The sequence below is a fragment of the Brachypodium distachyon genome, chromosome 3 (assembly GCF_000005505.3).
Source record: "Brachypodium distachyon strain Bd21 chromosome 3, Brachypodium_distachyon_v3.0, whole genome shotgun sequence".
NCBI lineage: Eukaryota > Viridiplantae > Streptophyta > Magnoliopsida > Poales > Poaceae > Brachypodium > Brachypodium distachyon.
Window position 1 is genome coordinate 44,507,828 of NC_016133.3, and position 59,866 is coordinate 44,567,693.

At 40.9% G+C, this 59,866-nt stretch overlaps 2 protein-coding genes across 4 annotated transcripts in view; both read right to left on the reverse strand.

Annotated features, from left to right (window-relative positions):
* The window catches only part of LOC100842966 (pentatricopeptide repeat-containing protein At1g09900), a 4,165-nt gene extending 711 nt beyond the window's left edge, over positions 1–3,454 (reverse strand). Inside the window, exon 1 of the mRNA XM_003572474.4 lies at positions 879–3,454. Within this exon, the coding sequence (XP_003572522.1) occupies positions 1,384–3,393 (2,010 nt within the window). The 5' untranslated portion in view covers positions 3,394–3,454 and the 3' untranslated portion in view covers positions 879–1,383. The remainder of the gene's footprint in view (positions 1–878) is intronic.
* Positions 3,455–10,840: 7,386 nt separating this feature from the next.
* LOC100837501 lies at positions 10,841–58,073 on the reverse strand. 3 transcript variants are annotated; one of them, XM_010237130.3, is made up of 65 exons: positions 57,837–58,073; positions 56,328–56,409; positions 53,491–53,594; positions 52,608–52,703; positions 52,471–52,518; positions 50,699–50,752; positions 50,244–50,347; positions 50,047–50,164; positions 49,526–49,627; positions 49,259–49,447; positions 49,019–49,176; positions 48,736–48,894; positions 48,566–48,658; positions 45,823–46,174; positions 45,133–45,246; positions 42,841–42,936; positions 42,656–42,723; positions 42,220–42,331; positions 41,916–42,128; positions 40,679–40,906; positions 40,476–40,585; positions 40,017–40,113; positions 39,228–39,326; positions 38,997–39,137; positions 38,598–38,663; positions 36,086–36,583; positions 34,764–35,084; positions 34,338–34,469; positions 33,563–33,676; positions 33,302–33,486; positions 32,752–32,860; positions 32,398–32,541; positions 31,496–31,771; positions 30,713–31,330; positions 30,350–30,568; positions 26,925–27,028; positions 26,528–26,823; positions 26,320–26,404; positions 23,605–23,913; positions 23,073–23,459; positions 22,665–22,983; positions 22,424–22,582; positions 22,158–22,321; positions 21,869–22,049; positions 21,514–21,783; positions 21,237–21,434; positions 20,951–21,005; positions 20,130–20,260; positions 19,487–19,996; positions 18,515–19,333; positions 18,310–18,386; positions 16,678–17,137; positions 16,500–16,586; positions 15,123–15,278; positions 14,862–15,046; positions 14,253–14,786; positions 13,982–14,159; positions 13,628–13,770; positions 13,418–13,544; positions 13,070–13,291; positions 12,622–12,978; positions 12,369–12,527; positions 12,013–12,294; positions 11,428–11,639; positions 10,841–11,119 (listed from the first exon to the last, which is right to left on the reverse strand). In XM_010237130.3, exons 1-64 carry the CDS (start codon positions 57,849–57,851, stop codon positions 11,556–11,558), a joined length of 12,672 nt encoding a protein of 4,223 aa, XP_010235432.1. In that variant the 5' UTR covers positions 57,852–58,073; the 3' UTR covers positions 10,841–11,119; positions 11,428–11,555. The 3 variants fall into 3 exon arrangements, with proteins under 3 accessions (XP_010235432.1, XP_024317786.1, XP_024317787.1); XM_024462018.1 differs by having other exon boundaries at positions 10,841–11,351; XM_024462019.1 differs by lacking the exon at positions 10,841–11,119 and adding an exon at positions 11,211–11,344.
* Positions 58,074–59,866: the final 1,793 nt, after the last annotated feature.

Here is a 59,866-nt window from a genome sequence, read left to right on the forward strand (position 1 = left end):
CAATTGTCATGCAAAACAAAAGAATATGCCATTTACTCATCATGCATCGGACTTGTTACGGCAGCATGGTAATAAGGATGGGAAAAGTCCACGATCAGAACTTTGTAGGATTGAAAGTGCATCTTGGCCCCCCTAAGTGGATTTTGGTGACTAGTGGGAAAACGATTAAGGGTGCACCTAGTGTGATCAGGAGTGTAGTCCCAAAAGCTATGTGTAAGCTCTCCATCACTCAACAACATTGCTACTGTTAAGTGGCCATGTAAATCCTCTGTGAGAGTAAACATAAGTTCTTTTTCTAGCTTCTCCAAGTTGTTGGCAGTTCCTTAGTGTCAATTTGAACCTATCCTTGGCAATCACCAGATGATTTAAGAGGGGAGAGAAAGATTACAACATAAAGAGGGGTTCTAGCTAGGTCAGTAAGCACTCCCTCAAAGATCTGGCTGTTGCGCTCTCACCACAGTCCAAACACTGGAATGAAAATGGCATCGAAGTCCTTCCTCAGTTCCTTGTGCACATGCCACCAATTTGAGGTTACCGTGGTAAATCATCTTTGACAATAGCATGCTTTATGCCTTGGAGGAGGGAGTTCAAGAGGGTTTTCCCCTGGTTATCCATGGAGCTAAACCTTCATTTAAAATTAGTTTCTGAACTGGCTCCCTATAGTCTTCTGGTTTGTGCTTCTACATTGATCTTTTCATTTGGCTTGTACGAAACCATATTATTATATTTAAAACACACACAAACAATAGAGGCCTTCATCTTATTTTGCTCTAAAAGAACATTGCTAGTGGTAATCAACAATATAGTCAGTATATCATCCAAAATGCTTGTGGAGTGCTCGTTTGTAGTTTGACATTTGCTAAAAAAAGTAGTTGTACCTTTACGATCCTTTCAAGCTATCTCTGGCATGATTATCCATATCCTCGCATAACCACTCAGTGTTATACAAGCCCTTGAATTTAGCAGTCCATCTTGTGGGCACTTGCACGCATTTGCTAAATAATTTTGTTTGCAAACTCAACCAGCCCCTATTGGCATACTGGATGTCGCTTCAGTTTGGTCACCCTCTCATGTCTGATCTCAAACAGGAACTCTGGCATTCTCTTGTCGGTCACTTGTACACATATCTTTCAATGAAGCAAGAAGCACAATAGTTGACTGTGTCAGACATACATAACAGGACTGGTTCATAACTCAGGGTAACCGTTCACAGACTGCTGCTTAGAAAAGCCAGTTCACAGACTGCTGCTTAGAAAAGCCGTGTTCACAGACTGCTGCTTAGAAAAGCCATGTTCACAGACTGTTGCTTAGAAAAGCCATTGACTGTACATGACGAAGTAAAAAGTCATATTTAACATTGGCCAAAGGAATTAAACATTGCACTCATGTTATCCTGTTTGGTATAAATAATTGATTAGCATACTTGAATGTTACTTCATTTGGAGGGCACTTCTTTCTAAGCATCTCAGCTACAATCTCCTCTGCTTCTTTCCATCGTTCAGCTCTACACAAACCCTTCAACGTAGAATTATAGGAAATGGCATCAGGCTTGCATGACATGGTGCTTAGCAAGTTAAGAGCATCATCAAGACGGCCTTGTTCAGAAAAGCCATTGATTAGGGCATTGTATGTGAAAATATCAGGTGTGCTTCCGTACTCTGGCATTTGCTTGAAAACCTCAATTGCACGATCAGCAAACCCTTTTTGGCATAAGGAATTGATTAGTATATTGAATGTTATTTCGTTTGGGGGACAATCCTTTCTAGCCATATTAGCTATAAGCTCCCCAGCATCCTCCCATCGTGCAGCTCTACACAAACCCTTCAGCACAGCGTTGTAGCTAAAGATATCTGGTTTACATGGCATACTTTGAAATAACTCAATGGCCGATTCCACAAGCCCTTGTTCAGAAAAGCCATTAATAAGGCTACTGTATGTGACAATATCTGGTGTACATCTGTACTTTGGCATTTGCTCAAACACTTCTATTGCGTGGTTTACCAGGCCATGTTGGCACAACGAATCAATGAGTATATTAAAAGTCATTTCAATCAAAGGACAGTCTTCCCTAAGCATCTGAGCTATAAGTTCCTCGACATCATACCATCGCTCAGTTCTACATAAAGCCTTCAACGCAGCATTAAAGCTAATGGTATCAGGATTGCACAGCATGCTGTCTAGTAACATGAGTGCATCATCCACACGCCCTTGTTCTGAAAAATAATTGATGAGTGTATTGTAAATGACGACATCAGGTCTGCATCCATACTTCTGCATTTGCTCAACAACTTCCATTGCACAGTCAACCAACCCATGTTGGCACAAGCAGCTTGTTAGCATACTGAATGTCGCTTCATTTGGTGGGCAATCTTTCCTAACCATCTCAGCAATCAGCTCCCCAACATCCTTCCACCGTTCAGCCATACATAAACCCTTCAATGCAGCATTGTAACAAACAGTGTTGGGCTTGCATAACATTGTGTTTAAAAGCACAAGGGCATCGTCCACACGTCCTTGCTCCGAAAATCCATTCACCAGGGTACTGTAAATGACAACATCAGGTGTGCATCCATACCTAGGCATTCGCTCAAGAAGTTGAACAGCGTGGTCAAGCAGCCCATTTTGGCAGAAAGAACGGATCTGCGTAGCGAATGTCACTTCATTAGGATGGCAATTGTTCCTGATCATCTCCTCCATGAGCTCCTCGGCCTTCTCCCATTGCTTAGCACCACACAAGCCCTTCAGCACGGTGTTGTAGGTGTAGGTATCGGGCGCCACGGGCATCGATGCGATGAGGTTAAGGGCGTCAGCGAGCCTGCCGGAGCGACAGTACCCGTTGATCAGCGCGGTGTAGGTGACGACGTTAGCGGCGCCAGAGACCTTGGCCGCCTCGAGCACGCGCTCCGCGTCTGCCAGACGGCCATCGCGGCAGTACCCAGCGACGAGGGTGTTGTGGGAGACGGCGTCCGCGGAGCCAGACTCCTTGAGCGCGTCGAGCACGCGCTCCGCGTCGGCGAGGCGTCGGTGGGCGCAGAGCTTTTTGATGAGTATGTTGCAGGCGATGACGGCCGGAGGCTCCGAGGAGGGCATGGAGCCGACGAGGCGGAGCGCCGCGTCGAGGTCCTCGAGCTGGACGAGGCGGCGGAGCGTTTGGCCAGCCCCGCCTGGGCGAGCTGGGGCGGTTGGGTTGACCCATATGGAGTTGGCCCGGCCACGCTCCGGCGGGGCCCTGCCGCGGTTTACCCACCTGGAGGCGGCCGCCGCGGCGAGGCGGAGGCGCAGCCGGTGGGTTCTGGGTGGATTCGGAGGCGCCGGGAAAGGGAAGGATTTGATGGTGCAGGCCCCTGCGTATAGAGGGGAGGAAGAGGACGACGCGAAGGAGGCGGTGGCCATTGCCGTGGTGGACGGATGCTTACGGAACAGCGATAGTGTTTTTGGGTGGTGGGACCCAGACGCCCGGGAGCAAAGAAGGTGGATGAGACGGAAAAAAGAGGCGATTTTTTTGTTCGGTTTTTGCGAATTGGAAAATGTAGATGATTAAGGAAGATTAATCAGAACTTTTTCACATAAAATGTACTCACTCGGTATTTCTTTTTTGCGTAAAACAACCAAAAACGAAGATATAGATTGGATTAGAAACTTTAGAGGTATTCGACAAGGTTGTCTATGTCTCCTTATCTTTTTGTTATGGCTATTAATGGAGTACTACACTTTGCAAGATGCCATGCAGGGAGAAATGTTCCAGGACATACATCTCGGCGAAAATTGTCATGCCATATATTCAATAATGTTTGCTGATGACCTCATTATATGTGGTGACGCTGCAAATGATGATTGCCTCACAATCAAACAAATTCTTCAAAGATTTTGTCAAGACTCAGGCAAATCCCTAACAGGAATAAATCATCTATCCTTTTCAGCAAGCATGTCACTGATCAGCAAAAAACTAGAAATAGAAAACTATTTCCGGCTAAGGATATGGATAGAACTGAAAAACATCTGGAACACCCTTTGATAATGCCTGCCAAAAATAGATCTTCTGCTTACTCTTTTGACTAGTTTATAAGTAAGGTGAGTTCTTATAAAGCCAATAAACTGCCGGAAGACTCACTCTCATAAAGTATGTTTTCACTTCCCTTCATGTCTTACATGGCAAACATCCTTTTATCTCAAAGAACAAATTAGAAGGTCAAACTTCTATCATTAGAGATTTTTGGTGGACAGGTGTCCAAGAAGGAAATCAAAACCCCTTTACCTCAAAGCTTGGACTGAGATTTGCAAGCCATGAGAGAAGGAGGATTAGGTCAGACCTCCAAGTAGTCAACGAAGGACTCCTAACTTGAACGGCCTGGAGAATAGCGACAGATGAAACAACCTTTGTTTCAAAAATTCTAAAAGCTAAATACTATCACAACAACTCCTTCTGGAAGGGTATAGGTAATACTCCTAAATCTTCCTTTTGGACTTCTATCCTCAAAGTTAAATCTTCTGAACGTTGGCGATGAAGAGCTCTTGGAGGCGTTCCCACTAGTGCACGGAGTTTTTCCGCGGGTTAAAAAACCAAGTTTGCAACATCCCGGTGAGCGCGAGCGGGAAGAGGTTGCATATCTCTACGGGGCCTCCCCCGGCCGCTCGTATGTCCGTGGAGTAAACATCCAGGAACTGAAGAGGATTCGACTCTCCGTCGTACGACCGTATCTTAGGCGGCTTGAACCTAAGCGGGAAGGCCGCGCCTTGGATTTCTCGCGTGAGCGGGTTACAAGTTGTTCGACCCTTCTGGTTCATTCAGCGACGAGATCCTCCTTCGTCAGAGTAGCTTTCGTCGCTAGAAGGGTTGCTTGGAGAATGATCTCGCCGTTTTTTTGGAGGGTCGGAGCATCGGCGAGGGTCTCTTTCACCACCGGCGGGGGCTCCAGACTCTGCCATTTGCTCGTTTCCGTGCACGCTGGGATCTCGCTCCCCACGGGGCGCAGCTTGAGGCGGTGCTTGGTTGCCACCTTGTCCGGCCCCGGCGGGGAGAGCAAGGGGTGCTTGCTGGGTGTTCGCAAAGCGAGGTTGGTTTGGAGCGTGTGCGACTTGGAGAGTGCCATGCGGCGGAATTCCCCAATAAGGATGAAACCAAGGAGCTCCATGTGCGATCGCGGCGAGCGCCAATGGAGGTATTCCCGGGTTGGAGGGGTCATACGCCTGGGACTCCATGGTTTTCCGACGCGGATCCTCCTGACGCCACATTGTTTCCTCTCGTAGGCTCCGAGGGTAGGTCAGAAAAGACCTCGATGTCACCTAGAGGGGGGGGGGTGAATAGGCGTTTGAAAACTTTTACGGATTTGGCTCTATATATCCTAAATGCGGAATTAAACTAGTCGGATATTTTCAAGCACAAATCCTAAATATGATAGGCTCGACTATAGTGCACCAACATCTTAAGCTATAATAAGATGAGCACTTAATAAGCAACAAGTTATCACAAGATATATAAACATAGCACAAAGCACATATAAGATAATATTTGACTTCAAGGACGATGGCTATCACAAATTAAAGCACAAGTGAATGAACTCGGTTTAGGAATATCCGAGGCACACGGAGACGATGATTTATCCCGACGTTCACTTCCTAGGAAGCTAATCACCGTTGGATAGGTGCGGGCACCACAAGAGGTAACCCGAATAGCCGTGAAAGGGCACACCCAACTCCTTAAGTCTCCCACACCAAAGTAGGAGCTCAATCACTAAGATGGCTAGCTTCTTCCTCCACTCCGGAGATGGCAAGCTCCACAGCCACTTCACAAAGCATCACAAAGAAGAACCTCGGGCCTCTTCACAATCTCCACGGAGAGGTCACCAGGGTAACAACCACCAAGCCATCTAGGAGGAGAACCTCCAAGAGTAACAAGCTCACGGGCTCTCACTCGAACTAATCAAGGTGGAGAGCTCAAACCAATGCACCAAATGCAAAGCAAGAACACAAGAATGCTCAAATCCCTCTCTCTCAAATCAAAAAATGTCTTGGAGAAATTAGAGAGGAGGAACAAAGGAGGACCTCAACAAATGAATCCTCCAACTAGATCCACGAAATCCCTTCAATTAGATGGAAGATTTGGGGCTTGGGGGAGGTGGAGAAAGCTCAAGAGAATGGAGGAAAAACGAATCTAGGAGCTTTTCTTCCCGTTGGGGAAGAAGCCCCTTATAAAGGAGTTCCCCCGAATCTGCCCGTTGGGGCCAGATTCCACAGCCCGGAGGGCACCTGGAGGGTCCGGACCAAAAACTCGAACAGGGTAAAACGCTACCGGTTCACCCGGAGTTATCCCGGAATCAGCCCGGAGGGTCCGGCCTACTAAAAACTGCAGAACCACTCACACGAAAACGACAATAACTTTAGCAAACGATTTCTGATTTTGATGAACTTGGACTTGTTTCGAAGAAGACGAGAGCCCTACGATTTAGCATAGAAAACCAACAAATATCAACCAAAAGAGATGATGCAAAATATGCAAAGGTTCGAGCACTCTACGCACGACGAGTTCAAGCTACCGCCCGAAAGCCACTCTTGATAGAATGGCTATCGAACCTATAAACCGATCTCTCACCAAACTCCTTGAGACCGGTAAAATTAGGAAATAGCTAAATATACCTTTGCCTTGAGCAATCCACTTTAGGTTGATGTTGACGTTCATGCTTGGCTCACGTTGGAATCCTCCACTTCATCACGGCACTTTGGTGAAGATTCTCAATTTGCTCCCCCATACTCAAATGTGGGAGACCTTCACTTTGATCACATCTTCACATGTACATTGCAACCAAATTGATGGCAAGCTTCAAGCATTTACTCTCTTTTTATGCTCATCTTGAACTTGCACAATTCAACCTTGATGACCGTCTCCATATGGGCTATACAAGGTTGTTCCTTCAAAGCTCTCCTATATGTATCACCATATGCTTCGTGCATATAATCCTCGAGGTAATTTTCTTGAACTTGCTCTTCTCAACCTTGATGAATCATCACCACTTGATGTCATCTCTCATGGGCTATATGAAATCTTCCTTTTTGATCCAAACCCAGGAGTTGACATAGTTTATGGGTTAGTTCACAAAGTGCAATTGACAAATGCTTACCATACCATTAGATCTCATGTGGTGCATAATTACGCTTGTGAATTGACCAACTTGAATCCAATCTTTGCACTTCTTCTTGATCAGCCTTTATATTTCCTTATCACTATCTTTATGATATCATGAATATCACTTTAGTCCTCTTCATCTTCTAACACAAAATCTTGAGACACCAATGGATTCTTCACTCGATTACTTGCTCCATGACTTGGTTAACCATGACTCAACTATGAGCTCAACATAACATTATCATGAAACCATATGTTGAATCCTTATCTTGTAATCATTCTCTCAAGATATTAATCCTTCATGGGAACTTCACTTTCTTCTTCTTGACAATATTTGATTCACTTATTGAAATCCAATAACTTCATGCCTTCAATTCACTATACTTTGCGTACTAGCATTCCTTCGTATAAAGATCAATGCAAACCCTTATCCATATGGATTGTCATCGGCTACCAAAACCACACATCCACTTGTCAACAACTCAATGTATATCTTTATTTTCATGACATTTATCATTGAATTGACCAAGTTGTTTTCATGCATTGCCTATGGAACATTCCTTCAAATACATCTCAACTAAAACATTACTCCATAGGGATTGTTATTAATTACCAAAACCACACATGGGGCAACATGCACTTTCAATCTCCCCCATTTTGGTAATTGATGACAATCACAACAATAGGGTTTATAATATGAAATTTAAACAAGTAGAACCACAATATAGAGTAAACTCCCCACGATATATGCATGTGTGAATGAACTTGAATTTCATTGCATATGTGGTGAACATAACTTTTTGTGGAGTTTCCTCTATATAGTCATCCATGCAACTAGCATTTCAATATCAAAGATAGATATGCATGAATGACAAAGACTTCTTTCCCAAACCATCTAAACTACTCCATAAATCCTCTAAACTTCCCCCCATTGGCATCAAATGCCAAAATGGAAGAAATCTAGAAAATCGATATGACGAAATCTATTAGGCCAATATAGCATGAGTTCCCCCATAAATTGTGCACTTCTCATAATGTGAGTGAAATCAAATGCACATATCCAATTATGAACAATTGGAGGATCTCACGATATATTGAGGATCAAAGAATGCAACAAGATAATATGATAAGATAAAATGCATCAAACATGTAAAACATGCATTCAAGATCCAAAAGACATATTTTGGACAAGATGTAATAAAGATATTGAATAAGATCATCAAATCAAGCATGGGTCCAAAATAGATCCAAAAACACATGAGTGCATAAAGAGATAAGTAATTCATAATACAAGCACTCATAAATCAAATTCTTATCCGAGCCACCAAACAAAAATAAAATGATAAAAAGAGTGACCGACAAGGAATGAGAATATCAATAAGAGGCATGAACTCTCCCGTGTGTATGAGTTTCTAAGTGGACACAAATCTATATGATATGTATCCTCAAAGAGAGATGTACACACAAAATAGTTACAAAAGAAAGGAATATGATATCCAAGAAAAATGACAAAATTATACAAATTCGATCTTTGCATAAGAGCATAGCCCACGGCTCAATTTGATCTCATTTGCATAAACTGAACTTCAAATAGAGATATGCACTAGTTCACATAAATAAGTTTCCAAGTGGCCAATAGTCATCATGATGTCCATACACAAGGAAACATGTACATATAAAAATCCATTTAAGACAAGATGAAGATGTTCAAAAGAAATGTATTCATAATCATAAATAGTGATCTCATTTGCATAATCATGAATTTAAAGCATGAGAGCATTCTAGTCATCCCAACTAGAAAAATCAATTTGAGCAATAGTTGAGATGCTTAAAATCAAAGAATCAATTAAGATATCAAATGAAAATAAAACCTTTTGCAAACTCAATTGAAGATGCCAATTGAGAATAAATCCTCGTCTCCTTCGAGCCCTTCGGTTATTTCTTTACCCAAGCTTAATTACTTTGTGTTTGTCTTGTTGCTTACTTGTTGTTACTTCAAGGTCACTATCGGTGGTAGGGAAGGTGGCGCGAAGCCCAACGAACGAGGCATGCCGAGTTCCGTATCTCCCACGGGGGCGGCAACCGTAGGTAGCTCGCCGATCCTTGCCACCATGTCGGTGACTGTCGAGGGTCCGCCTACGACGGTTTCGAACACTTCTGTTCCTTCCGCGACGGCCGGTAGTGAAGGTGCGACCACGGCTTCCCTCGTAGCGACCATACTTGCGGCAACGTCCGGATTGGTGAGGATTCCTTCTTCTTTGGGAGCCCTCGAGGTGTTTGCTTTCTTTGTTTGTAACCGTGTAGACTTCGCGGCAAGTTGGGCACCAGATGAATTAGGCTTCGTTGGTGACATTAAATCTTCAATTGCGGCGAGGGTTCCCACTGTTGGCGCCACTATTGTTGTTCTCGACAACAATTCGAGTAAGGGGTGCCAATGCTCGATGGCACAAGCGCGTATATAAAAGTAGGGTGTGTACGCCGGCCTTAAAGCAAAGGTCGCCGACACTTGGACAAGTTGACACGTCGATATTTTTTTAATAGGTCCGGTCGACCCTGCGGGTACGACTTAATCATATGTTACGAAAGGCTTCGAGGGGGTCGTTAGCGAAGTGCTTGGGCCGAGCGGATCTTTCCAAGACACCTTTAGCGAGAGATTCTTCGGGACTGCCTCGTACTTGAACCGAACGCGCCTTTCCAAGTATCCAGTTTAGTATACACTCGGAACTCTAACCCAACCCCTTCTCCTTCGAACACGTGCTAACCAAGGTTAGCACAGAGCCTCGAAACTAGAGTCCCTAAAAGGCTTTCTTGAGGCGGGTCGACTTTTAGTCGAAAGCGGAGCTCGAGAGCGAATCTTAGAGGGAGCACTCTAAGGTTCATGCCCCCATGGGAGGTAATTTATAGCATAGGGATCCATAACAATAGACAATGTTATTACTCTAAGTGGGAAAAGTTGTAAAAGTAACTCCTTAGTTCATAACTATGCACCAAGTGGGAAAAGTAGGGGTTGGTCATACATGTTACTACTCTAAGTTACTCCACACTATGACCAGCCTTTGGCTACTCATATGGGAATAACTTAGGTAGTAACATAACATGCCAATTAGGCATTTTGGTGACATGGCCTTGTATTCAATGAGGAAAGAGACTGAGGTGGTAACTACATATGTTACAGTAACATCACACAAACCAAAATAAGATGAGTTTACAACCTAATAAATGACATAATATATGACACCACATATATATTAATACCCACTATGAAGGTAGTAACTTATGCTAGTAACTTACACATGTTACTCTGCTAAGTTACTCTCCACTATGACCTGAAGCTAATAAATGAAGTTTCTATGGTACCACAAATATGTTACTCCATGGATATATCTATTCATAAAAAAGTGTCCTGTAACATTTCAACGACTTTAGATCGGAGGTAGTACTAGTTTATGTTAGCCCCACTGTGACTACCTAAGAGCACAAAAGCCATCAAGAAGCGCTCTTACGACTGGCCGTGATCGTAACGGCGAATCAGTTCAGGTCTTCAGGGGCACTGATGCCAGTTGGCAGCGTGCATCGTTTCTTTTTTGACTTTACCATCGAGTGATACGCTGAATCTTATTTTCTTTGTTTTCCCTTCTTGGAGTCCACGATGATCTAATGTAAGCCAGGTTATTAGATTAAAAAGGAAAAATGAAACCACGGTACTTTGGTTCGAGCATATGGGGAAAAGTACGACGAAAAATATATGTCACCGCTCGGATATAACCCGATCTTTTGTCTCATTGTAACAAATTTGTACTACTTTACATAGGAGGAATCTTTCACTACGAGCAACTACTTTGTAGTATTTCCATCACAAAATGCCTGAATTCCCTGAAAAACCTATGTACATGTATGGCGACGAGAGTCACCACCGGTGTATCATGATGCCCTAACATATCCCTATAAACAAGTTGCCTTCTCTCGATGGAAATACCCAAGCTGCAAGCCTACCAATGCCTGTAAAAAAAATAAGGCAGTATGGATCATATCTGATGGCGTGCCAATCCAACTGAAGTCACAAATTTGGTGCCAGTTGTCAGCGAAGATGTTTTTCAGAACTCAAGCTGCAACTTCATTATAATTTCAGGTTTGAAGATTCCAATCTCTCTCAAGTTCATTAGAGAGAAGCAAGGGGTCCACAAAGCCAATTCCACATTTAGTATCTTACAAAAAATTATAATGCTGTTTCCTTGAAAACAAAATATAAACTGTAAATCAATATTGATGAGCATGACACACGATCTGCGTAACAAAGGAATCCATACCTTTGATTTACCGGGATATTGATTGTTGTGCTCAAACACAACCCTATAATCATCCACAAGCTTGTATTTTCTTCTGGATTATGGTAAGTATTCCTAATTCCTGTTGACCTTTCCATGAACAATATCATCTAAGCAAATGATAAATCTTGAACAGTGCGACGATTAGTATTGCGAGGGGCATATGGCCTTGGTACCTTCCATCTCAGTAATTCCTGATGATTGTTGACAGAGGTCGTTCAGATAAAACATGTCGTTTAGCTGAACATGTTGATATATGTAGAAACAAAAAGAACAAAAGCAAGCTTGGGATTGTAGAAACTTGTAATATATTAAAATTTAGTCTCCATCGAACTAAATTATACTCCCTCCGATCCATAATAAGTCTCAAATTTTGTACTTAGTACAAAGTTGTACCAGACTTGAGACACTTATGGATCGGAGGGAGTGATAGGTAATGTTCAAATAACTCCACTCTGTGCAAAGTTTAGAACATCAAGTTTAGCCATTTTCTATTTTGGTCTGGAAGTAGGCATGCCGTGTTATTATGTGTAGAAGTATGTCGTTCCTATTAAAGAGTTTGTGTACCTTTACTGCATTCGGGCCATATGCTTTATAAGCGTTGTCAATTGAAGAGTAAACGATAGTCGCTTGATCAGACCCACGATTACACTTGACCAAACGAACAACTTCCCTTGAACTCGCAGGCTTAGCTTTCAAGTACAAAATAAGTTTTGAAGGCAAGGATCCAGGAGCATCTTTTTTTCCATGAGTAATCTCCACAGTGGCGAGATCATCCCATAATACATCCCAGATTACTGAGCATGGATCCTTTGCAGGACTGAACTTTCTCTGGGTCATCATCGGTACCTGAAACCAAACATGTCATGAAACTGAACTAAAAAAGTGATAACCAATTAATCATGGTGTAAATTTTCTCTTACCTGAAGTAATAATACTCTTCTGTGTGTAACTAAAAGAATTTTTCCCTTGGGAAGTATGAAATGGTCCTCATAAGCATCAGTAGATGCATACTTTCCTCGGACTTTAAAAAGGTCAACTTGGCCAAGAAATGTGCCAGATTCAGCTAACTGCAAGATAGCCTTCGTAACAAAAATAACATGGGATTAATATTACCATTCAGAAAAGAAAGAAAATTCAAGTATATAGGTACCCATTTTAGAGAGGACTAATTACCTGGCCACCTGCTTTATACTCGTCATAAGGATAGATCAAGCTATCACCACCAATTGCTCGGGGGAGACGCCTACGCAGCAATTGCTCCTCGGCCATTATCGCTGATGATATTTTCATTTTTACAGCATTTGCACCTTCGGTGGTTTTTGACAGGAGATCAAGAACTCCACTCACTGGCTGAGCAGCTGCACCAATTAACCCTTTTCCAACTCCCTGCACAAACCCCTCAACACCAGAAGATTTCGCACCCTCGATGGGCTTCGTCAATATGCCTGTGACACCTCTGAAGATGCCCTTTGCAAGAGCCCCACCTCCATCTCGTATGACATCACCAAAGTCTTCCACTCCTTTGCTATCCTGGAGAAACATAGCAACAACATTTCATTTTAGTTACAACTAGTACTATTCCAATACATGGATGGGAACATAGAAACAAACATAAATGGACCTGTCTCATCCGGCCCTGAATGAATTTCTTGTCCATGGACAGTGCTGCTATACCCTTGCTCATGTTACTCAAAGCACTACTGGCGTTGCCAAGAATGTCAACACCAGAAAGTAGTTGAAGAGGTTGGCTAAGAAGATCTTTTTGGATGTTGGACATAGCAGAGCTCATTAGTGCACTTTGTCGCATGCACAATTCCTCTCGGTACCTTTGAGCTATACGCACCTTCATGTTTGAGAAAATTACATCAGTAAAGAAAAGAGTTGTATTTGTAAAGCTGGAGATAGAAGCACAATTATAATAAGTAGTACGAAAGATGATTATAATACACAAATTTTAAACATGCCCTACCGGCATGTGCTCCATGTTCCCCAGTGCAGTCATCAAGGATGACCAGAAACCAAGAACTCCTCTTGGCCTTTGGGTTGGAGACATTGCCATTGATACTCTAAATCGGATCTCAGAGATATTCAGAAGCCTGCAAGGGAAGATTCAGTACTAATAACAAGGACATAAATTGAGAAAGGAAAAAGAAATGATAAGAAGCGATTTATTGCATACCCTATTTTCATTACAGGATCAACTGAAACAGCTGAAGGCTGAGAGCTAGATATCCTATCAATCTTTAGGTGTTGAACCATCTCATGGAGGCGCCAAATAATCGGTTCATGGATGTTAACAAAAAACACACAGTTCTCAGGAACCTGCACATTGCGTAATTGTTATTGAAAAGAAATTTAAAGACCCGAGTATACAACAGGGCAACTGTCAAGAGAGCAGCAGTCAAGATCAAATAGAAAAATCTTCCTCAGTTCAGCACTAGACATGTAAATCTCTTGGCAGCACAAGCTATGCTATTAAAATAGAGAAGCCTGCAAAAGTAACTCGAATAGCTGTGTGAATACATCAGCTCACCTGCACACCAATATATGGATAAACACAAAAATCTAGAGAATTTTTTGTCTGCATCGTCATGGAAAACTTGAGCACATGGTCTGATTGATTGTCCGTCTTTTGGGGACAAAAGAGGACAGGCATTGAAACAAAAGGTAATTGATTGTCCACTTGTATCCAGTGCATTCGCATTTTAAACCTACCATTAAAAGAGCGGAGAAATTTGAGCACAAGGGAGAGAAAAAACAGCAGTGAGAAAGTAACAAAGCAAACAACCGATAGTAAATTATACCTATTGATTCCAGAACCCATTCCAGATGAGTAGGCAAGTAATAATTGCTGCACTGAGAGGTAAAGAACTTCCTCAGGCATATGGTCAATTATGGAAATGCCTAGCTCAGTTAGTTCCAAAGTAACATGAAATTCACTATCCAGATCTTGAGATGACTGCCCACAGTCAACCTCTGATGGCTGAAATATCGGTGATAATAGCCTTTCAGTTGTCTGTCCACGCGCTCTATTATCTGGCATCCAATCACTAATTTGAGTAACATGCAATTTTCCCTCCTTGATAACAGTGATGCCCAAGGCCTTCTTAAGCCCACTAGAGGTAGCTAGTGGCTGGTGATCCATGATGACATCAATGTCATATGTCATGGAGCTTGTAGGGTCAGCCCCATCAACCAATACTTCTAACAGACGCCTTCTGCCAAGATCCTCCCAGAAGAAGGAAGCTGATGAGTTCGGACATAGACTACGCCATGAATAATCATCACCACCAACTTGTCGAAACCGTACAGGCAAGAACATGGAGCGATTCTCTAACCTGTGTACATTATTTATAATTTGTTTATTAACTGTATGAAATATTGACATAGATTAGACAAGAAGTAAGCTGTACCTGTACGGGCTGGACCGGCAAGCAAGTTGAAAGACAACTTCATAACGTGAACTTTTTGTTCCACTTCTAACATTTACCCTCACAAAAGTTTGATCATTTCCTGTAATACTGTTCATGAGCACGCACATAACTCCATTAGCATCAATGCTAAACGGTGTACTCCATTTGTATCCCTCCATACGTAACTGCAAGCATACAAAATGAAGGAAGTCAAGAAACTGAACACATCACAAAGCAAAAGACAGCAGTTCAAAGTCTGACCTTCAAAAGTTCGTTTCCAAATTCTGAACGCCATTGGAACACTTTTGGAGGATCAGTTGGACGTAAATGCTCCTCCACCTCACTATGATACTCAGATAAAATAATACTTGTCCCGATTCTATTGATAAAAAGTGCACGTGGAAGAAAATTCACTACCTGCATTACCAGAACATTTTTCCGATTTGTTTATTGCAATCATACAATAACATAATATGTGAGAGAAAAAGTATACGGTGATATACATTTGGTACACATACAACAATTCCTCGAAGCAAACTTTCAAACAGAATCAATGAAGTCATAGCAAACTTTCAAACTTTCAAACAGAATCAATTTAGTGCAAACTAAAACCACGACAAGTATTTAGGAACGGAGGGAGTAAGAGTTAACTAATCCATCAGGAATTCCAAGAAATTGCAGAAATTATTGAAGAGAACCAACAAAAATAAAGTAAAGAAAATGGTTTACTCGAGAATCTATATATGAAGTGTAAGTGTAACAGCATGAGGGGGTGTTCGGGATAGCTTACTAGTGGAAGTTCATCCCAAACACCCTAACTCCACTTTTCTTTTTTGTTTTGATGTGGGATGGAACAAATTGCAACATGCAACATATTTTGTAATGCTACACCAAGGTTCAAGTTCTTGTGATGAATCAACTTCACGTATGAGTAAATGTTGATATGTGTAGTACTTTTGAATGGCTGCAACTTTGATACAAAATTTCCTTGCTCGATTGGTAACAATCTTATTTGCAAACCATGCACATAACATTCTTAGACACTTGTCTGTAAGACAAGGTGGAGCGGAGCTCTCCGAAACAAACCTGAAGTACACTATGCAGGTTAATTCGACCAAATCCTTAAACCAACACAGTCAGCTTTGTCTTACAAACCCTTGATGTGAATTCATTTAGTGAAGTCAACAAGAAAATTCACCTTGTTAATTAATCAAGAACAACTGTTTATTATGGCCGGTATAAATCAGGATACCTATTTATTGCCTTGAAGTTGTATATTTACCATTATATATTGAGCTAAAGGTTCTTACTCCATATCACTAACCAATGCTGCCCATCGCACATGAATAGATAGATTCTATGAAAAAGAGAGACACATGACTATATGACTGAGAGTGAACTTTCAGAGTCAGCCTTTTATTCTTGTAGTCAAAATGAGTCAAAATGCTCATCACAACCTTTGTTTCTAATTTCTTACAGAGATATAATGAATCAGGAGAAAGAGAATTAACAAAATGACAAGAGAACTTGCTGGCATCAAACAAATTCTACAAGACACAATATAAACGCTGTACAGCAATTAAGATGCATGACAGCATGAAGTACAACGTCCAGAAGATAACACATGAAAATTCAAACCTTTGTTCTATCTGAAGCCATCTTCAGTTGAACTGAGAACCAGTAATATGATCCATCAGAAGAAAATACTTTGACGTCGACGTGCTCCTGCACCATGTACGTGACACCAAATCAATGTAGTAGTGCTTCAAGACCCACATGCAAAATAAAACGTGTGTAATAATATCGCATTGTATACCTTGTTCTCAAGCTCAAAGAGAGACACTCCAATACTGTACTGTTTGCAACTGCCAACAGCCGCACAAATTGCAACCCTTGCCGGGCTAAAATTGTTCTCCCGAGACTCGCGCATATTTGTTGAGCGGTTCACATAATCCTGTGGTGAAAGCATCACATAGTTTGTACCACAATCTTCAATGACTTCCAATATTTGCATTCTCTGTGATATACTGCCTCTTCTGGCAAGAGATTTAGAAGAATATCTGAGGGAAAATTTTGAAGATTTAGCCGCTCTGCTCAATGAGTCTGGTCTACTAAGTGATTCTGCATCTGCATTTTCTGCCGGTTCCACTTCTACAATACGATAAGACAGTGGAATTGAAGAATTGTTTTTTATCCAATATGGAGCAAATAATCTCAGTGTCTTTGGTGCAGCATCACTTGCTCCCAGGTCATGTTCAACACTAACTCGCAATCTCCTAATTTCAGACACAAGTAAAATTATTAGAAATGATAAAGAATGAACTCTCCAATTGTTGTGCATATGAAAGCATAAAACGCTATCAAGTATTGCCAACTTAGCTACCTCAAATTATAGTAGTCCACAAGGAAACAAACTGGCTGTAGACAGTTCCACTGAAAGTACTTCAATTATTGCCTATGAATTGTCCAATTATAATAAGTTGCTAAATAAAGATCGATCTTTACCACAGAGCTCTACTCAAAATTATTTTTTCTTTTACAACTATTATCCATGTATGTGCATCATAATTTTACACATTCTAATAATCTGCGTTCCAAATATTCAAATCAAGACCATTCTAATAATCTGCGTTTCATGCACTGAACCAGTTCACCCAAAAGCTCAAGCTCATGGGGGAAGGAGCGCAATCCACTTATACTTCATGTGTGGCTCCCTCGGGCCTAAATGTGGACCGAAAGTGGTCTGCAATTTAATTGCGCCAGCCAGGTCTCGAACTCGAGACCTGATACACTGAACCAGTTCACCCAAAAGCTCAAGCTGAAGGGGAAAGGAGGGCAAAGCACTTGTACTTGAACAGGCTGTAATATGATTGTAAGAACCGTGATTCTATGTTTCTCACATCGACACACTATGTATATATATGGATCTGCTATTGCTTAACCATGCGTTGGATGACAAGAATTTACTAAAATAGAAGCCTAAATTGATTATAATCACTTGTAAGGAAAACAATGTTAGACTCAAAAGAAATTCAGATTTGCCAGAAGGGCCTAGTAAAACTTAAATTGGTCAAAACGTTCATTCTAATTTGAATTTTCACTTCTGCGTACAAGTATGGAAGTTCCTCTGGGACTGCGCGTGAGGGATTTTGAGTCTACTTCTACATACTTTTGCTATTTCAGTGAAACGGAATTAGATCCCAAGACATGAGGTGCAAAATAGTACACCAGCCCTGCTAGGACAACTTCCAGTTTTTGTATTCATGGTGCTTGAAGTTCACTTTATCAATCAAATCAAAACATAAAATTTAAAAAGGTTATTTCGACGAAACTTAACATGTTCTTTATGGGATCTGAAACAAGATAACTTGCAACGATCACTTGCCACGAAAATACTTCCAGAGGGTTACAAAATTAACCAACTAAAAATGTATAAAAGCTTTCAAACCTCTGGCTTCGTTTCTGAACCATCCAGAAAGAAGAAACGTGTTCCAAGGAGAGCAAGTCCATTATTAATACAGCATCCTATAAGGAATGAGAAATGGATAAGTCATTTTAATCTCACAAGTAATGTAAACATGCGAGTGGTGGTGTCACATAGATGAGTAACCCCTTCGGTCCAATAGATGTTCCACGAAATATAGACGCATTACCTTTTCTAAAATCCAGCCATTCTGAAGAAACAACGTGAGGTAAATTGATTTTCGAATATCTGCTGAATAGATGAATGCGCTTCCACCGGATGGGACAATACCATGCTGCCTTTCAACCATATTACCTTCAGCTGATTTCTCCCAAATAGAATACTCAGCTTCATACGGAAGCTTATTTTCAAGTCTAAGAATTGAATTGAAGGAAAACTTCCAGTCGTAAACAGGTACATTCAAGTCTGTATGAACAATGGAAGCATCAACTCCAACACTAAGCCAGAAATATTGTTTAATACCGGCAGGAGGGGAGCAGTATGAAAGCACATCTTTTTTCTCAAGCTCCGCTAGTCTAAGAACAGAACTCCTTGAGGGGACAGATGATTGTTTCAAGGTGCTTTGCCTAGAAAGTGCAGATTGCTGCTGCTGTTGCTTAGGTAGGCTGCCATAACCTAGCGAAAGAACCTGACTCCAACTGTATGATTCATCTGATTTTACAGAAAATGGACGAACTTGCAAACACAAATCCATATCCTTAATCATTGCTGTCCAAGGCAACGACGTAGATGAATGAGGCTCAACAATAGCAATTATTTTCCTAGGTATTTCCACACGTTGTTCTTGTAACGGCTGCCTTGAACGTACCCAACGCCTTCGCCTAACAAAGTCATGTGGTGATTTGGAGGATCTCCAGGAGGATGGCCAGTTTAAGTTTTGAAAATCAGCAGCATATGCCCACCCATCGCTATCCACGAAAGTAGATTTTTCAATTTTCCATGGAGACGTCCACTTCCAATCAGGTGGAAGACGAGGTTCAAAAAATGCCTTCATAACAAGTTGCACATTTTGTTGTTAGAAGCTAATAACTTATGTTATAATAATTATTTTTTGCATCATCTAAACAAAAGATAATAACAAAGTCTATTCTATGAATAAAGAAAGGCTCATTTTATTGGTCAACTAAACGAAAGAAATTACCTTAGATGAGTAAGAGCAGTCCCTCGTGCTCCATTGCCCTAAATCAACTCCATGATCACCAGAGTGGTTACTTGTCCACCCTGAAATTGGTCGGTACCACTGGTTTTCAAATACTTCATCAATGGTGTTGGTGGAACTAGTTGACCCAGCATTTAACACAGAGCTATTAAGCTCGTTTACTGGACATACAGAAACTTCAAGTTTTATGTCAGAATCATTAGCAATAACTGCGAGAGCCCTCAAAGTTGCATGTTTTTTTCCATTCCTCATGGTGATCTCAAATGCAAAGTGGTTACTATTAAGTGCTTTTGGGATGATTGACAGTGGTAGAACTGCAGTAAAACTTTCCCATGGACCATCTGGGGTAAGCCCTATCCAGAAACTACTCTCTGCATTGCTTATGCTCTCTTTCCAGCTCTGTAAGTTTGATTGAGTCGGTCGTTCTATGTAACAACTTGAAAGTACTAAAGCACCACAGCCTTTCTTGTCTCCCTCATTAAGTACTGTGCCCTACAAGATGTAAAATATGCTCAAGTTGTCCGTAAGTCAGGATATGAAATTAAAAGTAGAATTAAGTATTGTGCTCTACAAGATGTAACATTGTCCAAATAGCTCAGCAAGTTCTAGAAAACGGAAGCACTACCTTCCTTGTAAGGGGACATGTCAATACTCGCTTGATGTCAGCAGCTTGCTGAAGGATTCTGATAGAAGCAGCCCGTTTTAATGTTGTTGTGCCCCGTCCAATAGGTATTGACAACGAACCAAGCACTTCACCTTACAAATGAAAGAATAATGTTAATCAAATCCCAAACATTTAAATTGGCTGACAGTTTGTCAAAATTATTATGTGAAAAAGAGCCTTAAAACTGTCGCATGTTTAGCAAATGAGATATTTTGCACCTTCTAGAACAGAAATGTTTAGGAAACAACCAGAGTGATGGTTATGGAGGACTTCTGTACCATTTTTTCTAATCAAATATCATAGACCATTTTAGATGATATACTTAAAAAATTGAAGCATTAATACAGAGTAGATAAAAAATTGAAAGATAGGGAAACCATCGCATGCCAACAATAGCTATCCACAAGCCACTACTGCATACAAATAAATTGGAAATAAAAGAGGATGAAGCTTAGGAATCTCCTATACCTGTAACTCTCTTTTTTTATGCAATTCCAAAGATATAGTACAAAAGTTCTCATGGTCAGGTAAGATTTAGATCTATCAGCTTATTAGATATAAGATATAGTAGTCAAAACCACTAGTTTTGACAAAAAATAGGCATGTCAAAAAAAAAAAAAAATTGAAAGACAGCAAATTGGAACCATTATTTTACAGCCATGAGTAACCAACAATAAGAAACACATAATGATTTTATACAGTAGATGGGAATTGAAAGGAAGTACAAAGAAAACCAAGAGAAAACTATTAAATGTGATAAAAAATAATAGCTGCAAAATTACCTTTACCAGCCTTTGATGCAAGATTAGTTACCTCAATCTCTAAATTAGCCGATGCCTGAAAAGCCCATATTATACAATTTAATGCAATCATACTAACACGATCAACCCAAAAAAAAAAGATAAGAAAATACATCAAACGAGATATATTAAGCCTCAACTGTGCCTACAAGGAGCTATTGGATTCATTTGCAGTCCACTTAAAAATAAACAAATTATTAATTTTCACAAGAGCTGGTCATTGCAAACAAATTTAGATATAGAACTCTATGACCAAATTGAAACTCACCTGTTCTGGAACTTCAAATATAAAATGTTCGTTCCACTTGGCATGATGTGTCTGTAAGTCAGTTTTCAGTGGTTTTACACATCTTGTTCGGGCACTCTGTGGGAACGCCTTGTACTGATCAGAAGTTTGACTTCCTATGAGCAAGCGCAAAGCACAGAAGTAGCTATGGTCATTGCCATCATCTACGATAGGCAGGCCCTACCATGCAAAAAAAAAAACTGTGAGAGTCATATAAAGAAGTTGCCTTCACAAAGCATAACACAAGTATGAGTGTTACCTTGGACTCAAAGATCTGTATGACAACATAATATCTTGCCTCCGTGGAATTGGACAATACATTTAGTTTATCAGAAAACCTCGGAGGTGGCATCGACAATGAGATGTGATTCTCATGCTGTAACAGCTCAATAGTGTTTTCATTATCTTCTAGTTTCTTAAGATAAACATCACATCCTAACTTGTTCTCAAAAACTACCCTCTGGAAATCATCTTCATCCAATGCAGAACAAGACAAATCATCAGCTATTTTCAAATTTTCAACAGTGTCCTGCAAAATAGGCAGAGAGAATATCAATCATTGCAAGTATACGGAAAGCACGCAGGAGTGAAGTAGTTGAATGATAAGATGAAACCTCATTTCTGATTGAAGACCGTGTTTCAATATCAATTTGTCTTCTCCATGAAATTAAAGTTTCGATAAGCAAATCAAGATTTGCAGAACTCAAGTTGGCATTTAACGGACTTGTTGCAGCAACACGAATCCTCTTACCGACTTTGGAAGGAGGTTGTTCACTGGTATCATACGTTTCCAACCTTTCATAAGGATTGAACAATAATAAGTTGGTGCCACAAAATTTGCAGAAGAGAACGATATAATTTTTCAGGTAGATGGAAATAAGAAAACAGTTAAGCAGAACTAACTTGAATATCCCATCAAATGGCTCAACCAAGGGCTCCCACGCTTCCAAGTGTCTATTGAATGTGGATGCAGCAATTGAACAGATCAAAACAGCATTAATGGTCTCAAATCTTCCATGTGTTGCAAGATTGATACTTGCAATTGTTGTGTCGAAAATTGGTGTGACCTAAAATATTTGGAAATTACTTAACTAGAAAATAGAAGCATTTTAACAGTTGGCATCTTTCAGAGTCCAGAAAAGGAAACATAATCTAGCATGCCTACACACCATTCCGCAGGAGCTGTCGAGGATGCTGATTGACAAAGATCCCAGCTTCAATTCAGCTGTAATATTTTCGGGTGCCTTTGGCTTAGCATGATCTGCAATACTGTATGCTAATCGTGCTGAGGGTTTTTTCAGATCAGGCCGTGCTAGGAACGTACATGCCTAAAACATCAGAGAGAGTTGGATTCCTACAAACATGAGCTGAAATAATGTTAAAGGAAATAATACAAGTGTAAAGGATAACCTGATTTCCAACTTTCCAAATGCTCCAGCAGCTAGGTCCCTTTGAGCTAGAAGACCTGGAGATAGGGTCCTCCGAGATATTCGCTTGGTTCACCAGACCCAATTTAGGACAGCAAATGGAATCCTTGCTTGGCATTTCATCTGTTTTTGTCAGAACACAACCAAGAGAAACATATCCAGGAGGCGCCACTGGATACCAAAAGAATATTTCATCAAAGCCTTTTCTGTCAATTTGGGCTACTTTCGTAAACTGTACGGGCCTTTCAGAAACTATCTTGTTGTCACACTTAAAAAGAATGCCAAGAGTAGGTGGTTCAAGCCTGAAAGAAGTATGGAGCATGTGAATTATGTATAAGAAAGAATAATACTGCTCTTTCAAATTTACATGTATATATAAAGGAACCATTACCCTTCAGTTATACAGTCACCAACTGAAGCAAACCCAAAACGAGGTAATGGCCGCCATATTGAAAATGGCCTTCTTGTATCTCCACCTTTATCCCACCATATTCTTTCGAAATGCGGAGTAGACGTGCAATAGCTACTTGGTCTTGACAAAGTTCTAACAGCATCCCACCCGGAAGTACTCTTACGATGAGTTAACCGATCAGCTGGCTGGTCACCCTGAACAGAAGAATCTGCATTCAGATCCTTAACGATATAGCAGTTTGGATTCCTTAGCAGAACATGATGCAAATCAAGAGCTTCCATTCTTGTGGGTTGGGTCGCTGAACTGTGTGCATGGAATGTGGCAATCACATTGTCCACACGCCAGATGCTAAATCCAGAAAGTATTCTGCAGAAAGTAAATAGAAAGCAAGAACGGATCACACCTTTGTTGGTCTTTCAATTAAATCCTAAGTAAATACTGAATACTCTTTCTAGGAAGATAGATGGAGAACAAATGATCAAACTACATAAGGCATGCCAAATGTCCTTACCCAGGAGCAGGCGAGAGAGTGTGCATACAATCTGAAAATGCTGCAGAAGTTACTAGATCAGAACGAAGGCAGTACACAGCTTGATTTGAAGGTGGCTGCCTTCCACTATTTACCACACAGCCTAGAGCTAAGTATCCAGGTGGTGGCACAGGAACCCAGATAGAACAATCATTTTCCTCAGTTGACTTCTTTGAATCAGCTAACCCTACAGATCCAGGCAATGTATGTACAAGACTAAATCCAAGAGGTTTCCGCACACGGCCATAGGTGTTGCTTACAGCAACAACAACCTGAGAAGGTGGCACAGACCTGACATGGAAAAGTCACACACGACACATTAGCCTAAGAAGGATTATGATCAAAGTTAATGAGTGTTAAAAACGGGTGAAAATACAAGGGGGGAAATTAGCAACCAGAAACAGCTAGTTGCCCAAAAGAAAGTTAACATGAATGTATGTAAAGAATACTTATTTTCACAGAAGAGCCCAAAAGAAAGTTAACATGAATCTATGTACAGAATACTTCTTTTCACCGAAGAGGAAGTCCATTGCATCTTTTTTTAATTTAGTTATTAAATGTAAAAAGGTACCACAGTTAGAGTGTCCAGACAGTATGTGTGAATAATCAAATCAAATGAAACCATTTAAAAAAGTAGCCACAATGATTAAAGTGGAAACAAAAAGTAAAATACAGTCAGCAACCAGGTTTTTAATATTTATTGCTGCACTATAATGTTATATTGACCAATAGTCTCATTTCTAACTTATGTGATGGTTTGTATGGAATTTACATATCAAATACATTGTGGTTTACATCAAACATGTCACAAGAGATAATTTGCAACAAACTACTTCTACAGTTTGCAAAACTGACTCTAATTTCATTCAAAACCAGCACAATGTCCATGCGTTGCAACCGATTTTTAAGAAAATCACAATACATGTTTTAAAACCATCTATATCCACCCTCATTCAAACTGTTATAACAAGAGGTGGACAGACCGTTCGCCACTGATTGACATGTTTATATACTTAATGTGAAGCATCTTTATCTTTACTAATATAAAAATCAAGTTAGTAAACATTTATTTCTGGTGGAGATCAGCTATCCGCTACACCCCTCTCGTGTTGCGGAAAGGCACCTGGTCGTTGATCATGCTCATAGTTTGGTAGATCTGGAAGCAGTGAAACACTGCCATCTTTCACAATGTGGTGCCCAACAACAACACCCTGCTCGACATGATTAAGGTCGAGGCCAAACTATGAGCCATGTCAGGGAGGTAGATTTTGAATTTTGGATCATACTCATAATTTGATAGATCTGGAAGCAGAGAAACGCTGCCATCTTTCACAATGTGGTGCCCAACATCACCACCCTGCTCGACATGATCAAGGCCGAGGCCAGACTATGAACAGAGCCATGGAGGTGGATTTTGATCATGGTGATAGTTTGGTAGATCTGGAACGCTGCATCTTTCACAATGTGGTGCCCAACATCACCACTCTGCTTGACATGATCAAGGCCGAGGCCGAACTATGAGACGAGCCAGGGAGGTAGATCTCAGATCGCTGCTCCCGGCGGTGCTTACCACTTAGGCATGTAGAGTTGTAAATTTGGGGGTATTTGCCCTTCCTTAGGCTTGTGAAGGACTTCTATTCTATCAATGCATCAAGAATAAAATGATTTTTCTACTTTCTTTTGTTTTTTCATTTTCCTGATATTCCCCCAAAATAATCTAAATTATTTTACTTAAGCTACTGACGTAGCAAAGTGCTAAAGTGTAAACATGCTGCCAACCATCAGCCGTCTGCCAGCTTGAAACAACCTTGGATAGGGTCAATGTGATAAAGCAAAAGGATTCAACAATTCAAGGTTAAAATCAACGAGTTTCAGAGTTCAAGTCTGCAAAAGTTCAGGGTTGAAATGTGGACCATTAACCATTTTTCTTATCTATAAAACATACTTTTTCTGAAAAGCTACAGAAGAGTGAGTTGGTTTCTATGTTGGTTTAAAACATTTTTTTTTTCTGAAAATATCTCAACACAGGGAACAGATGGCTTGTAGTGGTTTCAGAGCTTAAACCTAAGTTAATGTTTCACATGGTTTTCAGTGGCCTTCTCTTGTTTTCTTTTTTCTTTTTTTGGAAGGTGCCTTCTCTTTGGACATTCTTACAATGAAACTGAACTCTATTCAAAGTTGTCATCCTTGCCAAATATTTATTTTCAAATTGGAGCTAGATACCCCAAGGCCAGTGGCTATGGTGCCTTGTTGCCCAAAATAGTGTGTTTTATAGCTGGCCAGCTCCCAGCAGACTCTTAATCCTACTTCACACCAATTCCGGAATACTGCTAGTTCTATCATAACAAATTAAATGCTCAGGACTAAAAAATTTCAACCATCAAAAAGTTTCAGGTCAATCAAATGATGTACACTAATAGTAGAAATACCCAACACGTGGGTAGAACTACATTTCTCAATGAATAAAGGATCTGAGAGGAATTATGGATCACTAGACAAGATTCGGGATGTACGACCAAACCAGACACATCCCAGTGTTGGTAACTCTAGAAAGAAACAGTCACATGGTAACTCTAGAAAGTACCAAGATTCGAGAACATAGTACACACGACTGATATGACTCTTAAAGTTTTGCTGGTACAGTACTACTAATACTTAAGGTCACCAGGGTGGTAGATCTCAAGGGGCAAAAGTTACCTTGAGGACACACAATCACCCAAGATAACATAATTTGAAGGAGCTTGAGGCCTCCAGAAGGTGAGATTGTAACCAGGAAGATCACCTACAGTATATGATGATGATCAGCAAAATTAATAGGGATACATTAACACAAAGAAACAAATAAACAGTGGAAATACAATAACACGACTTGCAACAAAAACTAGATGAACTAACACATAAGTACCTTCCGGTGACATCCAAACTCGCTTAAAGTTAGTACAAGAGACCAATGGGTTAATATTGCCAAACTGCAAAGCTGCAAGGGTTTGATTTTGTAGTTTGAGCAAGAGAGAAGCAACATTCAGAGAAAGATGGATGCATATTTCCGAAGATGTCAATATTATGTTTGTTTTCTCACTGACTGATGTATATTTCCATGAAAAGTCTACTGGCTCGAGAACAACAAGACCAGAACCAGCTTCTATTGTCAGATCTTTAACAACCGATCGAGCCCAGATGTCTTTTTCTTTTGAAGCATACCTGATTTCATGTAAGAGGTTACATGGCAAGCAGAGAAATTCATCAGAGATAAAGCCAAATAAAAACTTAATGGTTCAGTGGTACTAGAGAGGAAGACGAACATGAAACTGAAATCCATCTTGGCACGAACAAGCTTCTCAATGTGCAAGGAATCATCCATTGATAACTTTGAACTATCATAGAAGGTAAATTCCGGGGATACAACCTGAACATTCGAACGAGAGAAATATGTAACATCAGTACCACAAAAGGAGCGTGAGGTTAGAATCTATATACCCAGAACTCAATAGGTTAATGACAAACTACTGCTGTTTTGAATAAAAGAAGTGCACACACTGTATGCAAGTATCCAACAGTTTATAGTGCCTATAAATATATGTTATATAAGCTGTTTATACCAGTATGTAGTACCCCATTATAAGGGGTTTCCTACATATAATCTGTGTACAATGTACTGTATTATTGGCCTAGAGCCTCATAGGAATACAAGTTGGTAACCTAACCCTAACAGTCAGGGAAGGAAAAAACATAATGATGGTTGATCAGTTTAGAAGAGCGTTAAGGAGCGAATACGAGTGTTAATAAGTTTATAAGAGATATAAGTGCAGATAACACTCAAATTACAATTCTGATTCCACAGTGCCAGGGCCATCTCGGGCTTGTTCGTGCCTGGGATGCGTCTGGTTATGACCCTGGTTTTTTCCCTACTTCTTGCATCTGCGCCAGCCCAAAGCCAATGAAACTACAATCCCTCTCAAATCACAACACGAAGAGAAGTAAAAGGCCCAGCTACCTCAGCATCCTGTCCTCGTCTCTCCTCAGTCCCTAGTCCTATCGTGGCCACCGCTCCTCAATGGATGCATCGCTGCTGCAATCAAGCTTCTGTAATTATTAAAGCGTCGCGCCCAGAAACCATACATGAGAGAAGATGAGAAGCAGCAGAAGCCTGGTGAAATGAGAATGGAACTGTCCTGGGGGACTCTCATTGTTGCATCTAGCTTTCTTGTTTCGGAATGAAATCTATATCTTCTGTATGAGTGTGTGGCTGGGTTGATGTATTAGGGAAAGCCATGGTTCCAGACTTGTGCTTGGGAAAGCATATTTGAATAATTTACACTTTCTCATTCTCAAAGTGTTTTCTTATGTTTACGCTTTCCTCAGGCTCGGGGCACCAACCAAACACCACATCCTCATGTCTGCCTGGCCTGGCAAAAATTCTCTAGTCTCCAAGCACCATCTTTTGCCAGGCACGAACAAGCCCGAGACTACATGGTGACCAGAATCCTGCAACGTGCCATTTAATCACTGATGCGGACTGTAGGACACTTATAGTTACTGCTTGCCACACTGCACTGTGCAGGAAGGCATGGAAGAAGAGACGTTCGAAAAGCAAAAAAAAATTGGTTGGATCAATCTGGATACCGAATCCATTGCAGGACCAGCAGAAGATGAGAATAATAGTTAACTTGAGGATTACTATCTTTTTGGTTCTCGTGGGAGTCGTCTCTGTCCAAGTCACATTGAGTCGCGAAAGCAATTAGAAGAAGGAGAACACGCCAAAAAAATAAGACTGGTCCAAGATGGATTAACCAACTTTGCAAAGCACTCGGTGTCTCCCATTGGCTGCTCCGAAGGAGGTCCTGGAGGCAGCTTTCACGATGGAGTGTCAGTTCCTGCACTTCCACATCAAGTACATCGGGATCCCCCTAGCTATCCGCAAGCCATCCAGTGAGGCCTTCAAAACCCTTGTTGACACTATTACGGATTGCCTCCTGACCTGGAACGCGAGTACGCGACTCTCCACCATTGGTGCTGGTGGCGATTCCTCTCTACCAGCTCCTGTACTGGGCCTTTATGAAATGTTCAAGAAGCAGGCGGACAAGATCACAGGAGCATTCTCTGGACAGGAGAGCGGTCACACAAAGTGGCCAATGGTTGTACACCACAGATCGATGCCAAGTTCAACATCATGTGTGTCTCATAAATGCGGATTATCCTTTCACTGGTAAGCAATGTACCCATCGATAACGAGTCTAACATTGGCGGTCGGGGGGGTGCATCTACAATGTGACAGGTGTTTCATAAAAAAATGTAGCCACTGCCATGTCAATTGGGTGAAGATTTCCCACCTGCTCCGCTATGGCTGGCGTGGAATTTTCTGACAAGGCTTGGAGGCTTGGACGACGATCAACCCGCAGATCTCCTGGAGCTGAAGGATGCACAAGATCCATTGCGCTCCCAGCAGGGCCTAGACATGCAGTTCTCCAAAGATGAGCGGAAGGATGTTGGTTGGCAGCCGGACCTCTGCTCTCTTATGAGAACAGGTGGCTAAGCCATCTCAGAGCTTGGCACCGGAGGCCCTCAAGATCATCTCATCTCTCATGGTGTTCCCTCAAATGCCTCACCGTACGGAAGGTGCTCTTGGAGCAACGTTTAATCACGAACATTCGGGGGGAGGGCACTTGGGCCAGTAGCCTTGTGGCAATATATCCATCCTTGGATGGCGGTCTGCGAGGTGCGGCTCGCGCTGAACTAGACATGTTGCTATGGTGCTAGACGGTAGTTGGCCAGCACTCCTCCAAGTCGTGCTACAAAACCATCTTCCAAAGCTCCCCTCAGGTAAAGTTCTTCATCTAGGTCGCCTAGCAACGCATGCCAAGACAAGGGTTGTGGCACACCCCCACATTGTCTGCTCTGTGACCAGGCAGATGAGTTGATGAACCACCTCCTAACCAGCTGCCTCTTCTCCAGTACCTTCTGGCATGAGGTGCGCCCATCAATCCAATCTAACACCTAACCGCCCATTGCTGGAGAAACTTTCATGGAATTGCAGGCAACAGATGTAAGAGACATATAGTTGTAATGTACTAGGACTAGTTGTATTTCCTTTTGTATTTGGGGTTCCAAGTTTATCTCCTTTTGGCCTAGAACCTTGGCAATAGAACAAGTTGCAATATTTCTTCACAATAGAGAACACATGAACATTCTTTCAGAGCCCCTTCTATTTCTGGTTATTGCTTCGGTAGAATATCTTTATTATTTGCCTGCATTGTCTTATCATCTTCCTTTTCCAACATATTGGTAGGAATTTACATTAGCATGTGATACAGATTGAGATTTCCTGAGCAAGCTAACCAGCAGTCCCACAACCTACCATTCACAATATAAGTACTCCCTCCGATCCATATTAATTGTCGAAATATTACATGTATCTAGACGCTTTTTTTAGGCATAGATACATCCATATTTGAGCAAATTTTAGACAATTAATATGGATCAGAGGGACTACTAAACTTCCAACGCACTAAGAACCAACAAAGGGTATGTCGTCATCATTTAGAGATAACAGCACATATACTGCTCCAGAGTATCAGCGGTATGCACAAAATAGAGAAGTCATGACGGAAACTCCAAAAGTGTAAGACTTTAAGCAGCATTAAACTAACAGATTGACACAACTGAAAAATGGCCTAATAGTGCATGTTTGCCAAGGAATTGATATAGCTTCTTAAAGTTAGTTTCATACCTGCGCTTCAAATGTAAAATTCAACATTTGGTTTGAAGGCGTATCAGCAGCAGTCTGAAGAGCAATGATTTGCCTGTTGCGTTCTTCGCTTTGGAAACGGTTGTCTTCATCGTTGCCGGAAGAAGTTTCTAACACGGAAACCTCAACACCATCTGCAGCAGAGATTGAATAGCTGCTTCCAGTGTTCAAGTAAACACACTTCCTCAGTAATGCACCGTTCTTGTATACATACACATGATATCACGAAAAAACAGGTTAGCTTACATATCAATGGTGTGATTGGAAACTTAGGGCATCACTAAACTCCATGGTATTAAATTTAAATCAAGACAACTAAACAAAAATCGCAAGATCAGTTCCCACCTCAATTTTCACATTTTTGAACCGAAGCCTTTTGCCCCGCCCAACAATGATTATAATCCCAGAGTATAGTTGTCCCTTCTTGTCAAACTCTTCACATAATGATATGGTGCCTCCACAGCCATCATAAGTGAACTCATCAATATCATAACCGTCAACTATTAGCTGCCTCTCAGGAGAGAGTTGAATCACACTCTCTTTCTGTAAGAAAACAGGCTCACAAAGTATAATGTCATCTGACGTCATAAGAGGATCATTTTTTGGGTCTAGACTTTCCTCTCTGCCTGTAATTGTACCTAAGGAAGGCACAAAATACTCAACAACTGGAAGCAGAAAGTCCAGGACAACAAGTATGCGAGGCTGTTGGATTCGTATAACAATCGACTGGAAGGAAGGACGCCATCGGTAATCCAGTATCAGCATGGTGAGGCTAGAAACCCCAACATCTGTTGAAGGGTCCGGAGTGTTCAGCTTAGAAGTATCTGAATAAGATCCAAGCATCAGGCGCATCTCGGACTTTGTATCTGGACGGATATCACGAATTGAAAATTTAAGTAGAGACAAATATAGATCCATCTCTAACAGGGAAGTTGTCCTATAAGAAACCCATAAACCTTCCAGCTGCAGAAAAAAGAAATGATAATAGTGACCATCATATTATCGGAATAAAAAAGGAAATTATTGCCTAGAAGTCCACTTATGAATTAATCACATAAGATGAAATATTTGCAACACCAGTAATCAAGAACTACAAGAAGAATAGAACAACTTTTAAGGGATACTCACAGCAAGCTCCGCGAGAGGTGCCTCAGTATCTGTGCGGTTGTAAAGCTCTAGCAACGCATACTGAACATTCACAGTCATGATGACAACAGTACGTGAAAGTAACAAATGGTTATTCAGGTTGACTTTATCTGCAAGTAGGCGTATTGACTCTTTTGTCCGGTTTACATTTTCACGGAAACTTGGTGGAAGGTTTGGCGTTTCCGATAGATTCGTGGAAATACAGCTCGTGATGACACTGTATTCTTTATCCGACATGACAGCATGTAGTAACCCTATCTGCAGAAAGAAGAACATAGAATTACAAAAACATATAAGAAACTTTAGTTATTTTAATATTTTTATTTCTTTGACAGCAATCCAAGCTTTATTTCTTTATACACTCTGGATAGTATCCAACAGGAAACCAGGAATTACAACATGACAAATATTAGTGTTTATGCTAAGAGCTTGTCTTGCGAATAAGTGTGCTGCATTGTGGTAGACAGTTTGCAAAATATAACCCTTGATCCATCAGCTGAGTGCTGTCAGGTCATGCAGAATTCTACTGATATATTGCCTTCCATACTCTTACACTCACAAATTCACGAATGTGCAATGTTCATTCTCAGAACCACATTGTTGATATAAAGAACAAGTCAATGGATCTGTTGAGTTGTTTCTTTTATATTTCATTCTCTCGGACCCTGGGAAGACAACCTTGTTTATCATTAGTCAATTTGGCATTAAACTAATTACAAAACTATTCTAGAGATGGAAACTCCACACCTAAGCTATGCTGAGCTTTAATACAACTATTCAAATATGACAAGGGCACAAATGACTAGAGAAATGCAATAAAAGTATACGGCCATAAGTACTAAGAAACAACAAAATAAACTGTATAAAAAAAAGAGATAAATCACCTGAACTTTCATTGAAAGCATTGGAACCTTTCGGAAAACATCCCGTAAACTACGCCGCACCTCTATATTGATGCCATGACCCTCTCGAATCATAGATTTCCCAAGAGTACCGTTGACTCCAACCGCCATGTTGATTCCATTTATCTATTTGCATATTATTGAAGTAGGAGAGTAAATAATCAAGGAATAGAAACTGCACAAAAATAACTACTCCCTCCGTCCCATATTACGTGACTCAGATTTTTCTAAAAATGGACATATCTACATACTAAAATACGTCAAGATACATGTAATATTTCGGCACTTAATATGGGACGGAGGGAGTACATGTTAAACTTGCATCCCATTGAATACCTCAGCATGTAGAACATCCAGGCGCACAGCAGATGGATCACTCTCTTCGCCTCCATGCCAACTAAAATCATTCCGAACTTTCAGTTGCCCCAAATCCAGTTGTATATAACTACAGCAAGGTATGAAAGTAAATGTCATCTTTGTTGTACCTTACCGTTGCCATTGCATGCTACTCCCTCCGTTCCATAATTCTTGTCGAAATATTACATGTATCTAGACGCTTTTTAGGAATAGATACATCCATTTTTTGGCAAATTTGAGACAAGAATTATGGAACGGAGGGAGTACTTCATTAGAAATTTGCCAAAAGCAAGATTTTTTTTTTATAAAAACAATAATGCATATTTAGACACCATAAGTACAAAACCAGAAACAGAGTGAAGCATGTGCAAACTGATATACCCTGTCTGAACCACATAAAATTCACAATTTCCCATTGACAACTTGTAGTGCAGATATGCTATAAAGATCTAAGAACTCACTACAATAAATAATTGCAACTATCCCAATTAATTATTAGTAAACTGAAAACAATAAAGCAAGAACATACTCTTCACTCTGAGAATTCTTCGGGACAATGATTATGGGTGTGTCAAGTGATAGATCCAGCTTTATAGCAGAAGCACCATCCATTTCATATTTCTGAATTAACCACTCAAAACCTCCAACTTTATCCATAAACTTAATTGCTTCTTCAGTGTGAGGGGTGGCAAGCTCCATGAAGTAAGATGTAAACTGCAAATGAAAGGGGATGTCAAAACGTACTTATGATTGAAGATCAGATAAACCAACTTGCAATGTTAATGCATACCTCCTGAATAAACCGATAAATAAAGACAATACGAACAGCAGAAAGCTGCCCAGTCAGGCTGTAATTATGACCTTCATAGTCATCATCATCAACACTGTAAGACTGGAAGGCGAACTGCACAAGAAAAAAGAAAAATATTGGAACCTGAATTAGCTTGACTTCCAAAGTCATGATTTTTGGGGCACTTGTAAATTTTGTTTTTCTAGATTCCAAACTCATGATTCTAGTAGGCAACCAAACATAAAAAGTGGAACCTGAACTAGCTTGAATCAAATTCAAATACTAAAAGAAATGCATTAAGAATGCAATTAAATCAACTAAATTCAATGCACAGGAGCCAAACAAGGTGTAATAAGTTTGAGGCTTTCCATACAAGAGTGCATTTTGTGTAAATAGCGAGAAAAGGCAACCTAGTATGATAAAGAATGTAATTCTGTTTTTGCAGGTGCACAGATGGTCTTATCATTTGGGTTGCATCTCATTGAAAACGTAGAAAATAGACGCTAACCATAGTTAATTGAAACTTGAGAGATTTCATAATCTGGTAGAAACTATAGCTCTGAAGTCAAGTTGACAAACACAACACATCGAATTAAAGTATTGGCAATCATGGTAGAACCAACAGCAGGTTGTACACGTATACTTGTTTCCATGGGGGGATTGTACTTAAAGATGGAAGAGAAGACAGGTAATTTCTCATCTGGCACAGCATTCAGGAATGAACCTTTACCATCAATCAATGTAAATGACTGGACGCATACGTCAATAGTAATACCTTTATAAGTGACTCAACACCTGGTTTACGTATGTCACAAAGCCAACCCCACCGATGATCTGGCCCGAGGGACATGTCACAAAATCTCATATTACCGAGCATACCATCAATAGAAAACGAACCCGGGTGAACCTGATACATAAATAAATGAAAATCAAGAACAAAGACAAATTTGCATGAAAAGAGATTACCGGTTAAAGAAATGTACAAAACTACAAATGAAATATAACAGGCAAGTATAAATCTAAATTCTTTTTCAAGGAAGAAAATCTAAAATCTTTTGTGATGGTCATATCCAGGATGTTTTTTTTTCTTTCTTGTATTAATCTATGAACAGCACTAGTAATGAACAAATTGAGACCCCATGCCCATAGAGAAGATAATACAATAGTTTGCTGATTTGGTCAGATACTTCATTCAAATCACCTTCATGTCAAACAAAAATTTCTCTTGAACAAACATTGCAAGCTGAGAACCATCTTCCTTGTTAAGAAACATAGATACCCGATCCACGTCCATTTTCATGTTAAAAATAGTTCGACGTTTTCCATAACCTAACAATCCTTTAACAACAGTACGACCACTGTGTTCCTTCCCTGTCGGTATTGCATTGTTTGTTGCACCTGCCATCTCTGGGTCGCTCTTTGGCACAGAGTTAACCGTACTGACATCAAATCCAAACTCAATAAGAGCAACAAGTGTGGGTCTGTTACAGTAGAACTCCAGTGCAGACATACGAATAGTCATCTGCAATGAGCATAAAATGTAAACAACAAGCATTATGGAAAGTGAAGGTACTGACAGCCTAGTATTCAAAAACCAGAATATGGGTGAAGAAAATTTCCCCATTACTAGTTACTGGTGGCTACCTATTTAACACATTTGTTTATGTTCTACAAGTAATCAGACGGTACGACGGTGAAAAGGTACTCCAGTTGACATAAATTCAAACTTGGTGGTTGTAGGTGGGATAGTGTCCAAATAGCAAATATTCTATTCAGCACCTCAAATGTCAGTGTTTGGAAACAGCGCAATGAGTGCACCTTCGAGAACGCCCGTCCCTGCTGTTCCACCATCCTCAACAGGCTCAAGGAGGAAGCGAAGTAGAGCAGGCGCTTTAGGGATCCGTGTGTTGCTACCCATATCCTGGGAACTGTACTAACTGTGTCTTGCATGTGTTTGTACTTGGCTCTCTAGACCCGTAAATACTCTTCCACCTTTTCAATACAACGAGACGCAACGCTTTTGCGTTATCTCAAAAGAAGTGCTTACATGGGTGAGTGCCATGGAAGTTTCATCCCACTGCTACTTTCAAAAACGTATTAGCTCGTCACAAAGAATTTCATTTCAGACAGCAATTATTTTGAGAGTTAAGATTGAAATTCAAATTTTAAATTAAGAACTTTTAGACATATATTCTACGCTGTAAAGTTTTTTTAGAATAATGGACCTTGTACTGCTATTGGGCCAAAGGGCCAGAATAAGCACTTGTAAATAACTATATATGCAATAGAACCCTATAGAAAGGAGAAACTACATAGCAACTACAGCTAGCTATTACACTTAACATACTGAAGGCCAGTGATGTTGATTCAAAAGTCAAATTTGAATCTAGAACTTCCAGGACCAATAAATTCGAAGTAACTGCCGCATTTTTATCCTTACTAACGGCACCTCAGAAATAAGAGCAATACAAATACATGCCGAAAGATAACTTTGTACAGCAACAAAAAATCCTTCTCAATTACCTGTGAATCTATACCATCATAAAGGCAAGAATCTGGAGTCCTGCTCAAGAATGTAAGAACAACAAAATCAGTGACATTGTTGTCTTGTGCCTCATAAAATATTTCAGTAGGTTTCACATTCTGTTGATCCCCATCAAAGCATAAAGCATCTCTTGAACACATATTGGTGTCCTCATTGACATCAGAAATCGAGTTTGATGGAATTTCAAGATCATGGACATTAGAACTTTGATCGGGCGTAAAATCTGTCAAAGCATCCATGAACGAATCTTCCTCCACAAAAAAGGATTTTGGGTTACCCTCCACATCAGGTGTACAACAACCTTCAGACTCCAAATCTTCACTTCTTTTAGGAAAAGACTCAGAATCTTCATTGATAACAGAACATGCTAAATACTTCGTTGACATCGAAAGGTGACCATGTAGCTCATCCTTTATCTTCAACGAATGAAGCTTCGTTTTCACACTTAGCCCTCGAGAAGATTGAACAACATTAACCTACAAGGGTGATAAACAATAAGTACTGGTACTTGGGGGAAATGTGGATCAAGCCAAGGCTGTGATTGGGGTGCATTACAAGTCCGACATTATCATTGATCACCTGTTTCTGTTGCTTGTCATTATCATTGATCAAAATTCAAAGTTGTGTTCAATTATTCATGTTTCTCTTGTACAAATTATTCATATTTAAAATTGCTTAATCATAATCACTTCATGTCTGACTTCCAGCAATCATTCCCGATCCAGGAATGAAGCTCGTGGAGACATCATCTCAACATGTGGGTAACGAACTTAAGCTACGGTAGTCCATCTAGCATGCAACCATGATGATAGGCTTAGTGAAGTCAAAGCCAATACAGGGGATTGTCCGACACAGGAAAAGAAAACGATGATGAAAATAAATCAGTTAAAAGAAAGAAGGGCTCCAGATGTACTTGATCAAAAGCTAAATGGGCAAAACAGATAATTTGGAAAAAGTGGACATCATGCGTGTACTGTGGATTTTTAAGGAATAATGTACTAAAATGGACAGTTGTGCTAGAAATTAAACACTGGAACAAAAGGAGAACTGTATTATCAGAAGCAAAGAAACATGTGTGCATGCACTGCCCGCATTCATTACCACATGGCTATCGTAAATACTAGGTTAGGACTCAGGCAAGCACGTGCACTTTACACCCTCAAATAAATAACACGAATATCGGGCTCGCTTCAGCACGATTTAGACTAATATTCCCAAAACGGACTGGCTCACTTGACTTGATCAGGATCTACACAAACCGATTCTGATGAAGTGAATTAGTGAAATAAATCACTCCACACAATGGAAAGAAATATCAATTCTAACATGCTGCTGTCTGTATCCTTCCAACAAATCTACAAGCATGATTTGGTACAATCATTTTCTCCAAAAAGGTAAATTTTCCCTCAATATCTAAGGATATACATTGACTTCAATATCTAAGGATATACTCCCTCCGTCCCATATTAAGTGCCGAAATATTACATGTATCTAGACGCTTTTTAGGTACAGATACATCCATATTTGGGAAAATTTGAGTCACTTAATATGGGACAGAGGGAGTATAAAAGGAAAACAAAATCCACCACACCTTAACAACTACAAGTTTGATGCATGTGATAAAAGTGGACGTATGTGGTGAAAACCTCTATTCAGTGAAAACTTGAAAACTTCCAATCCTATCCATTAGATCTCAAATAGACAGATCAAATGAAAGGTGGAACCTCTAATCGCTTAAACACATTTTATGAAAACCTCCCTACGTGATTAGAGGGCTAGGGGGTGTCATAAAATGTGTTTAAGTGATTAGTGGTTCCACCTTTCATCAAATCCATTTATTTGAGTTCTAATCGGTATGATTTGAAGTTTTCACTGAATAGAGGTTTTCACCTGATACGTTCCAATCTGTTTTGGGAGGGCCGGGGGTGTTATTGATTCAGAATGTATGTTTGCTGACAAAAGTAGTTACGGAAACATTTTCCTCGTTATTGAGTAAAGATGTACGATTCTAGTTTTCCCTATAGCGTAGAAAGAAATAATAGAAAAAGAGCTCCAGTATAAAGATCTTCATTGGTGCGTAATCCTATTGTATACCACCACTGATAAACCCCAGAATAGGCGATATCCACTGGACCGGCAGCACCTCCTCGAGTAAAGGCTTCCACAGCGGGTTGACCAAAATGAGGATCCCAAATCGCATGAGCAATAGGTCTTACGTGTAAAGGATCCTGTATCCATGATTCAAAATTTCCTTGCCAAGCTACATGAAACAGATTTCCGGACGTCCATAGAAAGATTATTGCTAACTGCCCAAAGTGAGAAGCAAAAATGTTCTGATAAAGACGTTCCTCAGTAATATCATCATGACTTTCGAAATCATGTGCGGTAGCAATACCAAACCAAATACGACGAGTAGTGGGGTCCTGAGCTAAGCCTTGGCGAAACCTGGGATTTTTTCAATGCAAACTTAAGTAAGACTAAAGCAAATACCTTGCCTCCATTCCCAAGGAGCTCTAACATTAGAACCTCTTCTGGATCTTTGTTCTTTCTATCCAACTGAAAGAATGGAATAACGATAACTACGTCAGTGGAGCAATAAAAAAATAGTGAACAGACTCAAAACAAATGGATTTACACTTTAATTTCCAGAATCTGTGGTCGTGGGACATTAGTGGTTTCAAATTAAAAATAGGGGCCGCAAAAATTAAATAAATTAGACAAGACTAGCAAGCATTTTCTAATCCCTCCCTCCCTCTCCCCCACTCCCTATCTTCTTGTTGTTCTCATCTTATTACTTCTGCCTTTACAAACAAAACTATCCTTCTGCTGAGTGCTAATTCATACTCATAACACATCAAGGTGGCATTTCAAAAGAAATGATGAGCTTACCTTTCCATACATTGAAAGCTTTGTTTCAATAACAGAGCCATTCACAAGAAGATCCACTGATCCCAAGCTGCTAAGTCTTGGAGTGCTTATTTCTGGACCGCTACTGATAGGATCTCCTAATATGTTCACATCAGGAGGTGCCTACAAAAACAAGCACAGAGGGGAAATAACAGATAAACAAAGTAAAAATCTCAGATTATGTCAAATATTATGAAGTGAAAAAATGCCTACGGAAGCTCGATATGTTGCTTGGACAAGCGCTTTCATCCAATTGGCCTTCTCAATTTCATTAGGGAATTCAACTATCAGTGTGCTGGTTGATTCTAGTGCCTGCAAATGGTATAATGCTCAGATCAGAAGAGAACCGGGAAAGGAAAAATACAATAGTTTCAAATCAACTAGTTTCTATCAACCTTGGTAAAAGGACCGAGCACCTCAAATTTTGCTGATAAACAAGCCATTTATCTTCACTAATATGCAAGGAACACCATGATATTCAACAAATGATCCAACACAACATAAGAAAATCCTCTAAAGTTAAAAAAAATTGTTGGAAATGAAAACTGAAAGGGGGTGCAACATCTAAACTTTAACAAACGTAAATCTTGTGTTAAAAACATTCAATCCCTTATGGCTTCAGGTAGATTAACTTCTTCTCTTATTGGCATTCTTAAATGGCTCTTCAAGTTTGAACACCAAATAAATATTGAAGCTGTTATGGAGCCTTGCACATTTGTTCTTTTTCTGTTGTAACTCCAACCTGTTTTCTTTTTTTTTCTCAAGAAACTACAAGCTGTTTCTTACTCAAGAAACTACGAACCTTTAGAAAATCCCATGGCAGTCAACAAATCAAAGTACTACCTCCGTTTCATAATTCTTGTCTCAAATTTGCCAAAAAATGAATGTATCCGTTCGCTAAAAAATATCTAGATACATGTAATATTTCGACAAGAATTATGGAACGGAGGGAGTAACAAATAAGTCCAGAAAGTACTAGACTGATGAGGCCCAATAGTTTACCTTCTGCATGTCTGCACCTCTAGAACACACGGCAATACTGTAAAGAGACCCACCAACACTACTTGACGGTACCTCAAATATTTGCCGGCTTGCCATGCTACAATATCAAATATCAAAACCATGTAAGAAGAAAAGGTCCGAATATTCACAAAGAAACGAAGGGTATACTATTTGAGCAACAATGCCAATATAGCGGTGCATGTTACATCATTAAATAATCTTCTGGTTTATCCAGAATAAAATTATACTGAAGTCTAAGGAAATACAAATCTGCATGTCTCTATTTTTCACAGAACTTCTATTAAAATCTCCTCCCACTTTCGAAGTGCACCGACACTGCAATATTTGCTCTTCTCTGATAGAAATGGCTAATACCAACAAATACACATCCACACTTCTGTATTCTATCATATGTTTGTCTGTCAATGTCTAGATAAATGAGGAAAAGATATTACGTACCTACAACACCTTTGGTAATTATGGGACAATTCTGATTCCAAAACATACAGATACATCCCAGATATTACAACATGGCAGGTATGCCACTCAGCTAGTGAATAGCCGAGACCCTTGACAAAGAAATACACAAAAGCCATGTTACTGTACTGAATAATGCATTGTAGTAGAACCCTCAAGCAAGAACAAAAAGGTTAACTTCATACCCTCCAAACCAAAGTTCTAGCATCGCCAGCTAGATCCGCAGGATACCAAGGCGCCAGATTACCATTTTCGTGGCTATTTGATTCTTCATTATTGTTTCCCTTCAACTGGGAAAATACACCAAGCAGTTCGACAATTTTGCAGTACCTCTTTGGTGAGAAGTGAATGTCCAGATTGGGCACTTGAAACGAAACACGGGTTGATGGGTAACTCGGATGTGGGACTTTGATCTAAATGCAATCAAAGAAGTGAACAGTGAATATATTTTTACGAACTTTATAAAAAAATACATAATAATTAAGATTACACTTGAATATTGGATGGGCCTTGTTCGCCTAATTATCAAGTAAGTCCACGCATGTGTCATGAGCTAGAGAACTAATAGGGTTGAATCAGTGATGGGAGAAGGATGTGCTCCATTGGACTTGTGCTTGGGCAAATACAGGAAAGACAAGGTAGGAAAGGTAAAGATTTGGTGGAGACTAATCTCCTTTTCTTGTAGGTGTGCATGCAGATATATGTACCCAGTTTTAAGAGAAGAATGGCTTATCACCACCATAAAGGATGACAGATAGAATAGAGCATCACATGCCTGATTGCCAGTGCACATGATATGGCTCACCAGAACCCAGTACAAAGATTGTAATGCATGTTGTGTAGCTGTGCTTCAGTACAAATACTTTTTCAGGTGTCTAATGACAGAGCATGTTACATCATAGTTATGTCACATGTTTCAAAAGGGATTTGGGCTGCATCATTGCAGTGAATTATGATAATCCAGCTTTTCCAACTAGCCTTAGCCTATTTTACCATTTGGCTACCAATTTTTTCATGCTTGTGGCTATTCTACAAAGCAGATTATAAAATAAGTTCCACTCAGCACAGTTCAGCAATCGCAAACTGAGCCTTGGTGACAAGATGTATTAGATGTTTCCTTTGATCCTACAGAAAAACACATAAATAACTACACATCCAGGTACCATGCACTTGATAAAAGGTGAGGTGGCCTAGCAAGCACATGTTAACTAGTAGCCTTATATACTCGCATACTTATCTCTATTGCTCAAGATAACAACGCGAGAATTATCCGCCCTTTCATAGGGGTAGAGATAACTGCAAGGATTATTCTACGAAGCTGCCTTTATTCCAGTAACCAAAGGGCTGAAATTTCCGTAGACAGCTAATCGGGTGTATCAAATTGTAAAGTATTCCAAGCGAAAGGGCTGTCATCTTTGTTACCTGGTCAATTATTACTGACATTCCACATCGATCAAGAAGAGAACAGAACTGATTAGCATCAGCAGTAGGACCTGAGAGTACACTGTGAGATAGGTTTGCTTGGACAGAGTATATGTCTTCAGCTACATCACAAACAAGAAAAGCAGCCATATCCCTCCCAGCGATATAAAAGCGTGAGTACAGACTCTGTCTTTCTTCCTCCCGTGTTCCATCCTGTAATTCAACAAACAAATTTGTAAAAAAAAAAAAAAAAAAAAAGGAGTGTATGAGTGTGCTATATTCATGTCCTGAAGCTACGACTTACTCTTGTATGCAATTTAAAATGGCCTAGATCCAGAACAAACTGCTGAGAAGATTGACCAGTGGTCAAGGGAATCCTAACTTTCGGAGCATCCAAATCAATGTCAAGTCCAAATCTACAAACATCATACAAAACGATGAGCAAAGAAGAAAACGGAAACAAGCATGAGGGACTTAATTGGGGTCATACTGTAAAAATGTACCAACGTGGGAAAATAATAATCATCGATACTGTAAGAAACATAGATGAATACAACATTTCTGCAAGAATTTAAGACCTAAACAAGAATGTTTATTCGCAGGCGCTCATCAGTAAGAATTCATGTAAGAGATCTTTCTTTCGTCTGTCTCAATACATTCAACCAGATAATGTACTGCTCATAAAGTACACCAATCTAATGTAATTAAGAAGAAGCACGGTAAGATGAAAACACATGTACCTGCTCTGCTCTTCCAGTACCATCTGAAGCTGTTCCTGAGCCCTACGTGTCACCTGCTCTAATTTAATCTACAGTTCAAAATGTAGAAGCAATCATTACAACTCCACCCCATTGTAACAAAAAAGTACGGAGAAAACAACAAACAAGATGTTTCATAACTGGGTCATAAGGCCATACAAACTTACTTGCAGAGCGGTGGCTGTTTCCATTGCCACTGTTGGGCTAACAGCATTACTCCTTTTAATGAAATCAAGAAACCGTTGATAGCTCCCCTTCAAAACCTACCATACCCAAATTCGTAGGATACAAATTGAACTAAATCAACAGTCAGAAAAAGCTTTCAAACAACCAAAAACAAGAAAGACGAAGTACAAAAAAACAAAAATAATAAGGTAAGTCCTTCCATTGATACCCATCTACCAAATGTAATCCCTTGAGATCCATGTTTGAGTGTTTGGCTCATCAAGGCCATCGATAAATACCACAGAGCATTCATTTGGAAGGGCACAGGGCCATTGTATAGCCACAGGTCAGAGAGACAAGGACAGTGGCCAAAGCTCTCATGGAAGATGTGTGGATCAGGGACCTCACAAGTCCTAATTAGGGATGAAAGCGGGATCCCACATATATCCTACTTCTAGGCCAACCTCCAAATCTTCAAGTCAAAATTTGAGTAAAAGTTTTCAACTACAAGTCAATTAAATAGGATAGGTGGGGTCTTGCTTGTATCGACCCCCAAATTTGCTTAAGCTTCCAAACTAGTTTAGCCTAAACAATTTGGTGGATGACTTCTCTAGGAAGCTGGGGGAGGGCAGCTTCTCGGAGAAGCTGGTCCTAGAAGCCAAAAAGAACGCACCCTAGGTCCAGTACAGGTCTGTCCAAATAGCGGTGATAACATTCAAACCCATCCATATCCAAATAGACCAAGCCCAAGAATGTCCAAACCCAATTGGATCATAAAGAATTTGCCATTCATGTGGCTGCTGCATGGACGCGAGACCATCAAGGATTCAAGGTGCGCCAACCCCGAAGTTTACTGCTAGATCTCAATTCAGCCGCTGATGATGACAAGAGACCACCACCATCAACCTGTGATCGCCTCCACCAACCATGATTGCCAGGACCACCTTCGGTTACTTGGGTTTCTTGAACCCCATCACCTGCTTGATGTGAGCGTCTTCTTCAGAGAGCTCACGCTCTTTCGGCGAGGGGAGATCCAGATCGAACAGCGGGCTCAAGCTGACATGCGATGAGGGCTACCTGTCCCGGCAGCAGCGTCAGACTTCTGAATGACTCGGGCGCTGGACGGGGAGGAGAATTTCTTTGACACCTTGGATAACTTGGAGGTGACGATGGAGTTATTTGGCTGGAAGACCTTGTCCTCATCGGCAACGTCACTAGGCTTGCGCTGTTCCTGGAGCACCGCTGCAGCAGGTTACTCTCGTTCCCGGTTGTGTTCCTCTGCTTCGCCGATGACTTCTTGGGTGACGACATGACCATGATAAGAACCCTTGCGGGAGACCAACAGCCCAGCTTGGCCGTCTTCATCACCAGCAAGTCTGCAACGTCATCGGCATTGTCGAGCCCGTCCATGACAATGCTGCTCATGCTGGGGCTCGCACTGGTCAAAGTGAAGGTCCATGACAGCACCCAGCATTGAGCTATGATCAGCCATGGCATGGCGTTCACTGCCAACTCGGCGGAGCAGTAGGGCGTGCCGACATCGCCGTTTCCAATAGCCACCGCCAATACCAACTAGTTGAGATCGATGTCCAGTGGATGTTGGCCCATCCAGTCCCTTGGCCAAACAAGGTCAAAGTTTTACTGGACGCTAGTTTAATCGATGTCCACATCCATTGCCGTCCAGTCCAACAAGATCCAGTACAATATGAGTCCAACGCCCATTGGACAATGCAAGTCCAATGCCACCTCTATAGACAAGACAACTCCGTTAAGGCATCGCAACTTCCCAGGAACCTGAAATAGCGGTGCATCTTTTTATGCGCTGTCCATAGACGAGACAGTTCTGCTAATGCACCTTGCCCTGGGCTGGCAATGGAGTGGTATCCCCTCGGTAAATGATTACATGCAATTGGTGGCAAGTTAGGCACAACTAGAACACAAAGGACCAAGGCTGGTAGAGAAGTTAAAAACATACACGGTTCAAAGATAATGCAAGAGAAATAGCATTCTGTCAGGTTTAAGCCGGCTATAACTTAAAAAGTTCAACTGCTTTTAGTTAAGCAATCCAATCTGTTGTTCACACCAACCAAAAACCGGTACTGAACCAGCTAAATGCGTACAGTGTGAATGGTCTTAACCCTTGAAAGAAAGTCCATGCTGGTAGGCGCACCATGCACCAGCACAAAGCTGGCATCTAGAGCTTACTCAAATCCTTACCAGCATCCACAAGAAGAACGTAAACAAGAGACAGGTCTACAGTTAGAAATATTAGAATAATAAGTTCTGGTATGTACCGTAACATGGCATGGCGATATCTTTGCCACTAGCTGCCAATCCAGATCCATGCCAATAGGTGCACGTACAAAGCTGATATCTAGAGCGTTACTCTTTCCCTCACTGACGACACTCTGCAAACAGTAACCGAACAGGTGTGACTGTAAGACATATATGTTGGAATAAAAGAGGTTCACACAACATAAAAAACTTTAGGCAAGATCAAACAAACTAAAACTGTGTAGGAGTATCACTTTGTAAATAAAAATAAATGCAACACAAAAGCTGATTAGTACTCCCTCCGTTCCATAAAGATTGGCACGGCTTTGAACTAGCTCTAGTTTAAATCCGTGCCAATCTTTATGGAACACAGGGCGTAAATGAGTACAATTAAGAACCAAAGGAACTTGCGATGTGATAATAAGATAGATTGGTGATTTGACACAACGCCAATCATGTATAGGTCAGGTTTCCACTAGTCTAACGGCTAGCAGCCCAGCGCCTTGCATGTGATGTAGCGATGTGTCACCTATTATAGTTTGTAATAAACGAATATGACTTGATGACTGACAGTGATGTCCATTCAATAAATAAACTACAAAAGCTTTTAACAACATGCAACCAAACCAGTGACTCATAACCTTTCATCTATATTCTATGGTTGTTGGCATCCATAATTGTGAAGTAAAGATTGCTTCACATGTACTGACCTGAGCAAGAGAACCTTCAGGGGAAGACACACCACAATATTTCAAAGTTACATCACATCGTGTACTCTTGGGATACAATCTGGTGACCACTTGAAGCTGCTCAAATCTACCACACAAGACCTCTGTTTGTTCAATATTGATGATCCTTGCAGCAGCTTGGCCAATAGATACATCCACCAAGAACCGGATTGTGTTTGGGAAGACCTTCTCAACAGGACAGGACAGATCATCGTCTGGTTGGTAACTCAGCAATTTATTAATAGACTGCCACTCTTCCTTTGTTAGCTGCTCCTCCTCATCCAACTGAGGTTCTAAAAGGGCACCTTCTTCAGACGGTAACCCAGCCGAGTTCCTTGAAAAAGGAAAAAAAAGGCATATCATTCAAAAGTATAAATTTGAATTAAAGCCAATGATATTCTTTGTTTACAAGATATATACAATGAATATTTTCAACTGCTAACAACAGCATCTTAACCCTCTATCTTATCCAACTATATTGATCTCTTCTTTCAACAAAATTAGGGCACAACTAGGGCCTTGCTAGTAATAAAGGAAATACTTAAGACAATAAAGCAGGTTCCAAACTTCCAGTGAGTTCAAAATTAGTTAATAGGTGGATAATCTTCTGTTCACGAAATCAGAAGAACAGGACAATCAGATTAAAAGGTGATCAACAGAAAGTGTCAGTTCTGTTTCAGAGGTTGCATTTCAAACCGGTGAGGATATAAGTGCCAAAAAATCGAACATGCATCGAACTTCTTACCTTGTCTTCAAACGAATATAAATATGCAAGAATATGAACGTGAATACATATCGAGGACCTACTTAATATGGTCGGCCCGGATACCCTAACATTTATGCAATCACATAATATTTCTAATACATTATCCTCGTAAATAGCACATTTAATCATATTACTCCCTTCGATCCATATTAATTGACGAAATATTACATGTATCTAGACGCTTTTTAGACATAGATACATTCATATTTGGGAAAATTTGAGACAATTAATATGGATCGGAGGGAGTACTTCATTTATTTCACCTGCAAGGAACATGAATTACAGTAATCTAAAATAGTTCACCCAACTAATTATGCGTGCCGCACTAATATAGAGTGACATTTCAACAACGACTACAAATATTTTGGATGAAGTGACATTTCAGATGGCAAAAGACCAGAGCATATTAGTTACAAGATTATTATTTCTATGTGAATCCGAACACAGATACATATAGCACAGAAAATGTTAAGCAGATGGAGGTTCTAAGTTTGGCCATGTTTGCATACTACAAAAAAAAGGCATTTCAATAAAACAAACAATTTGGATCCATTTGACACCCATCGGTGCAGGATTAAATGTGTCGCGTGTTTGACTGAACAGGTATTAGACTTCAGAGAAGTTAACAAAAGTCAGAACTTTTAACACCAGTGGTGGCATGACGCCCAAGTACACTAAATTAGGCCGTCTGTCTGGTGTTCCAGTTTTTCAAAACGACTTATTAAGCTCTGCCATTCTGGTGTTACAGTAGGTTTTGAAAACCATTATCATGTCCAACTTTCTAAAGCAAAATGTTGCTGGAACAAGTAAAGTACCAAAGATTCTCCGAACTGCCAAAGATTCCAGAACACAGCACAGCACAAGAGAACAAAGCAGATGGAAAACATTAAAGACTAGTACCCTTTAACATCTTGAAGTACCAGAAAATTATGAAGCACAGTTATCCCCATTTCTATACTCAACCCCCCCCCCCCCCACCACCACCACCATCCAAAGTCCAAATCTTGACGGTGCGTTGTTTCGTCAAATGTTAAGAAACCTCTCAATTCAACACAACGGAAGATAGATTACAAGCATGGCCTGAACAATGTAGTGCAAAGACCATATCATCGAGTGTTCAGTAACATCTTGAGTTGTATCAGGGGCATGCGGCAACAATTCGAAAGAACTGAGGGCAGTGTGATAAAGGCCACTGAAGACCCGGAAGAGCAAATGAGGACAAGAAAAGGGATGTCTCAAGAACAAAGGTTTCCTTGGATTCATTTGGCATGAATGAACACGATAAAGCAACAGACATGGATGGACACAATGTGATGATGACACCAAAGAGAATAAGTGCAAGGGCAAAAAGCAGCAGCAATGCCAAATCATCTCCTCAGCCTTGACCATGAAATTCAAGCCGGGGCAGGCCAACAGACACCTGTCGTATTGAACAGCCCAAAGAAGCAAATATATAAATACTAGCTAAGTGCCCCGTATGTTCCTACGTTTTTACAAATTATTTACGTTCAAAACTTTGATTGAACTATTCTCTTAATTGTTGTCTTTTTTTTATTAGTGGATGGACGGACCCCCAGTGCAAATTAATAGGTAGTAAATATAAGCCTAACTCGTCGTCGATCTTGGGCCAGACCCATTACTACGGTGGTAATAAAGAGTTGTGGATGGACGGACACCAACTGTAAATTAATAGGTAGTATAGTATACATATAGATATAGTACAAGGATTCAAGGGCACACCCAAACCCTAGACCAACAAACACTCTTGTACAATCTACAGGGATTGATGGGAGGAGAAATATGCAGATGGACTTGCAAACCACAACAACAAAAAATATGAAAGATGCCACAAAAAGGGCCCACTGTTAGTACTTAGTAGTGGCTACTGAATATTATCTCCAAAACAGAAGCAATGAAATTAATGAACAGATTTTATTCTTAATTATTTTTTTCACGAACCATCCAAAAGGCCACCATCTTCTCTTTGAGGTGCCCTTCCTATGCATTATTTCCTTAGATTTCACCGTTTCGACCTTAGCATGACCCAGCAACCTGAAAGTGCGGATAATATCATACCAAATGAAGGGATAAAAGAAATATGAACATCTATAGATATTGCCCAAACAAACCTCCAAAGTATGATGACTTTTGAGTCTAGAATTTTCTCGATCTGCCGAATTTCAGAAATATCAACACTAGGTGCTTGCTGCAAAAGGGTGGCATAAAGTTGAACATAACGACGACGAAGCTGGCATAGATGTCTAGTTCTCTCCCATGAGAACCAATAGCTGGGGAAAAAGAGGATTAAGCTTCAGTTAACTGTTTTCACTCTCAGTCTCACGCTTGGGGAAAAGGAAACAATGGAGAATTCAAAAGCAATGAGGAAAAGTAGAACCTAGAATAAAGATATACCATAATTTCTTTTGTCGCAGACCAGCCAGCACAGCATAACGCCACCAAGCGCGACAATCCTCTTTAACTGGCACAATAGGCCGTAAGTGAGAAACATCAACACGTGTCCTGAATCTTGAAAATGTTTCCAACAGTTTAATGCAATCATAGTACTGCGCCTGGTACATCAATAATTTACGAGTAATAAGTAGCATGCCAACCCATAGTAAAACAGATCAAAGAAGCACAAATCTAGGGTACCTCAGTAACTGTTAAAGAAACATCACTTAGGACAAGTGATGCTTTCTCTAAAGGGTTGTTTGGGTCCCCCTTTTCCTGCTGTCCAAGTCGATTATATTTAAGGGTTCCATTTATAGGGGAAACCAAATATCTCCTATTCATCGCCCAGACAGAACTGCCAGAACAATCATCGATGCCGTCTTGAAATACCTGTCAAGGGCTATAAAGGCTAAGAAGCAGCAAACAGGTACTGAAGAAATGTTGTGTTCTAACAGAAAAAGGAGGAACCTCGCTCCATTCAGCAGGATTTAGATCCTCCCATTTCTTCGCAAGCGTCCAAGGATTGCTGTCAGAATCGTGGTAGATGGCTAGCATGTGCAGTTCGACCGACTAAAAGATGGTCAAAATAGATGGAAAATTAATTTTACAGAATATATTCATATTGACTACTAAGACAATAAAACAAAAGCAGACAGCTAAATGTGTACTATAATAGGATATGTATCTTATAAAACAATTGATTAATGTTGTGAAAAGGTATGTCCAAACAAGCACAGTAAAATGACAGATCACTCGTTAGGTGCACAAGTATAACAGTGATGATGCCATCAAAACAATAAAAAGTTTGTCTGCGATCACATGAACAATGATAATAAACTAGATCTTGTGACAGACAAACCAGATCTAGTTTGAACATTCTCCGTGGTGATATAGAACATGCGGTGCGGCACAGTATAAAAAGGAAATGTAGCCGAATTTCATCCCAAGACTTAACAAAGATAAATTATTCTATGTAAATTTGTTCTAACCTTTCGCAGCTTATCTAGTGCTACACCAGCATCAAACGTCTCATTACCATCCTCGTCCACTGTAACGGCTGCAAGTTTTGATAAAGTGAAACCCGACGCAAATGGATGCCCAGGATTGCTGAGAGGAAGACAAACAAAACAATTGTGAAAAGTAAGACATACAAAATTAAAACAAATGTGAGGGTGAGTTAGCAAACCTGACAGAGTCTTCATATCTGATGTGTACATTACTAATGGTGACTTTAAGATTTCCAATAATTGTAGATATTAAATTGTACAGCCATGAATTTCCACCTGGCATCTGCAGCATTCATGGACAACTATCACAAACCAAGCAACACAGATGTATGAAATCTGTATGAAACAATGGAGTAGACAAATGACAGTAATCACAAATGATGTTAAAGAGGAAAATGTAACAGATAGATCTCCGCAACATTTTTCCGGCTAAAATAGCATGATTTCATGGTCCTCGTGTCCATCAAATTGTCAGCTAGTCGGCAACTACTCATGCAGTAGCCTGCCGGCAGGCGATCGACAGACTTGACATGTAATCCACAAATTGTAAATTGCCATAAGTATTCACTATTAGAGAATTATCTCTTGGCATCATATTAAGGTAGCAGATAAAGTAAAGCACAATAGATCATACAGCTCCTCCTTTCGAGCTCCTACTTGTCGCTTCAAGAGTTGCCGTCTCTGCAGCCTGCATAATCCATTAGAACATTACTTGCTTGCATGAATTGCTATAATTTTAGGTAACAGAGATAATTTGTGAAATGGAAGCGGTAATGCAAGGAAACAGCAGCAACGTTTTGATCCAGAACAGCTAAAATTCACTCATGATTGGGTAACTAGCACCATACATGACTCTTTGTAGTCAGTTTTCAGATCTCGATTGCACACCTTAACCTCTGTACTTGCAAACCATGCATGATAAAATGGTTCTTCATTTTCAATGGACACTACTATAATACGGCATAGACATACATTGTAGTACAACCATGCAACCCGCCCACCATACGCTCAATTAATTCCCACGTGAGTGGTCCTTAACTGGGCCGCTCTTATTGGGCCATCAGCCTTAGGTCAGCCTCGTGTTGGGTCAAGCATGGGCATGCGCCGGTATCAGTGCAAATTTGGGACTTATGAGACGATAACACATAGATTGTTATGTTCCCCTAAGAAAACTAGGCGGTGTTTGGTTCATAGCCTAAGGTTGCCATGCCTAACCTTAGTCATGCCACAATATCGTAGGCATGTCACTGGTTCATTGGCTTGCCACACTTTCTTAGCCATATGGTCCATGTGTCATACGGTCATTTCCTTGCCACACTTGTGGTGGCTATTTCTGTCCACCACACTTTTTGTGGCAGACACAATCTCCCTAATAAGGTTAGTCGTCAACCAATATGCCCTGCAACTGTATGTAGATATGGTGCCAGTATAACAACCAACTACTGACTAGTATCATATAGTGTGCCTGAAAAGCTGACATTATCATGTATTCGCTTCAATAAAAATTAAAAAAAATGATGCTCTTTTGATCACCTGCTATGCTCTCATGCCCCTGCATAATACAGTTTATAATGTAGCTATAGCCTATAGGGGGTTTGGGGGTATGGATTTTAAAATAGTTCGGCCTATATATGCTAATGACAGGCAAAGCCAAATATCAGTAGCTACTTCAAGATTGGGTGCATCCAAGTTCGAGAAGGTGATCCAACTAACATATAGCACAACTCCCAAAACACAGAACAAAAAACAATGAGTACAAAATTAACCACCAAACAGATAGACTATCATGGAGCATTATTGTTATGATACATCCCCTGGCCATGTTGATTAGATGAGGTTGACTTGATGCAAATCGACCTTTCTTACATTCTTAAGAGGGACTGGGAAAGTCTGAATTGTAGTTCCAAACTATTTCGATAATCCAAAAGGTCCTCTTGTGTTCTTGTATGTCCTCTTAAATGATCATCAAATATTGTTACATAATTGTGGTCTGAAGAATATGTACTTCAGAGCTACTTCTAGATCTGTTGTTCTACAACTAGAAGTGCATATTATGGCCCTTTATTTGCGATAACAATATGGCCTTACTATAAAGAATAAATTTGAAAGCAACCGGTATTCTTGGGAAAATATGGCTAGTGCGCATGAAACTGACAGTCCAAATTAAAAAGTAGGGGGGCTAGTATCATGACCAAATCCTACAAACAGACAACCCAAACAAATGACAGCTGTGGTAGATCAGCAAGCTTACTGACATAAATTCAAATCTAAAACCAAGAAAGCCCGAGTGAGAACTCGTTTCGAACTTCCATGTACACTTTATATGAGTATAACTGATAAGATCATTGTCTTGAGTATCAGGAGAAGAACTAACTAGCATGAGGCACGTTGAAAACTAAAACAAACCTCAATCTGCTGAAGCTTGGCTTCGAAAAGTTTATCTCTGTCTTCTTCCTAATCAGAAAATGAGAACCGCCACAAATGTATACTCAGATACAAGAACAATGAGGAAATGACAGACATAGAAATGTTTTCACCAATACCTTGAGAGTTTGTCCATCAGGAGCAGGATGGGCAAGAACAAATAGACGATCAATAAGAACAATAACTGGTTCTTTACCCAAGCTTTTCCATGGAACCTATCAGAAATCACATTTTTGTATAAACAATTGACACATATGAGATAAGGCAATGGCTAACTTGGTAACCATAAGGTGCAGACAGAAAAACTATGTCTCCCTGTTTGGCATTTCACAACATGATGTCATTATTTAAACGTCAACATCAGAACATAATTGTTCATTTTCAATCTATGCCTTCCATCACCATATTGTGTATATATAATGATCACATCCTCCCTTCAAGCCAACAAATCAATCCTCCAAAGAAACTAACAGAAACCTAAAGGAACATGTTCCACAGAAAAATGCTCCATAGTCAGCACATATTTATTAAATATTGGTTTTGAATTTGCTTCATGTTCACATAAATAGCATCATGTGGAAGTATAGTTGGATGACTATGTACTACACTAATAGGTTGGAAACCAGTAGACCTGCATGTATTCATCAAAGTAAGAAGTTATTGGCGGTTCATTTTGCACCTTCCTATCAACAGCTAGTTCCGAGACAACAAGAAGAATGATATGGAAGCAGTTAAGCGCTAAGCAACTATAAGCTTAGTGTGATGCATATGAAAGAATGGGCAGGTAGGTTGCTATAACCAATACAGACCTTATACAGCCACGAAATGGATAATATGATTTATTTAATTTTACATCTAATAGACATGTTTTGTATGAACTAAATTATCCAAATATAAAAAAGAGCACTAAAATAGAAGATATACTCAAGACACAACAGTTCAACAAAAAGTTAGATGTGGTAATGTAAGAATGTAACTACATATTTTGAGCCAAAAAAATACCTTCAATGTTATGGTACCAATAAACCCAGCCTTCACTGTTACTGGAAGCCGAAGAGAATTCAGTGCTTCAGCCTTCAGTTTCAAGTCTTTAAGAACAACATCACCTATTCACAGAGATAACAATGCAGAGTAAATAAACCAATAAGCTTATACAACGTCTATAGAGTAGTACAGCAACCGCCCAGTTATGTGCTGAAATTTTCAACAAAAATTAAAACCTGAGATATAACTGTGTAGGCAAACACATGCAATGTACTTCCTTCAAAGCACCTAAAGAAGAGCATAACAGAACTAGAATATAACTGATAGGCCATGTTCCATAGTAGGAAGCTACAGGCAACCTGTGCATGTGTTGATGTAGGATGGCATGCACCATGGACCATCTACGATGTGTTCATGCAAGCCTTGCATTCACTGGTAGACTGGTGGTGGCGCCCCTACAGATTCTGATGTGCTAAACTGTTGAAGACTGGTCTCAGTGTGTCACCAATTCACCATGGACTCAAGGGCAGCTACACTAGACTGCAAGGCGAAAGGCTGGCGTGGATGCTGCTGCACAACGCCTAGTAGCTACCAACGGTTGGTAGCTGGTTCAGGATGTATCATGCAACATCTCAGAAAAGAGAACACATAATCATAGTTTTTAATACGTCAAGATATCATCGTCATAATGACACTACAACATCGTCGTGCCCCTCCAGGCCATCGCGTCCAGCCTCGCGATAGAAAATGGTCTGTGGTGTCGGCGTCTCGTGGCGTCGCCATGGCATCGTCTCGACGAATCGAGGCCGCCACACAGAAAACTCGACACCAAAGCACACCAGAGCAAGGCGCGGGCGAGAGGGGAAAACACGCGTGCGTGAGAGAGAAATGCAAGGCGCACGCAGGAACGAGAAAAGCAAGGCGCGCGCTCGGGGAGAGAGGAGAGGGGAGAGGGCGTGTACTCCCGTGAAATTAAAGTCAAATGGGAGGAGAGATTGAGGGAACATAGAGGAGGAGGGAGAAGAGAGGGGATCGGGGAAGCGCAATGGCGGCTCCTTCTCCCAGCCCGCCAGATCTGCACCAGTGGCTCCTTCTCTTACCTCTACGAGCTACAGCCTTCAAGCTTCGAGCCCTGCCAGCAGCACGTCTTCCTCCCAGTTTCTCCTCTCCCTCTCCCTCCCTTGGAGCCATACCTGGGCAAACCCCGGGCCAGGTCGGGTTTCGGGTCGGGCTTCATAAAGCCCGACGGGAAAACCTCAAGCCCGAGCCCGGCCCGAAGCCCGACAAAATGACCATTCTAGCATTAAAATAATTGTTTTCGGAATAAATAAATGATTTTTATACCTATTTTCCCTAAAAATTACCCGTTTTTAGTCATTACGTGCTTTCGGGCCGGGCTTGGGACTGGAAAGTGAAGCCCGAGCCCGGCCCGGGACGTCGGGCTTCGGGCCGGGCCACCCATGCCCAGGTATACTTGGAGCTTCTATGTTTTGATTGCTCTGCTCTCTACCCCTCTCTGCTCTGCTCTCTTCTGTCTGTCATCTGCTCCTCCTCTGTTTGTCATCTGCTCCTCCTCTGTTTTCTCCATCTCCTCCCCTCAATGGATGCATCGTTCAGGCAGAGGAAGGAAGAGCCAAAGAGCTCGTGGACGAGATGCAGTTCATCCAGGAAGCATGGAATGAGAGATGAGACTATTATATATTTTATAGTGAGAAAGAGTTCACAGGTTGTGCTTTGTATCGTCCTCTTTCTTTCATTCATGTTTGTTTTCTTTTTTCCATTTTGTGTGAGGCTGAATTTTTCTGTTCTGTTTTCTATGTATCTGCACAGGGTTATACTAGGCTAAGTTGTGTGTTGAGACTTAATTTAATAGGAGAGTGTGCTGTGATTTACTGCCATTATACTAAGTTGATGTTGTGAATTAATTTGTCCGACATACTAAGTTAGCACATATGTCCATGAAGTCGTCTCGCCACACGTCATAAGCGTTATAATGTTGTGAAGGGGGTCGGTCGCCAGTTCGCCACAGCCTGCTATACCGTTTTAGAAACTTTGCACATAATAAGGACTGCCTCCGTCTCTGCCAGGCGTTTGGAAAAAAATGTGCTTGTGGTTGATTTCTTTAAAGAGACTAGGTAAGAACGGTGTCTTGATTTATTTATTTTCGAAGGTTTTATCTATCAGATTTAGGCTGTACTTCTGACATGGTACTGGCTTCCAAAAGGCACTGTCGCATGCTATTTTTCATGTTAACTAATTGTCAACATTCCCTTCAGAGTCCTAACCAGTAACAGATATATTTTACAAGAAGTCAACTTTCTCAATTATTGCCAAACTCCAGAGCTAAGCGCAGGACAGCAACACCAAACAAGTGCTAAGCTTATGTGCTAGAACAGCAAATACAATTGGTAATACCAGAATAGGTATCATATTTAGGCATTAGCACAACTGTAATTGAACATTGTGCTTTAAAATTCTAGTTGTAATCAATAGGCAATAGGCATCTTTTATTTAGAGAAGAGCTCATAATATGCAAGTGGCAGGATTTTGCACCTGAAATGCACCATCCAGAACAAATTTGTTCCCACATCCTAATGCAGCCTACTTAAACTCAATGTCAATTAAGCAATACAGTATCCTACATTTTTTTTCATATATCAATAAGCACAATAGTTGTTTTCAATGCTCCTTTGTGTGGAATTGAGATTTATTGTTGGTTCTACAGAAGAAAGAAATAAAGGTTTATACAGTAAGTACGTGTAGCACTATTGACAAACTGGCATCATTGCAGTTTGTAATACAAGCAGGCAATTGGTGGTGGAGACAAAAAAAATGATGGTCAGAACCAAATATACCTTTCCAGACACTTATTCTAAGTGCTTCAACAGAAAGTCCTTCCACATATTCACCCAAATATTTCCGAAGCAAATAAAGTACCTGCAATTAAAAATGTGGAATAAAGTAATGTCTGAGAATATAAATACTGAAGGATGAAACTCTGTGAATAATAAAATGTTGATGGTTTAGAAATTAGGGATTAAAATAAAAAATTGTCAACAAAACGATTGTGCTTATCTGCCACTTTCCATATTGTTCTCTCGTCAAAAAGGCAGAAACAAAACTCTGAACGTTACAACTTTCTGTAATGCCAGATTGTATAAGAGCTCAAAAAGATTTAATTAATCAATTATCAACTCGTTTATGATGAATTCATGCCACATGGGCTCCAAATAGCTCTGGAAGGATTGCACAGTCAGCAGGATATCCTGACATCCGATCAATATAACAATTATATTTGTAAGAGATGGTTCAAATTGTGAACATGTCATTTTTCTCTCGTATTAGTGAATATCATCTGGTGTCTGTTACCATTCACGTATGACCTGGTTCGCAGAACTGAGGATCATGACAACAAGCGATTGTAGCACCTCATGACTTTCATATACGCAATGATGGCGTTTATTGATATATTTAATTCATACATGACATCATAGTGTTGCAAAAGTGAAGACGCTGAGCAATCTTGGGCAACAAGCTTAGAATAGGATGGCACAGAGGAGCAGCTTCAGACACAATAGTACTGACACTCACAATGACACACATGAGTCATGACTACAGATAAAGCCGTGATCATGCCACATGTGCTATTACCGGCTAAGCACACTATTATGCTATGTAACCAATATTGGCCAACTCCAATTAATGTAGAAGCCAGCCAGTTGTAGGATCAAGCGAGTATATATGCTACACAGCTCACTGCTGCCTGGAGAATGGAGAATATCCTGCTCACTAACTTGTCAAATGAATGATACGATGTAGTTGGAAAATGACATCGATATGAGTCAACCTAAATGTAACTATAGACCATATAAAGTGAAAAAAATTCTACCAATCGAAGTAACAAACCTAGGCAATTTGGAAACTAAACAAAGCTGTGCTACAGCTATGGACTCTCCAGCCATAACTTCTATGCGACATGACAGGCAATATGGCAATCGTTCACCGTGCATGCAACTAGTATCCACTATCCGGACTGTCAAGCGATTAAAACTACGGAATAGTTATTGGAAGAGATAACCAGCCCGCCCGCCAACTCTGTCCAGGTCCTTTTCACCAAGGACTTATAACATGCAACCCATCAAGACCCAGCCGAAATCCTCCACATTTACGCATCAATAGCACCTCCCCCAAACCTTGAGCGCGATCGCCACCCCGCAGCATCGATTCATCAACTCCCCCCATGGAGTCACGAACCGAACAACCGGCGCTCGATCATGCAGGACAGGTGCCCTCGTCCTAATCGAATCGACGACTCGAGAGAAATGGGGGGAAGAGAGACGGGGAGGGAGACAGAGAGATCATACGTGGCCCTCGAACATGGCGGAAGCCGAGGAGCGACCGACGGCGGGGGTCGAGGCGGGAGGTGGGGAGTGGGGACGCCCTAGGGCGATGGCGCGCGCGCGAATCCGCTGCCTCCACGCGCCCGGCGGGGCACCTTCATGGACGGGCCGAAGGGGCTAGGGTTCCGGGAAGCACGCGGTGGCGAGAAAGACGACGACGAGGACGAATGGGAGGGGGGCGGCGAAGCGGAGGGGAGGGGAGGGTGGAGGAGTGGTGGTGGGGTGGAAGAAGTGGGGACGAGATGGGGGCCGGCACGGGGCGATGGCGGTGGGGTTCTTTTTGGCTGGGTTCGTGAAGCGAGCCGGGTCTCCGGTGTCCAGAGTCTCGGTTGCAACGTAACGTAACGTGCGTGGAGCTTCGGCTCGGTCAACACGTGGAGCGGGCAGGGGCGCACGGCATCACACGGGGTATATGCCGGGAAAAAAAACACTTTCGGGGCACACGGACGGGATTCCAGGAAATTTTTTCTTTTTCCTTTCCATACAGTTTTTTTATACTGCGCTATGTTGCGCTTGCTTTGCAGGTTTCAGCACGGAGAAAAGTCCATTTACCACGAGACAAGTTGTAAAAGTTCAGGGTTTAAAATGGAATTTTCTCTTTAGCACGCGAAGCCTGATTCGGCTCCACTCGTCGTGTTCTCGGCTCAACCTTGCCTTCGGCTTTCGCCGCAGCCTATCCAACACGAAAGCCAAATCTGGTCGGCCGACGCCCAATTGAGACTTGAGACGTTGTCGTGCTCAAAATGTCTTCGACGATCAGCCTCCCTACTCCTCGTTCAATCCAATGGTGGTCAAGCATTAAGTCCATACCACATTCAAATGGCTAAAGAGAAAAAAACACTCAAATTCATAGTTTTTCCTATGTGACATACCACCTACACATTACACATGTGTGTAGTCTAAATGAGAATATGGTGATGCCTAAATCAGATGCTCTTTTGTTGATTAAGAATGAAGGATCAAGCCGTGACACAAGGGATTGGAGCGAGTTGAACTTCAAGGATAACGGCACGCATACGGAAGGAAACGGTGCAACAACTACTACAAGAATACGAGAAGCTACATCCACTTAAATCGTGGGAAGAGAAGAGATGTTTGGGCTGCCACTTTTACTTCGTAAGAGCCCAAGGCCTTGTAGCACTCTGGCCCATTTAAAGATCTAAAACCCTAGTTTTCTTCCACCTCTCACTCCATCCATATAAGAGCAGTCACCATTCCCTCTGGCTGGTTAGGTTTTGTTTAGATAAGTTAGCCATTGCTGCAAATTCGGATCCCCACTAGTATTCGCTAGACCTACTTGAGAACCGCTACCAAAACCCCACCTTTTTACTTGTCTCCTTGAGACTATTGTACTTCATTTACATCTGCAATTTCAAATTGCCTTATCTTGATTCTTACATGTTCTCGATTGTTGGCAGAGATTGGAATTTCCTGTTCAGGTTGACGGCGCCTTCGGTTCCGTCAATAACCACAGAGAGTTGGTTCAACGATTGCTAAGGCGCATCGTTCGTGTGCTCGATGTAGTCGGGTTGTGAGAGTCGATTCCATCCCAAATAGTAGTTATCCTTCTCATCGAAAGATCGGGCCACTCCAAGAAGCCTGAGGAGCGCATCATTACTCTCTGCTCTCCTGCAACGTAACGAGGGTCGGAGTTCAGCACGACACTCCCGAAGAGTCCCTTCTCGAATAGAAGTCGGGATCTCCCTAACCTGCAAAACTCGTGTTAACAACCCAGTGTATGTATCACTTAATCATACAAATATGCTTGGTTTTCTATACAAGTGGCTAAGGTAGAAGAAACAAGAAAGTGGTAGCCTCCTCTGCCATCCCAAGCTTGAATGGCAGCAGCTGGTAGGAGGATCCTAACAACTCGTCAAAGTGCCCCCCCATCAAACCACGCTTCACCGCTATATCCTTGTGTGACTGAGAGCGAGCGAGCGAGAGCCAGAGGGGTACGCAGTACGCACCAGGCGGACGAAGGGCGCGAACCCGGT

Bases quoted from the DNA above. Each gene is read 5' to 3' on its own strand.
- LOC100837501 (XM_010237130.3), bottom strand. The intron at 52,519-52,607 runs GTATTGGTGAAA...TTTTCTGATTAG, and splicing joins CTGATGGACAAACTCTCAAG to GAAGAAGACAGAGATAAACT. The intron at 46,175-48,565 runs GTTCGTGAAAAA...TCCTTTTTCAAG, and splicing joins AGATGGTGGCCTTTTGGATG to GAACTCGGCTGGGTTACCGT.